Source organism: Lycium barbarum, chromosome 2, assembly GCF_019175385.1.
Source record: "Lycium barbarum isolate Lr01 chromosome 2, ASM1917538v2, whole genome shotgun sequence".
In the NCBI taxonomy this organism is placed as follows: Eukaryota; Viridiplantae; Streptophyta; class Magnoliopsida; order Solanales; family Solanaceae; genus Lycium; species Lycium barbarum.
This window is the reverse complement of record NC_083338.1, coordinates 127776195-127838279: the sequence shown is the minus strand read 5'-3', so window position 1 is coordinate 127838279 and position 62085 is coordinate 127776195. Positions and strand designations below refer to the sequence as shown.

At 34.3% G+C, this 62085-nt stretch overlaps 2 protein-coding genes and 1 long non-coding RNA gene across 5 annotated transcripts; 2 read left to right on the top strand and 1 right to left on the bottom strand.

The window, feature by feature from the left end:
• The first annotated feature begins 21813 nt into the window (after positions 1 to 21813).
• LOC132627158 (ubinuclein-1-like) lies at positions 21814 to 37250 on the top strand. Of its 2 annotated transcripts, XR_009577796.1 has the most exons (14): positions 21814 to 22237; positions 24170 to 24256; positions 24480 to 24572; positions 24728 to 24804; positions 27744 to 28308; positions 29771 to 29870; positions 30081 to 30190; positions 30302 to 30388; positions 34181 to 34306; positions 34571 to 34708; positions 34804 to 34851; positions 35292 to 35393; positions 35506 to 35653; positions 36462 to 36597. XR_009577796.1 is itself a non-coding variant. In XM_060342323.1 (13 exons), exons 1-13 carry the CDS (start codon positions 21989 to 21991, stop codon positions 36918 to 36920), a joined length of 2241 nt encoding a protein of 746 aa, XP_060198306.1. In that variant the 5' UTR covers positions 21817 to 21988; the 3' UTR covers positions 36921 to 37250. The 2 variants fall into 2 exon arrangements, 1 of the variants encoding a protein (XP_060198306.1); XM_060342323.1 differs by lacking the exon at positions 35506 to 35653 and having other exon boundaries at positions 21817 to 22237; positions 36462 to 37250.
• A 10494-nt stretch (positions 37251 to 47744) lies between these two features.
• Positions 47745 to 51746, top strand: LOC132622096 (MADS-box protein FBP24-like). 2 transcript variants are annotated; one of them, XM_060336628.1, is made up of 8 exons: positions 47745 to 47898; positions 48278 to 48491; positions 49235 to 49301; positions 49405 to 49569; positions 49766 to 49807; positions 49957 to 49998; positions 50555 to 50804; positions 51388 to 51746. In XM_060336628.1, the coding sequence occupies exons 2-8, from the start codon at positions 48304 to 48306 to the stop codon at positions 51390 to 51392; spliced, it is 759 nt and encodes a 252-aa protein (XP_060192611.1). In that variant the 5' UTR covers positions 47745 to 47898; positions 48278 to 48303; the 3' UTR covers positions 51393 to 51746. The 2 variants fall into 2 exon arrangements, with proteins under 2 accessions (XP_060192611.1, XP_060192619.1); XM_060336636.1 differs by lacking the exon at positions 47745 to 47898 and having other exon boundaries at positions 47961 to 48491.
• Positions 51747 to 57608: 5862 nt separating this feature from the next.
• LOC132622090 (uncharacterized) lies at positions 57609 to 60225 on the bottom strand. The gene is made up of 3 exons (XR_009575807.1): positions 60009 to 60225; positions 59041 to 59108; positions 57609 to 58100 (listed from the first exon to the last, which is right to left on the bottom strand). It is a non-coding gene; the product is annotated as an uncharacterized LOC132622090 (long non-coding RNA).
• Positions 60226 to 62085: the final 1860 nt, after the last annotated feature.

Sequence of the window (62085 nt, the reverse complement as noted above, 5' to 3'; positions counted from 1 at the left end):
GTGGAAAATACGCAGAAAGAGAAAAAGGAGAAGGTTAAATGAGAGCATCCAAAGAAGAAGGAAGAGGATGAACATGAGGTTAAGTGAGATCGTTCAAAAGACGAAGGAAGAGGAAGGAGAGGCCAAAGATGAAGGAGGAGGAGGAAGTTTATCTAAAGTTTGCTTACATGAGCTACCGGTTAAATATTTTAGAAAAATTGATTGTAGGTTAAATTAGGGCGTTCAAATAGATTGACCCCTGAAATTTATATCAAATCTCAATGAGGTTAAAAAAATAATGAATAATCAAGTGACACATGGCTAGAAATTGAGTCTTGAAATAACTAAAGATAAGAAAACAAAAACATAATGCCTCATTTGTACATATGTACTAGCAGTAACTTACTATTTACTCCAAATAGCTGGAAAAAAAAAAAAAGAATCAAGGGGCCTAGGTTCGTCGAATGGAAAAATTAAACCATGATTTTTTCTTTTTATGTTATCTCCATAAGATTTTACACCAAACATAATACTAGTAGCAATGGTAAAACTCATAAATGATTCAACCGGAGTAAAGATGCAAATCGATTTTTACCCAGATTTGTAATGAACCATATACAATATTTTTATTTGCAAAACCACCTTGAAGAGTTTCGAGAGGTGGTGTAATAAAACCATCAATAAAAAAAATATCGATTAGTGGTGATATTATTGAGTTATGAATGTTCAAATGTAGATGTTAAGATTAAGACGTCTGAATCTGAAGACACATTTGAATATTAAGATGTAGTATTAGATTTGAATATTAAATAATTAAGACTTTTATTTCACGTGAATATATATAACATGTATCTATTTAAAATTAATAAATATATAATTTATATACTAATTAGTCTACTACTAACGATAATGATGACTGGTTGTGGTGATTGATAACCAGATGGTCGTGGTTGAAAAATGACGGTAACTAATAACGGTAGATAGTAGGGACAATCAGAGGTGAAAATGGATGAAATAGTGACGCAATGTTGTAAATTCTTGAATGTATCTTACTAGTATTAAGACTTTATTGTGTAAATTATTCAAGTATGCTCAGATAAGTGATTGTAAAAAAGATGCATTTAATAAGTATAAATACATAAAAATAAAAATATATTTGTTAACAAAAATCTAAATAATTAAAATTCAATCCTTTAAATCTATATATAATAGGAGAGACAAAAGAAGGATATAATGACAAGTGTCATCACCACAAAAATCAAAATTTAAAAATACAAAATGAAAAATAAAAAACAACAACAGTTAATAAAAATGCAAGGAGCAAATCATCAGAAAATAAGTAAATAATACGAACAATCACAAAAACTGCTAAATAAAACTGCTCGCTCAGTTCTATATATGTATTTATATATAGAACCCTGTTTCGGAATTTTTTATTGTTTTAAAAACCAAATCGTTAATTCCTCTTTGGAAATTAGTTCTTAGTGATAGGACCTTGAATTATGAATTGGATTTAAGTCTTTTCTATGAATTTTCTTGATTAGCCTATACTTTTGAACACTGATGTTTAGCGTATGAATGTGAATGGGTTGAGGTCCGTTTCGTTTAGAAAGGTGTATAGTGACAGAGATGATAATGAGGGTGATAAGGGAAGGGGTATGGGTAGATTTGGTACCCTATGCAGTTGAATTCGAGAAATGGATGGAGGTTTGGAAGTGAATTTTGGCGAGAGGTATAAGTGGAGGATGAGGTCAAATGCAGTCGAACTATGTATCATGCAGCATGCTGTTAAGATAATGAATAAATAATAGCACTCACATATATGAGACAAAGGGCTCTGAATCTTTTGCTAGAAAAGCAATGTGGATTTTGTTAGGATTTAAATCCCAAATCCGACCTTTGTAAGCAGGTTCTCAGGAAAGATTGGAGGGTCACAGCTGGACCACTTAAATACCAACCTCCTTAGACATAACCTACTTACGCCGTGATGTAAGCGAAGAATAAATAGCACACACAGATTTATAGTGGTTCACCCTCAATGTGAGAGCTACGTCCACGTTGCTGCTGCAGATCTTATTAAAGAAGAAATATTACAAGTGTTTACAACACTCAACCTCACAACCCCAATCCCAATTACACTCAAGAATTTTTACCACAGAAAATTCTCTCAAAGACCTTCTCTTACTTAGGCCTTTCACTAAGAGTATTTCTCTTAGATTTTTTCTCTCTTGGGATGTGTATAGCAAATGATCTTAATGATATCTTACAAATGAACTATAAGCTACCTATTTATAGGAATGAATTTCCTATGATGAGGTAAGCGCTTACATCACGACTATTATGAGGTAAGCGCTTACATCACGACTATGTGAACAAAAGAATTGACTTGTTTGGCCAATTCCACACCTAACAAATCTCCCACTTGAAGACTAATTTTAATTTGTCTTCACACTTTGATCGATGCAGCAGCTCTTTCCTACTTTCATACTTCGTGCAGGCCAACTGAAGTTGAGCATAGCTTCAGTTTGTCTATCGTCACTGCCTTTGTCAGCATGTCTGCTGGATTCTGACTCCCTGCGATCTTCTCAAGCACCAGCGCTCCATCTTCCAAAGCTAATCTAATGAAATGGTACCGGAGTTGTATGTGCTTCGTTCGAGCATGGTAAACCGGGTTCTTTGCCAAATGAATGGCGCTTTGGCTATCACAATATAGCACACTTCCCTCGTGGTCCTGATCCAATTCCCATAGAAAAGATTGTAGCCACATCATTTCCTTTGTGGCCTCCGTCACAGCAACGTACTCAGCCTCACAACTAGAGAGAGCTACTATCTTTTGCAACTTGGAAACCCAAGAGATTGCAGTACCTCCGAAGGTGTAAACATACCCGGATGTGCTCTTTCTGCTATCAATATCACCACCGTTGTCAGCATCAACATACCCTTGCAATCCTGTTTTTGATTTTCGGAAATACAGAGCTGAACTCGAGCTGCCTTTCAGATATCTGAATATCCACTTCACAGCCTCCCAGTGTTGCTTTCCCGGATTGCTCATAAATCGGCTAACAACTCCCACTGCATGTGCAATGTCTGGCCTTGTACATATCATTGCATACATAAGACTACCGATTGCAGATGCATAAGGTATCTTGTCCATCTGCTTCTTCTCATCCTCGGTTGTCGGCGACTGATCCTTTGACAACCGAAAGTGTCCAGCCAAGGGAGTGCTGACTGGCTTGGCATCATGCATGTTAAACCTTTTGATAACTTTCCTCACATATTCTTCTTGTGAGAGTTTGATGCCCTCCTTGCTTCGGTCGATTCTCATCCCAAGGATTTGCTTTGCAGCTCCCAAATCCTTCATTGCAAACTCTTCCGATAACCCTTTTTTCAACCGATCAATCTCCTGTAGGTTTGCTCCTACGATTAGCATGTCGTCGACATAGAGTAGCAGTATCATGTACGAGTCTTCAAATTTTTTGAAGTAACAGCAGTGATCTGCCTCGCACCTTGAAAAATCAGCTTTCTTCATAAAGCTGTCAAACTTTAAATACCACTGTCTTGGAGCCTGTTTTAGTCCGTACAGACTCTTTTGAAGTTTGCACACCAGATTCTCCTTTCCTTTGATTTTGAATCCCTCCGGCTGTCGCATGTAGATTTCCTCGTCTAGATCACCGTGAAGAAATGCAGTTTTCACGTCCATCTGTTGCAGATGTAGATTTTCCTTTGCTACCAGCCCAAGAACAGTTCTGATAGTCACCATCTTGACTACGGGAGAGAAGATCTCCGTATAGTCAATGCCTTCTTTCTGTTGAAATCCCTTTGCAACCAGCCTTGCTTTATAACGCTTGCTTCCATTGGGTTCTTCCTTTATCCGATAAACCCATTTGTTTTGCAATGCCTTTTTATCCTTTGGCAACTCGGATAATTCCCATGTATGATTTGCCGATAGTGAATCCATTTCATGCTTCATTGCCAGCTCCCACTTAGTCGATTCATCGACTTGCATTGCTTCTTCATAACATTCCGGCTCCCCTCTATCAGTGAGTAGAATGTAGTTGAGGGATGGAGAGTACCTGTGAAGCGGCTTCCTGATCCTGGATGATCTACGCAGCTCTGTGATTGGCGTCTGTTCATTTGTTTCAGAATCAGCACTTTCATCAGCACCTTCTCGGATTGTTTGTTCCTCTGCCTCGGTTGTACCTGGCTGCGGCTCAGGTGCTGGAAAGTCCCTCAAATCGACTATTTCCGATTCCTTGTCCTGACATTCTGAATTCTTTTGCAGCTTGTCTTTGTACAGTACCTCTTCGTTAAAGACAACATTCCTGCTTCGGATGATCTTCCGATTTTGTTCATCCTAAAATCGGTACCCAAGCTCGGTGTCACCATAGCCAATAAAGTAACACTTCTTTGATTTTGGATCAAGCTTGCTTCTAGCCGTATCATCATAATGAACATATGATAAGCAACCGAACACTTTCAGAAATGAAAGATTTACCTTCTTGCCACTCCAGACTTCTTCTGGAATTCTGAAATCCAAGGGAACTGACGGTCCTCGGTTAATTAAGAAGGCCGCGGTATTGACTGCATCTGCCCAGAATGTCTTGGGCAGTCCAGAGTGTATTCTCATACTCCGAGCACGCTCGTTCAACGTTCGGTTCATTCTTTCGGCTACTCCATTCTGTTGCGGCGTTCCAGGAATAGTCTTCATCATCTTGATCCCATTATCGGCACAGTACCGTTTGAAATCACCATCAGTGTATTCTCCGCCGTTGTCGGACCTCAAACACTTCAACTTGAGGTTTGTTTCATTCTCGACCATGGCTTTCCATCTTTTGAATACACTAAACACATCGGATTTATTTTTCATAAAATAAACCCATACCTTCCTGGTTGAATCATCAATGAAGGTCACGTAGTAGTGTGATCCTCCAAGGGAGGGTACAGTGGTAGGTCCCCACACGTCTGTGTGCACCAATTCCAGCTTTTCGACCTTCAACTCTCTGCCTGCACTTGAGAAGCTTACTCGCTTTTGTTTTCCGAGAATGCAGCTCTCACACGTATGAAGGTCCACCGTCTTCAGCTCCGGAATTAAGCCATTTGTCACCAACAACTTCATCCCCTTCTGGCTGATATGCCCAAGCCGACAATGCCACAAATCTGTCTTCTTTGTGTTGTCAACCACAGCAACAATATCACGACAGCTATCCGTCATGTAGAGAGTGCCAATCTTCTTTCCTCGGCCAACTACCATAGCACCTTTCGCCACCTTCCAAGACCCATTACCAAAGTTGAGATCATATCCCTCATCATCAAGCTGACCTACTGAAATCAGGTTTCGCATCAGCTTTGGAACATGTCTAACTTTTGTAATCTTCCACGAGGATCCATTTGACATCTTCAAATTAATGTCTCCCGTGCCAACAACGTCTAGCGACTCTCCATCGGCTAAATAAACTTTGCCGAGATTCCCAGCCACGTAGTTTGTCATTATATCATGATGTGGGGTGGTATGAAAGGACGCTCCTGAGTCAAGCACCCAAGAGTCTATCGGGCTGTCAACCGATAGCAACAACGCATCGCCAATGTCTTCCGTAGCAGCGTTGATTCCAGCCCCCTTGTTGTCCTCCTTCTTTGGCGCCCTGCAGTTTTTCTTGAAGTGACCTGGTTTTTCACAGTTCCAACACTCAAATGTTCGTCCTGGTCTGGATTGACCCCTGCCATTTCTTGACTTCGATCTGCCCCTATTTCGGTTGTAGTTTCTGTCAAAATTTCTGCTTCTGTTTTCAACATTAAAAGCAGAACTCGTCGATGCCTCTCCAGAATCTGTCCTGCGCACCTCCTCAGCAAGGATACGATCCCTAACATCGTTGAACTTTAGTTTGTCACTACCGACAGAATTACTAACCGCTGCTCTCATTGGCTCCCAGCTATTTGGTAGGGATGCCAACAAAATTAGAGCTTGCACTTCATCATCGAAATCAATTTTTACCGATGACAATTGATTTACAATGGTATTGAATTCATTTACGTGTGCAGCAACATGAGCATTTTCCATCATCTTTAGATGAAATAGTTTCTTCATGAGAAATACCTTATTATTTGCCGAAGGTTTCTCATACATGTCAGACAATACCTTCATCATATCTGCGGTGGTCTTCTCCTTTGCCACGTTGTGAGCAACGTTCTTCGACAGCGTCAGCCGAATGACTCCCAGAACTTGTCTGTCGAGGAGATTCCAATCTGCTTGCTTCATCTCCTCTGGTTTCGGACTCAGAGGTTCATGAAGCTTTCTGCCATATAAATAATCTTCAATTTGCATTCTCCAGAACGCAAAGTCTGTACCATCGAATTTACCGATGCCGTGCGTCGTACCATCTTCGCCTCCCATCGTTTCTAAATCACAACACAACATGTTGCTTTGATACCAGTTGTTAGGATTTAAATCCCAAATCCGACCTTTGTAAGCAGGTTCTCAGGAAAGATTGGAGGGTCACAGCTGGACCACTTAAATACCAACCTCCTTAGACATAACCTACTTACGCCGTGATGTAAGCGAAGAATAAATAGCACACACAGATTTATAGTGGTTCACCCTCAATGTGAGAGCTACGTCCACGTTGCTGCTGCAGATCTTATTAAAGAAGAAATATTACAAGTGTTTACAACACTCAACCTCACAACCCCAATCCCAATTACACTCAAGAATTTTTACCACAGAAAATTCTCTCAAAGACCTTCTCTTACTTAGGCCTTTCACTAAGAGTATTTCTCTTAGATTTTTTCTCTCTTGGGATGTGTATAGCAAATGATCTTAATGATATCTTACAAATGAACCATAAGCTACCTATTTATAGGAATGAATTTCCTATGATGAGGTAAGCGCTTACATCGCGACTATTATGAGGTAAGCGCTTACATCACGACTATGTGAACAAAAGAATTGACTTGTTTGGCCAATTCCACACCTAACAGATTTTGGTGGTTGTTATTATTCAGTAGTTCTAACTCACTTAAGATTTAGATATGTGATAGTAGTTAGTAGGGAATGGGTTAAATGAAAATAGAAAAAAGATAATCGAGGAAAAATTTAGTGGATTAGTTATCATGATCAAATATTATTGGAAGAAGAGAGACAATGTATATGTGTAATGATTATGTCGGAAAACATAAATGAAGGGAACTGATAAACAAACGTAGATGAAGGGTTGGGCACATGAATGATACCTCATCAATTAGTTGAGAGTTGCTCTTTTGCTTGGCTCATCACGAACAGATGAGTTTTGCCCAGGAATGTTGTAAATTTTTCAGTTTTAGATGGACCTTCTATATTACTTTTAATTATCAAGGCAGTTATAATGATTACATAGGTATGATTTCACTGTACTGCCATTGATTTGCTAATAGTTGCTATTTCTAATTTGACATTAGACGGTTGATTGTGAAAGGATGGCAGAGAACTTTCTCCATGAAAGTAGCTAATTACTAAAGAAAAAATGCTTCAGTGTGTTCTCCATAAAAATTAGTTGGAGGCAAAGTACAGGTTTTAATTTTAACACTGCCGTAGTGCAATCCTAAGGTTAAATGGATCCCAAATATCGTATTATCGTTGAAAGGGAGCCTAATATTCTAATTATATGGAACATAGCATCTGATGAACCTGATATTTGAATGTCTACATTGTTGCTTTTATTCAATAAGGTAAGCGTCTAAATATGCTTTTCAAGTTATCCTAAAGGCATTTTATCTCAAGTAAGAGACTAACAACAACAAAATAACATGTTTCTTTATTCTGTTCTACTAATGACGACGCTTGAAAATACTGTAACATGTCCCTGTTCAAACGTTAAACTTCCACCTTTTAACTTTACCTAAAGCTCTATAATATTGATAACATTAACAATCGTATTTTCTTTTGTGATTGTGCACATAATTCTTATAGTTTTGATGTATCACGTGTGCAATTCTAATTTCTTTTGCCACCAAGAAGTACTTGTATGCTCATTTTAGATCAGATCCAAGAAAACTAAAATATATTGCTATGTAATTTACAAGTGCCAGAGGAAACAACCTATATCTCTTTTAGGATTAATTTTCTTCGATATCAGTCGCTCATATCGCGGGTACGTATACTAAAAATAGTATAGTAATAATCATTTAGAGTTGTATTATTATCTAAACAAATCAGTTTCTCTAACAAACGACATAGTCTTTTGATACGTAGATCAGTTTGTCAAGTTATTGTTGGGTTTTTGATATTGGTGAATGGGAAATGATGGGATGAAAAGTGAACGGAATATAAAAGGTCCCTTTTGCTTTGGGGAATGTAAAAGGTCCCTTGTGCTTTGGTTAAAGCATCTGTCCCACATAGAAAAAAGAGAGGAAAAGAGAGGTGTACATATTACATTACACCTTCTCTAGTTGCTAAAAGGGTTGAGGGGGAAAGGACCCCTCGCGCCGTCGTCGTCGCTCGCTCGGCTTTGGCTTGGACCAAAATTCTTTTAAATTTAAATTTAATTATTTCCAGATCCTGACCCGTTAGTGACCCGGATCCGCGTGTCTGACCCGCGACCCGTTTCTTCCCGGATTAATTTAAATTTCCTTCCGTTTTAAAAAAAAAAAAAAAAAAACGTACATTTTCTGAAAGGTTGCAAACCTTTCTGAAAAGGTGCAAACCTTTTCCCAACTAATGCGTTAATGGCTATAAATTCCAGTTAATATTCAGATCATGTGACTCATCTAACACCACAAGTTTAAAAGTCTTTCCTATTTTCTTAAACTCCGTGCCCAGTCAAATGAACTCACATAAATTGAAACGAAAGAAGTATATAAATAACTTATCTCCTTACCAGCTACCAAACATGATATACTTTATGCTTAATTTAATGCATGAATAAATTAACTTTGCCAAAACGACCCCCAATTGTCACAGTCTGTCGAATTACTATTATTTTCTTTAATTAAGTAAATAATATACAATATTCTATCTCAAATAAGGTCTTAAAGATAAGGACTAAAATTCGCAAACGCCGAAACAACAAAAGAGATTACCCAGCATAAATCCCACGCTCTAAACAAGCGCGTTTGTGTCACATCCCATACTCGTTTATAAACTTGAAAAAAACCTCTTACACTCATCGTAGTAATTTTCACAATCAAATATACACTATATAGAAGAGCCGGTTGGGGCTCATGTTTTCGTCGTCCGTTCCACTTTAATTAAAAAAAAATTGTGGGCCCCATCTCTTCTATATAGTGTAAAACTAATATTAAAAAAAAAAATTGTGGGCCTCATAATTTTAATTTTCCTACACAAAAAAAAATTGTGGGCCTCATATATATTAAACAACAATTAATATTAAAAAATAGTGCAAATTAATAATGTAAAAAAAAAGTGCACCCCATATTAAAAAATCAAACAATATTCATGTAATTTCCAAAGTATCTCATTAAGTCAATAATGTTGGATTCATCGCCACGTGCGTATTCGTAGCAAACACTAATATAATAAATTTTTAAATACGGAGCACAAACTACAATGTTATATTAATCGTGTTTTGAACAGAGTATCCCATATTGACAAAATCAAGCAATATATATATATATATATATATATATATATATATATATATATAAAAGTGAATCCCATATTAAAAAAACAAACAATGGAAAAAAAATGAAAAAAAATTGTGGGCCCCAACAACAACTAATATTAAAAAAAATATTGGGCACCATATTAAAAACCAACCAGTATTAAAAATAAAATAAAATAAAAAGTGGAACCCACCACATCCAAACTCACGGGAAAAAAAAACCTGAATCCCATATTAACAAAATCAAGCAATATTAAAAAAAAAAAAAAAAGGTGAATCCCATATTAAAAAAAACAATGTTAAAAATTGTGGGCCCCATATATATTAAACAACAACTAATATTAAAAAAATATATTGGGCACCATATTAAACACCAACCAGTATTAAAAAAAAAAAAAAAAAGAAAAAAAAGTGGAACCCACCACATCCAAACTCACGGGAAAAAAAAGTGGAATAAAATTTAATTATTTTTCCATTTTTTCCTTACTCTAATAAATGTGAAAAGAGATTAATGTCATAAAAAAAATATTAAATGGAGATCAAATAATTAATAAGGTAAATTAGTGAAATTATAATTCCAATTGACGTTTCCTTAAAAAACCATGTAAAAAACAACATGACAAGTAAAATGAGTTAAATAAATATTTATTAAAAATTAAAAATTAGAAGTTCTTCATGGCCCCATATTAAACATCAACCAGTATTAAAAAAAAATTGTGGGCTCCATATTAAACACCAACCAGTATTTTTTTTTAAAAAGAGAAGAAAAAAAGTGGAACCCACCACGTCCAAACTCACGGGAAAAAAAAAGTGAACCCCATATTAACAAAATCAAGCAATATTAAAAAAAAAAAGTGAATCCCATATTCAAAAAACAAACAATGTTAAAAAAAAAGTGTTTAGAAAATCAAACAATTAAATCAATAATGATGGATTCATTGCCACATGCGTATCAACCCATTAGTGGTAGCAAATGAAATTATTGTACAGCAACATACTTAAAATACTTATATATTAAAATAAGATAGAATTTAATTACTTTTTCATTTTTTCCTTACTCTAATAAATGAGAAAAGAAAAAATAAGATATAATTTAATTACTTTTTCATTTTTCCTTACTCTAATAAATGAGATTAATTTCATAAAAGAAAAAATAATATTAAATGGAGATCAAATAATTAATAAGGTAAATTAGTGAAATTCTAATTCTAATTGACGTTTCCTTAAAAAAACGGTGTAAAAAACAACATGACAAGTAAAATGAGTTAAACAAAAAATATTTACTAAAAATTAAAAAATAGAATTTCTTCATTTAAATAGAAAAGCAAATTTCTACTTTGTTTCATTTTAAACATGTAAAATTAATATAATAATTTGAATTAAAATTATCCAAATCAAAATTTGATAAAAAAATTATATGTATTATTTTACTATTACTGCTATATAGAAGAGCCGGTTTATAGAGACAAGATCGTCGTCCGTGTTCGGTCCTACTTTTTTATTTAAGGGCAAAAAAATCCTTTGTGGTCCCACCCACTTTTTTATTTAAGGGCAAAAAAATGACGTTTTATACTTTATATTACCAACTCTTCTAAAAAGTAGATAGAAATACTTTATTATACTTCTATTTTTTTACAAGTAAAATGAGCTAAACCGAGAATATTTACCAAAATTTAAAAAATAGCATTTTTTCGTTTAAATAGAAAATCAATTTCTACTTTGTTTCGTTTTAAACATGTAAAATTAATTTAATAATTTGAATTAGAATTATCCAAATCAAAATTTGATAAAAAATAATAAGTATTTTACACCTTTAAATTAATCGAATTAAAATTGAAAGTATCAACTGATGCTTAAATATTGCTATTATTTTATCTCGAAGAGAGGAAAATAATTTTCTTTTAAACAAATCTTCTCTTTTAAAAAGTATGAATAAATTTTCATAGCAAACTCGAATATAATAAGTTTTAGATACGGAGCACAAACTACAATGTTATATTAATCGTATTTTAAACATAGTATATATATATATATTATCACTATTTAAAGACAACTACATATACATAGATACACTATAATCCGAAGTATTGGGCGCACGGGCACAAGCCATCTAGTAAATCCTAAAAATGCCGGTGATGGTGACGTCAACAAACTATTCGCATCCACAGTTCCCAATTACGACGTCGTTTAGTTCACGTACTTTGCATAGCAAGTCAGTTAATCGGAGGGCCACGATAATGAGGATAAAGTGCAGACGCGTATCCACCGTTTGATTGATGAACAAGGGATATTGATTTACGTCAAAAACTATTTCTTGGTTGCTGCTCGGAAAAAAAAATATAGTTAATGTTTGGTATAGCTGTTTTGTATAAAATTCAGCACACCAAGTAGGACATTTGATTATCATTTTTATTATTTCACATAATTAGTGAAATAGGTATAAGTTATGCGTAAATTTTTATATTATTTTATGCAGGATAGAAGATGAAATAATTAAATTCTGCATAACTAATCCGTCTATAACTAATCACCTTGATCGCGTTAGTACCTTTTAACATATCATTCATCACTTTAATTTCCCAGAGAAACAATGACCAGTTGTAGATAATTCATGTAATTCATGCTTTGAAGAGATTATATCCTTAGAAGATATATAGAAAGAGTTAGCAGATATCCATTGGATTAGTTTACTCCACACAAACTAGTCTTAACATCATTAATATGAACTGAGTTGAAAATGTTTCGTTCCAAATATTTTAGAAATTTGAGGTCAAATTTTACTGAATTTGACTCTTGGAAAGCAATACTCCCTCTGTCCCACTTTATGTGATACAGTTCGGATTTCGAGAGTCAAATAAGAAAATTTTTTATCACGATTTATTCGTATGCCCTTTAAATAGTTTAATCTGTTAATTGTTGTGACTTGTAGTATTTTTTATGTAGTTTCTAAATATGTAAATTATTTTTTCAGAAAACATAAAGATTTGACGTCCAAATTTACAGTCAAAGTAAAGAAGTTTGACTCTCAAAATGCAAACTGTATAACATAAATTGGGACAGAGGGAGTATATAAAAGCATTTAGGGACGGGGAATACCATTTTTCGGTGATTTTTCCTGTGTACTATTTGGAGCTTGTTCTGAACGTTAGTATCTTATCCTTCTTTTAGTTTATTGGAGTAATGTGAGACTTAATTATCTTAAGATTTGGAAATGTTGGGAAATTAATTGATGAATTTGAGCTCATGTTTTCATATTGTAGACCGCCTGAAATGGCAGAAACAGCACGTTCAGTTTGTGCTGCTGCTCCATTGATTCCAATCATTGCTGATGCAGGTCTATCCTGTTTAATTCCCTTTTCAAAAGTTAAAATATTTCCCCGTTTTTGAGCTTGTTATTTCTTGACAAGTATTTAATGTAGTTTCACTTAAGTTGCCGATAGAGAAATTGCACTTGGGGCTGTGAAAATGATATTTTGTACCGGGAACAGGCAAGCAATCTTGGGCATGATTTAGTGTATCATCTATTTAACTTTGCTTGATAAATGTTGGATACAATTACATAAAATTCAGGTCATTTGAGCATTTAATCAAAGGTGAATAAAAATGTTCTGGAAATGCAGTTTCAACAAGTTAAGTTGGCCAAATGAGGCTAAGACAACACAAGAATACAATTGTGAATTAACTCAAAAGCCATATAAGTAATACATCATCATCCATAAACAACAACATACCCAGTGTATTCCCACAAGTGGGGTCCGGGGAAATACATTATCCATCTTCAACTTAAATTTCACGATTCAGTAACATGACTTGAGAAAATGATTTATCAAACTAGCCTTGTTTGCAGACTTAATATATAGTCATAACTCATTAGATTTGTATTGTTGAGGCTTTTATTAAAGTTTATCATAGGATACATAGGGCTGCTTCAAAGAACTGACCGAGGGTGCAATTAAGAACAAAAGAGTTGCAAAAGCTACTATTGATTTACCATTTATTCTCAATACTCCATGTGAAACGATCAAAGCAATATTTAGTGTACTTTGCGTACTAAATTGTTAAACTAATTACTGCTCTAGAATAGATTAATTTGGCCAGTTTTTGAGTAGCTGTTATATTTGTAGAACTTTTAAACAATATGCCCAGTCCTAACTGCGTCTTTCATATGGTCTTTATTGATAACATTCCTCTTTCTCCCTTGAACTCAATGGCATGAGTTATTTCAGGGAACTCAACCAAATCAATGCTGCATGTACCAATTTCTCATACTTTTGGAAATCCTTATTTTATTCACTATTTTCTACTGGTGGATCTCTGTTGTCTATGATTCTTCTTATCTAGATTCACTGAACCCTTCAATTAGTTTCATCCTGGATTGGTTTATTCCATAACTACCTCTGTTTGTTTGTTCATGCACTGTATTGGGGATCTTTTATCATTTGGATAACGGATTTATGTTGCAGACAGTGAATAAGCCCTGTCTAAGTGAAAACTGGAATTGAAAAGACAAAACAAGACTCTAGAATTTTGAAAATGGAAAAAGTTTCGCAGAGGAACTACAACCCAAATGTCTCATATATATTATTTGTTGGGTTTTTGATATTGGTGAATGGGAAATGATGGGATGAAAAGTGAAGGAAATATAAAAGGTTCTTTCTGTTTTGGTTAAAGCATATGTCCCACATAAGAAAAAGAGAGGAAAAGAGAGGTGTACATATTACATTACACCTTCTCTAGTTGCTAAAAGGGTTGAGGGGGAAAGGACCCCTCGCGCCGTCGTCGCTCGCTCGGCTTCGGATTTGGATTTGGTCAAATGATCTGATTGATAATCTTTTTGGACCAAAATTCTTTTAAATTTTAATTTAATTATTAATTAATTATTTCCAGATCCTGGCCCGTTAGTGACCCGGATCCATTTAAATTTCCCTCCGTTTTTTTTTTTTTAAAAAAAAACGTACATTTTCTGAAAGGTTGCAAACCTTTCTGAAAAGGTGCAAACCTTTTCCCAACGAGTGCGTTAATGGCTATAAATTCCAGTTAATATTCAGATTATGACTGACGAATTTTCTGAAACCCTCTATTCTTCTACTCTTCTTAAAAGTTTTCTTTTTTGTGTGATATACTGCCATTGAGTTGTTCGCCGCTACCAGAATTTGGAGTACTACTATTTTGGTAAGATAATCGTTCTATCCTGGAAGGGGATATTCCATCAACCTCGAGTACTGTGAGGGGAATAATTTCCTTAAGGACACACTTTGAACTAAGTGGGCTCGATTATATTCTGAAAATATTTTTTTTTTCCAACACTGTTTCTGTTCGTTTTCCAGTTTCTGTAATTTACCAGTTTTTTAAAGTTTTTACAGAACAGATTGTGTAATCTGGTTTTACTAAGTGTTGTATACATTCTGAAACTTTATTTAACCTTATACAGATTAATGTGACAACAGTTATGACGGTCGTCTTTGTATCCTTTGCTTTGTTTTTTTTTCTTCTTTTGTTTGAAAATTTGTTGTATGAATGCTACTCTTTTAAGAAGTCATGTTCAGTTTTTCAAGTTGCAATAGTCATCAAGATTTTCTAAGCTATATGGGATGAAATTTGTAGATCTTTTTTTCATTTTGCAAATTTAACACGAGGGGCAGAATTAGATTTTACTTTCCCCTAGAATGTTCAATGACTTTAACCTTTTGGCATGGAGCTTAGAACCATAATGTGGTAAAGAAATACACATAAAAAATTAGGATCTCTTTGACATTTTACAACTGATATGCAGATAGTAAGGTGGTCTTTTTCTTATTGTTTCTGCTACGTGCTGCCACTTAAGGTGACTGAGCAACTGGATTCATGTTGTTATTTTTTTCAAACGTTAAAGGGTCAGAGCTAAACGTTAAAGTTTTCAAACATGAATTATTAGTGGTGTTGGTAGAGAAGTAAATAGAAAATTAAACAATATAAATAAAAGGGTGATATCTTACCAAAAAAAGGACCTTTATGCCTAAATGCACACTCTGTTTTGTTAATTATATACAGGAGAGCCTATTTATAGTTGGAGTCATTTATATTGCTATAACAAGGTGGTATGTAGTGCTTCCAGACACTAAATTTTAATAATTGAAATTCTTGATGAAGTGTGGTAATGAACAGAAACTCAATTTGTATTGCAAGACTTTTGCTTTGAGTTTAGTCTCTCAAATCCTATAATTTAGTCATTGTTATAAGGGGTTGCTTTATTGTATTGTTCCTGCGATGCTGCCTATGGTTAATATGACAGTAACTTAGACAAATAAACCATTGACTTTGTTATAGCTCCTGCTTTTTAATACAGAAAAAACAAAAGGAAAAAGCAGAACACTAGGTGCTAAAAAAAATGAACAAGATGTTTCTGGCAGTTCATATATGTATTTGGTGTGGATTATCAGAACTTTCTAAAAAAGGAAGTTCGATTGCAATTCATGCTTGCTTTTAAGGCTAAAGCTCCGTTTCATAGCAAGATGAAGCTTGCAAATGGAGACGATTATTGGTGTGATCCAGATATTGTAGAGAAAAATAGGCCAATTAGTATGGAGACATTTGTGAATTTGATGGCTAATAGTGATTGTAGATGGCTACAAATTGTGCTAATTGTGTGTACTTTTATACACCAACTCTGTATCAATGGGCACGAATTGGGTAGAGTAATACTGTGCAGCTAATAGTGTAATCAGGGGAAGAAACGGGGAAGAGAGCATATGATGGACTGGTACCTGGTGTTAGAATTGAGATATTCTATAGCTCGGATCTTTAGCATTAATTCTCTAATTGGCACACAATAGGCATATTGTAAAGGTCAACCAAGTTAACTGTACATCATCCTAGGCAGTGTTCACTGACTTAGTTATTGTGTCAGTTTAAATTTCAGGGACTTGGTAGAATTTTATATTATTGTGTCTACCTGCATGTTGTGAAGCTAGACACAAATTGCAAGGACTTTAAATTTTCTTCACTTATGAACCAGTGCAAACCTCACAAAAAAGATCAATTTTCTTAATTTTTTTAATTCCAACAGTTTTCATGTTTTTGACTTTTTAAATAGATACTGCCATGGAACTATTCCTTTTAAATCAAGGAATTTAGCAGAGTTGAACATATCCTTTTTTCCAGCGACGAGTTCTGTGTTTCACTTCATCAGTGTTTCGAATTCCGATCTGTGATGCCGTTCGTAAGCATCTTTTGCATTCCTTGGTTAATTTACTGTTTACACTTCAATTATCAATTTTATTCGATTTAAAGTAGTTGTAACTGTTGTACTGGTATTTTAGGTTGGACAATTATGTTTCGACATATCAAAGTGCTACAACAATGATCAGTTTCAAATGTGTTTATTAGCAAATTCGTTGATTTCGTCAGTATGTTGAAAGTTTGAAATGGTTCCTTTTGCTTTTTTCTTTCCTCAATGTCTTCAATATGTTCAGTTGTTCGTTGCGTATTCTGTTGTGCAACTTGGATCTGTTTAAGTCTCTTTTGTCTAATGGTAGTTGCTTGATTATTCGGGATTTCTGTTAGTCTAGCATTGTTTTTGGACATTCCATCTGATTTTCAACTTATTTTCTTTTGAGTAGCTTTTACTGGTGTAAAATTATAATGAAAATTATAGTTCAACATTTCTGTTTTGATTAAACTAAAACGTGTTAGTCTAGCATAGCTATGTTATGGCCTTTTGTATTGTGGCAGTTTAAATATGCTATAACAAGATAATGAGCTTTTAGGGATTTATCAAATAGTTTGTCTTACAACTTGGAATGCAGTAATTTTTGTAGCAATTGAGAAAGTTAAAAGAAGATATTTACATATAAATGACCTTATTTGCAGGAACAAATAATAAAAATTGTAGCGACAATACACTTTAGCTTTAGAAACGTACTTTCCGTTTATTCTATCTTCAATAAGACCTCTAATGCTCACTATAGGAGTGTTTCAACAATGTGAAAAAAAATAAGGTACACCTTTTGTCTAATAGAAGAATCTATTAACATCCTAAAGAACTATACGAAAGCAATAGTGGAGTCTCAGTGGTTAAGACATCAACAAAAGATGGAAAAGAGGGGCGGTCATAGCAGTAACCTTTTTATAAGATCAGTTCTCAGATCTTGACACGTTTGAACTGAAATGGTTTCTTCATGTATGCAACATCTTGGTACCATCACATTGGATCCCAACTTAAAGGAGCGATGGTCCTCAGTGGAAGAGATGAGAAAGTGCACAAAGAATTTTTTAGAATCTAATTGCCTCACATCTGGGAGATATGGCCAAGGTTTACCATTTCTATCTGTCTTTTCTTTCATGCTCTGTAGTTTAGCAGAGATTTGGTAATTATAGTCATCATCATAGACTCTTGACTCTTTTCAAGTTGCAGGGAAAGTCATAGACTCTTGACTGATCTAACCTTTTCTCCATTTATCATATTCCCTAAGTTGTTTAGACTCCTAAATTAGGACATTTGGACATAAAACACTTGCATCTATTGTACAGCAATGTGTAGGTGACTAGGGAAATTTTCAATGGCAATCTTTTGTTGACATGACATTAAACATCTTGCACATGAGATCACAAATTTCTTCTACAAATTTGACGTATTTCAAAATAAAGTGTGTCGTTGGTATATTCTTAAGATGAATCTTTTTCATTATTGTATTTATCCTTTTTTGATGTGCAACTGTTTAGTTTTCTTCTTAAATTAATAATGAGAGTACTAAGCTTTGTGCTTTTCATTTGTTACAATGTCGTTTTTCCCATTTAATTATCAAATTTATCCTTTCCTATATTCTTCCTCCTCAATTTTTCACCTTACCGTTTTCGAAACTCTTTTTACAGATTAGAAAGAAGTTCATTTTCCAATTATCTTCTCAAACTTTTACTTGGTTTCAATATTTGTTCATTGTATGTTCAAGGTCTTCAAGTCAGTAGCATTTCATATTCTGGTTGTTTGAGTTGATTACAATTTTTAATTGTAAGTGCAAACACAATTATATTTCTTTAGTTATAACTTTCACCAGTTGGATTGAAGTATTTAATGAAACTTCTGAACTTTGATGTTTGTATAGCGTCTTATTGGTTCCAAATTTTTTATTATTGTGTTCGACTTTGGAGTTAAAATTCACATGATTTTACCATATGCTTATGTCTTTGTATTTCTAGGCTTCACAGACTGAAGCATTACTCATTTTCACTGATTGGATTATTCATTGTCAATTGAATGAAATACATGTGCTATTTTTTCTTGGACCCGTGCCCATATTTGATGCTTGGTTTTATTAGAGTATCTTGAATACAAAAGGGTATCATTAAGAAGTTTGCTACTTTTGGATAATGTTCCCACTACTTTCAATTTCTCGAATGCTACAATTCCAAAACTAATTACATTATTGGATACTTAATATTTGTCTACTTATCATGATTTCATCTCTTTTGCTCTAACAATTGTGAGAATTAAAGTGGCAGGAACGTAAGAATTTAACTCCTTCAGATCCATGATGCATGTCTTCTTCCACAATTTCCAGTTTAAATTTAATCTGAATCTCGAAGTTCCTTCTCATATTGCACAGCGAGGTATTCTAAAATCAATGGAGCAATCAAAGAAGAAGACTAAGCAGTTGCAGTGGAAAGATGGGAGTCAGTGCTTGTGTGCGTGATGATTAATTGTTCTTTTCTTAGTTTAGTTTCTTCAACATCCTATTGTTTTTACTGCCCGTCGGTAGGAGAGGAGAAAAGAGCGATGTTAGCACTCTAGAGATGATGCCTTGATCAGTGCCCTCTCTTTTACGTTAGACATCCTTTTCTTCTGTGACTTTACAGGAACAAACTTACAGGAGAAAATAAATTTATTGTTATTTTCCATTACTTGGTTATCATGCATGAGGATCTTTGCCAATTCCATTCTGACTATGTTATGTAAGCTTTGCTGGGGTTACATATTTTCTTTCTAATTTGAACTTTTAAGATGCATAATTCTAACAAACCCACGTGCTGGCACTTGGTATGTTTGCTATCGTATTTTGGCTGCTGGTCTTAATTTCTTTCAACATGGCCTTCGTGACCAACTTGAAGAACTTGGTTTTCTCAAATTTCTTTCAAAAATATCTTTAACTTAGAGAATTAAGTAAAAAAAAGGTAATTACCACGATGCTTTTGCTTTCTCACATTATGTGCACTATCAACAATGTGCTACACCAATTTTAAAACCATGAGTTTCGTATAATATGATCTTCATAATGGATGTGTTGGGATTGAAAGAAGAATTTTTTTAAAACATCATGCACCAAGTTTCTTCATTTCTTTTTCTTTATTATTATTCAAAAAAGGTTTTAAAACTATAATAATCGTGAAATATTTCGGGAAAAATAAGCCGTAGAATTCATATCGATTTGTGTTTTCTTATTGGTAAATATCATATAGTAAATATTCTGATAGGTTAGTGTTAGGGCGAAGCTAGGTTGGGCTGATGAGTTCATCCGAATCCTCTTCGGCAAAAAATTATATTGGAATACACAAGGTTTAAAATTATTTTTTATATATATAGTAGATGTTGAATCCTTCTCTTTTTCATTGTGTTTACTTCTTTATATTTGTGAACCCCCATAGTAAAAATCTTGACTTTGCCACTGACTTATTGTTATGGAAAAAAATTGAATAGTGTTCTCTCTAAAATTATCCCAATATTAAAAGGAGAATAGTGAGTAAAAATATTAAGTCAAGCGACGAGCTAATACTAAAAGGCGATGTAATAATTTTTGATAATATCAATAGGCAATATAGTAAAATTAAGTGAGATTAGTTTTTGAATTGTAATTAAAAGATAAAGTTTTTAAAAACTATTTGCTTGGAAATTTGAATTGAATGATTATATTGAATTTGAATTAAAAGATAAAGTTATGTTCTCATGTCTTAACAAATCAAACAAATAAATATAGAGGTCAATTAATTAGCAATTATTTTTTAATATCATAATATTTTTTAAATATGACAATGGGATATGATAAAAATATTTTTTTTCCATATAGAACGTCTAGAGTAATCGCAATCGTGGTATAATATTAAATGTAATTTAAATTTTCAATATTAATTATTCACAAAATTATTGATTTTAAATATCTCAATGCAATATGCCAAAAATTATTATATCAAATAAATAAGTTAATAATTTTTTATAATTATTTCCTTTTATACTGACCGCGCAACGCGCGAGTCCGAAAACTAGTACAAATAATAGAGGCAGAAATAACTCAAGAGGGAGAAAAAAAAAGAGGAGTATTCTTTTTTTCCTCCAGAAAGAAGAGGAGTTGACCGAAGCGTCAAATGCGAGACAAACAGACGGCAGTTATACGTGAAACTAAAAGGACTTAAGACGAGCAAAACAGAAAGCAACTGAAAAAGATAAAAACAAGATAAGGACCCGTTTGGTTTTCACCTTTTTCTGATTTTTTTTTTACTTTATTTGAAAATCAGTGTTTGATGATGAGAATTCCAAAGACAACTTCAAGTTGATATTTGAAATTTGGAAAACGCCTAAAATACTATTTTTTTTCACTTTCAACACATTCAAATAATTAAATATACTTTGCAAAAACTATAACCAAACATAACACTCCAACTTCAAATATTTGATTTTTTGTGGCCAAACGCTTGCTAAAATAAGGTGTTTGGGTTGACTTATTTTAGGTGTTTTTTTATTTTTCACCCTGTGTCCGCTATCACTATTGAAGTCTGATTATATTCGGATTCACACTGCAGCTCCCTTAGGGGAAGCCCTCCCTACAAAATTTTAAGTGCTTATTGACTTTTAAGTCCACATTTACCTTTTATAGTGTTTGGAAAAGATAAAAACTGTTTTTAAACACTTATTTTTAGGCCAAAAAGTATAAAAATAAGCCAAAAGCCACAAAAATTACTCCCTCCGGATAAAAAAGTGTCCACTTAACCTTTTTTTTGGATAAAAAAGAGTGTCTACTTATCAAATCAAGAAAGAATTAATCTTATTTTTTTATATTTATCTCTATTAAATGCTATGTGATTAAATTTAATACCTATTTAATTAGAAGTAATTTAGTCAAATTACTTATTTTTATCAATTATTTGAAAGTTAGTATTTTCTTATCTATTATTTAAAAGTTACAGTAATATTTTTTTAAAGGGTGTGTAAATGGCTAAATAAACCCTCTTTTTTTAATCTGGTGTAAGCAGTAGGTTATTCCGACTTATAATTTTTAGCTGTTAGCTTAGTCAATCCAAACACCCTCTAAAATCCAATTCCGAAAAGGTTCACTTAGAATTCGTTTACCGTAATTTTCCGGTACTTTAGGGTTTCGAATCAGTGTTAATTTCCCTCTCTTTTCCATGTCTAAATCTCAGACATCGGAGCCCTAATTTCGATTACAATCTCCAAAATGGAAGGTGCCGGAGGAGAACCGGCGGTAGGGAGGACTACGACGTCGACGTCGTATGAGGCGGCGGCCGGACGGCGGAGGTTCACGGTGGAGCTCCGGCCAGGAGAAACAACAATTGTGTCGTGGAAGAAACTTCTCAAGGACGCTACTAATAAGTCAAATAATATTACTAATGGTCCGAAGATTGCTGCTGCTAGTATTCAATCTTCCTTACCTCATCCTTCTTCTCTCGAGACGAAATTAGCTCCGGTAATTGGTTGTCATTTCAGTTTATTTAATCTCAATTGAGTTAGTTGCTGGTTTTTGTTTATCTGGAATATGAGTTAAATTCACTTGAAGGCATACTGTAAAATACTACCAAATGAGTATCATTATTTCAGTATAAACAAAACAAACAACATAGCAAGTGTAATCCCACAAGTGTGATCTCGAGAAGTTAGTGTGTACGCAGATCTTACCTCCGATAGATCCTCGGCTCGAGTAAAAGCATATTAAAGCAGTACGGAAAAGAAATAACAGAAGTAAAGAATCCACGGAAAAATTCTAAAGATAGCATGACAAAGCATTCTTATAAAGAACAGTAACTACCACAAAATACTATTATCGAATTACAAGGAACAATAGACAATAATAGAAAGTTGAAGCAATAAATGCTGTAGTATTTGAGCTGCATAAATATCATCAGCTCATGATTGCATTTACTTGAGTGAGTTGTATATTTTGCAATTGCGCACTTCTAATACTGTTGGTTAGGTTTCTTGATTTGTAACTGGTGGGCGGAGGGAATGATTGGTTTAGCGTCCGAATATAACCAAGATGAAATTACTCTCTGTAACCTATTCCTTTGTTTTGTATGGGAAATTTAAGATTACATTGTGAAATTCTTAATTGGAACTTGGAGGTGGTACTAGAGTGGCCCTGCTCACCTGTCTCAGTAGTTCCTGTTCTTGGATTCGCGTGCGAAAACCAAAACTATAGTGCGTCTGGGATATGAAGGTGGTTTCTTTTGTGGAGCTATACTCCACAGTGTAATGTAATGGGGATAAATATAAAAGTCAGAGATGAAGTGCATGATTAGAGGAACTATTATTGGCATTATCTTCATGTTATTTATTTAATAAAGTATTGGCATTATTCTTCGTTATAATGACTAAAATAATTTATAGTATTTTGGAATAGTAAAAGAATCTGGGATCTTAGAAGCTGGTTGGATTGCTCCATCATGTTGTTCTGGGAGTGATCTGAATGTAAAGAGTTGGGAAGATATTGTCAGTGTGACATGCTGTGTTCTTATGGTCTCTTTTAGTGGTTTCTCTATGTAATCCAGAAGAATTATCAAGCTGCAGAGCTTAATATTGTCCTTCAGTTGACAAGTCTCTGTGATAAATTTGGTATATTCTCAAAAAAAATATGTAGCAGGGAAGAGGCAAACCCTGACTATTCCTTTCAAAGGTTACAATAATTGCCTTCTTTGGTACCGCTTACTTCTAACCTAATATTTAAATATTTATAGTGTTCGCATTTGTACTAAATTTGTAGTTCAAGCCTATTAGAAATTTGAATTTAGTTGATCTGATTTATAAGTCATGCTTAAATTTATTATAGAAAATTAGAAATTTGGGCTTAGAACTATATTTGACTCAATGGATGGGGATTGTTATGTAACACAAACTATTATACTAAAAGAATTATTATGGGTGACTTTCCAGTGTCTTTCTGTGAATCCGGCACTATTTGTGTATATTGGCGGCTACTGGCTAGTGGTCTTTGCTTAAGTCTTTCAAAGATTTCTATACCACTTATTTCATCAAAAAAAAAAGTCTTTCAAAGATTTCTACTGTTTTCCTGTGAACTGTGTGCTGTAGTATATAGGGCGTTTGGTGATCTCTATAATTAGAATTATTCATTTCTGAAATCTTTTTCTTGTTAATGATAAGTGTTTCAAAGATCTTGTCTAAGGAAGAACAAACTAAAGGGGGAATAGTGAAATTTGCAAGGATTGCTTTGGTCAGAATTGATGTCGCAACTCTATTGATACCACTTCACTGCCCAAGAATGATACTCATGCATATGCTGCCATGCTTGTAATGAATTATTGTACGTGATTTTATAGAGCACTAGTTTGCTCATTTTGGGAACATTCTTTGATAAATTCTATGCTTATTATCAATGCCCATTTAGGGACAACCTGCTGATAAGGAAGTCAAGGATGCACCTCCTGGAAATCGTTTAAATGCTGTGATAGAAAAGATTGAGAGCCTATATGTGGTATGCATTTTGTTGTTTACTCGTTTTATGAGACTTGTCAGTGGTATATACATATTATGTTTACTTATTTAAAAAAATGAGACTTGTTAGTGATACACACACACACACACACACACACACACACACACATATATATATATATATATGTATGTACACACACATACACACAGATATATATACTTATTTTGCACTTGATCTGCTAATTAACTGTTATGCCTTTTAGGGCAAACACAGTGATGATGAGGAAGATCTTAATGATTTCCCAGATGACGATGAATACGACACTGAAGATTCTTTCATAGATGATACTGAGCTGGTTGGTCACATCAAGTTCCTTAACCTTATCTACCTTATACCAGTATCTATTACTTTCTGTCGTATCCGGATGATTTTATAAGCCAAGCCAGTTTTTGCATCTTTGTGCAGTATGTTGAAGTCAAAGTACTTAGTACATTGTTTCTTGTTATGCAGGATGAATATTTTCAGGTTGATAACTCAGCGATAAAGCATGATGGTTTCTTTGTCAACCGTGGAAAGTTGGAGCGCGTGTGAGTTTCTTTCTTGAGATTTTACATAGCATGACATGTCTAAAAACCACTATATATAATTTAACCAATTATTTGCCTTTCCCCCGGTATCCAAATTTAGTTTTTATATCCATTTTAAAGTTGTTAATAACATAATATGCCGCTTAACAATTCCCTTAAATTACTCGGCAATCCCACATTTCAAGTGATTGGGATAATTAGACCCACATGTACTTTAAGTTTTACCGTAAGAAACAATTAGTTCTCTCTCTCCCTCAATTCAATACGCCCCCAAATCTGGTAGTCCTTGCTAAACATTGATGGGTTCCTCTTTGCGTGATATTCAGTGTTCTCTTTGTCTTTTTCTTCTTCATCTTGGGTTTAATCCGACTCTTCTATTCTTCTTTGTTTCTTGATTGCTTCTTTCTTATTTTTCTTCTCCCGTGTGCGACTCTTCTTCTTTGTCACTTTCACTTTTGGCATTCTTTTTTTAGTCCTCTCTTATTCCGTCAAAATAATTTTCTTCCTCTTTTTTTCTTTGGTCTATCTATTTCTTTTCATATTTTCAGATCTTTTTTCATTAGATTTAGTGATGTTTAATTAGGATTGTTGGGAGATTGCCGGAAGGGAAAGGAAGATCATTTTTTTTTTTTTTGAAAGAAGGTAAGCAGCTTGTATATTGCAAAGGAGAATCTGCATAGCACCAAGCTGGTCCTAATAGGATAAAACCTATCAGCTTCCAGGGCCACCTGATAGGGCCAATTCCACACTGTTAAGGGCGTTGTAACATGCCTTAACAGTGAAGTTCCCATCTTGTTCTCCATTCTATGTAATGCAGCCTCAACTTTATCATTGACAGATACTATCTCCAGATCTTTCAGTAGAAGTGTAATTCTGGGAATCTCCCAATCAAAGCAGTTCTTTTATAAAAGATATGCACCAAGAGTTACTAGTCCAGCACTGTGAGGCACGAAACCTGCAGTATTTGTAAAAGAATAGAGATCCTGGTAGTCTGGTACTTGGTCATTAGTGGAGAAATCCCCAACCATGTATCTTGTCAACACCTGATAGGGCCAATTCCACACTGTTAAGGGCGTTGTAACATGCCTTAACAGTGAAGTTCCCATCTTGTTCTCCATTCTATGTAATGCAGCCTCAACTTTATCATTGACAGATACTATCTCCAGATCTTTCAGTAGAAGTGTAATTCTGGGAATCTCCCAATCAAAGCAGTTCTTTTATAAAAGATATGCACCAAGAGTTACTAGTCCAGCACTGTGAGGCACGAAACCTGCAGTATTTGTAAAAGAATAGAGATCCTGGTAGTCTGGTACTTGGTCATTAGTGGAGAAATCCCCAACCATGTATCTTGTCAACATCTTATTTTCCTTCCATTGCCTACCTTAATCTTAACATTGTCTTCAAAGACGAAGCATAAACACAACAAACATCTGCGGACAATTTGAAACCCCCTTATCTGCAAAATCTCATGTTTGAGACAAGCTTCCTGGTCACAAATCTAGACTTTAGTTGGAGCCAGCTTTTCCAGGCTTGCTTCCATGGTCCTGTCCTATTCTCAGGCTGCATGGATGCTTCCTTTTTATATAATCTGTTCACAGAGAACATGCCATCTTTGTCATGCTTCAGTCTAATTGTATCAGGAGTCAGGATCTGTAGAAGTACCTCTGAAACCATCAACCACCTGCATTAGCTCAACAAACCTTGCCCACTTCCCAGTCATTCAGATGTCTTCTGAAAGAGATATCCCACCCCTGATGAGACCATCCTTCAGCCACAGTAACACTAGGATCATTCCAGATATTAAATAAGTTGGGAAAAGCATACATCAGTGCTTCTTGGGCAAGCCACAGATCTTTCCAAAATATTTTACTGCCTACTCCCACGTTGTAGCATTTGTTCTCTGCTAGTTTGGGCCAGAGATTCCTAATAGATCTCCACGCTGAGGTTCTATTGGTGCTGGAGACTGCATTAGTACTCCATTGATCTGTCTGTCCATACTTGCTCAAGCGTACCTCCTTCCATAAAGCCTGCGCTTCCCCATTGAATCTTCATAACCATTTCATAAGTGGATGGTTGTTCTGCATTCTCAGATCCCCGATTCCCAGCGCACCAGCTTTCTTGTCTAACTGAGTAGTCTTCCAGTAGGTGATAGACTTTTCGCTCCTTGTTTCCTAGACAAAATCTCTTCTAAGTTTTTCCAGCTTCTTAACCACTTTAGCTGGAACAGGGAATAAAGACATTACATAGTTGGCAAGGAATCCAACACAACGTTAATCAAAGTGAGTCTACCCCCTAGTGATAAGTATTGTGCCGTCCAGGTTGCTAGCTTCTTTTCTCTTTTCTCCACAATCCCATCCCAGATCTCCAGCTCCTTATGTTTATTACCCAATGGCTGGCCCAAATATTCTGTTGGCAGATTCTCTATCCTGCAGCCCAAAATACTAGTCAATTCCTAAGTAGCTCTTCTATGATTTTTGTAAGTATCAATTTTGGGATATCTTGGTTTCTCTAACATGCAAATTGGCTATTAATAACATTCTGTGAGGAAACCTCCTTAGGTTCTCTCAATTTTGGAAATGTTTTCTTTTGTTTAACCAAGTATTGACCAACTGGTGGTTTTCTATGGTTTAAACCACCGCATCTCTTTACCTGTGAAATTCTTTTTCTTCTTTTTTCCCTTGTCCAATAAGTTACGTTTTCCGTGATTCAGGAATTCAGATCTATGTTTCTTTTGGGACTTTGTTTTAGCGTCTTTGTATCGATGCAGATGCCCTTATTCTTTCCCTCACCTATCAAAAATATAAAGATCTGTTGTTCATAGCATTATTGAATCTGTAATCTGCAAAATGGAAAGGATTTATTTGCTTATTATTCTCAGATATGAAAACTGAATGCTTCTTTTCATTTGGGCGCTTCTAACTGACCTGATTTTCTGTTAGTGAACCAGTTTCACCAAAGAACCAGCAACCAAAAAAGAGGAGAAGAAAAGATCTGGCGAAAAGCCATGTTGGGGATGATGAGGGACATAATCCAAGTAAACCTGTAAAAGTAGGAAAAAAGGCTGGGAAACCAGTACCAGTTGTTAGTGAAACATCTCATCCATCTCATGGTGTTTCTTTGCAAAATGTACCTCATGAAGAAAAATTCCTGAATCAGTTGAATGCTTCTGAAATACCAATAACAAAGAAAGCTTCAGATACCCAAAATATGTTGGAGTTATCTCCATCAGTATCATTGCGTGGCGATTCTGCACAAGAAAAAGACCTTGACCAGCAGAAAATTGGAGTTATCCAATCCAAGAATCTAGTTGACAAATTAAAAGATGGTTCTGAAATATCTGGGAATTCTACTCAGAGGCTTCATGACAAAAGTTCTTATGCTCAAGAGAAATCTAGTGTTGGAAGATCAGTAAACATTTCTGAAGGAGTAGACCATACTGTTCAGCGACGTGATGAAAAGCTTAATGTCAGTGGCTTTGAGGGCAAGAACTCAGTTCAGACTACGGTAAGTTGCTTACTGTACTCTCCCGCGATATTGTGTTTCTGTGCTATCTGCCAAATGTTTAATGGCATGAATCATTACTCCGTGGTATTTATAGATTGATTTCTAATGGTTGTTTGAGAACATTGCTGAAGGAAACTTTTTCTATTAAGTCATTGTTCTAAGTAGGGATAGCACTTATTAATGACCAAGTGAAGCCCTTGAAATGTTTACAACGAAGTAGAGCTGCGCTTATTATGCATGATGGGACTTCAACTCCTAACTGCTCCTTGAAATCTAAAAGTCTGATGAATCTTTTTAGTTGGAGCAAATATTCCCCTGTAAATGATGTGATTTCCCTTGTAGATTTCATTAGCTCCCTCTCAGTTTCTTAACAGCTTTGAGTTTTTGCTATAGGTTTTAACTCCCAGATCTCATTTGTGTTTTTTTTTTTTTTTTTTTGCAATTCTGGAGTTATCATCTATTTTCTTTGTAACTCTCTTGCATCTTCTTGATGCCTTTTCAATACAACCTTTTCATAAAAAAAAAAATAGAGCTGCGCTTATTATGAGCCAAATAATCTCAAAAGATGCTAGAAAAAGCACGCTGCCACGAAATCTTAGGGTCTCTTATGGCGTTAGCAAAAGTTATTCATCCTTCACGGTCCTAGTAGTCTTTCCAAAATCAAACCGGTTGCCTCTAACAAGATACTAAATAGGCCTTCACCTTAACAGATAGGAGAAAATCAAATGGAAGTGCTAAGAAAACGGACCGTAGACCTAACTCAAACTCAAACTCAAACTCAAAAGCTAGAGGTTAGGATTGTCCATAAGCGCTTAAAGGGAGTACAATTTATACTCTTAACAAATGTAAGATTTTAACATCCTCGCACGCTCAGGACTTGGACTAGGATTTGGAGCATGGATACATCACATAGGGGCTGAACATTAGGTAAGCCAATATCAAGGATGGGTTTGACTTTGATAACATAACATGGTAAAAAAATGGACCTTGTGTACTCTTAACAACTTAAGTTTTTAGATGAGATGGTCACACAATTCAACATGGTAACATGGTATTAGTCTATTAGATCAAACAGAGGTCTGGTTGCCGTCCATTATCAAAAAGAAATTTCTCATGCTTTGATAACTTGATAAACGTACATAATAATCAAGATGACTTTCTAAAGGTCTAATAAGTCTATTCTTCCCCTCTGCTTAGCCAGTTTGCCCTGCGGTACAATAAGTTTTTAGTAATTAAGGTGTAAGCATACATAACAACCAAGAAGACCTCTAGTTCTAGCAAGTCTTGTTTCCTCTCCTCTCAGCTGGTTTGCCTTGAATCTCAGATATGACCGCTTAACCCTGCACCATATAAGATTTAGAGACACACATATAGTGCAGGGTTAAGCTGTCATATCTAAGATTCCCAATAAACTTCTGTTCTTGCTGTAACTGACACTCAGGTGCTGCCTATAAATATGCAGAAAGTTGCTGCCATGCAGAGAAAGGAAGGATCTAGTGCTAGACCAAAAGGTACAATGCTTGAGAAGGCCATCAGGGATTTGGAGAAGATTGTTGCAGAATGTATGCCCAAAACTTCTGACATGTGTTATTCTAATTGATGCTAATTCAATTTCCTGTACATTGCTCATCCGTTTTAATTTTTGAAAATAACACCGTAAGGCCAAGGTTCTGTTGTCGTTTTTAATTGGTGATAATTCATTTTCTTTTACTTTGGTCGATAATTCATTTTCTTTTAATTTGGTCATTTATTTCAATCTCAAAATATCACAGTAAGGCCACCGACTATGGAGGTTCAGGATGCGGATAATTCATCTCAGGCTATCAAAAGGAGGTTACCACCTGAAATAAAGCAGAAACTGGCTAAAGTTGCCAGATTGGCGGTATAGACTAAGCTATATGGTCTAGTTAGTTCTATCTTTTTGTTTGACGTATTAATTTATATTCCATAACGTGTACTTATCGAATCCAAATATTTCTGTTGATGGTTGCAGCAAGCTAGTCATGGAAAAATATCCAATGAGTTAATTAATCGTTTAATGAGTATTGTCGGCCACTTGATACAGCTTCGCACTTTGAAGGTACTTTTGCGTATCATTTGGATGTTCTGGATAAAGTTTATTATCATGCTGACATTGCATCTTGTACTGACTATATCTATTTGAGTTGTTCTGACTGTACTTATTTCATAAGTTAGTCCATATCTCAATTAAGTTATGGAGACCTGTGAGGTTGTTATGGCAATCAATTGTAGTGATGATTTCTTTCTCTACGTTGGTGGCATATCTTCACTAGAAGGCAGAAAGACATCTAAAATCTTGTAATGCATAATCTTAAAGCAATCATAGTTGTGAAGCTGGAAGCGAAATATATCAGATCCATTGCTAAATGTGATCCATTGCTGAATCTGTTTCAATTTTAAGAGATCAAGGCCAGCCTGATCTCTCGTATAATTGCTATTGTGTACTGCTGACAATGCCTCTTACATATCGCATGACTAATTTGGCTAAAAAAGGTTGAAACCTACAATGCCCGAGTTCCCACCATTAACTTTAACAGTTATGTGGCTAATATCTTCTCAATATGTGTCAAAATAATGAGACACTTGGGTTTAAGTTAGAAAGTTCATTAAGATCTTTGCGTAGTAGGATAGTCCTTTTTGCCTTACTAAATGACTAGTATATTTATGCCAAGAAAAGAAAATAACCAATAACTTTTTATATAGTAGAATCTTTCGTAACATGATTTTTCTCTTTAGTGTAAACTATCAAATAACATGATTTTTTCTCTTTAAAATTCATGATATCAATTTTTAATGTAAATATCAAATAAATTAGTTTGGATTTTAAGAAAAAGAAGAGATACTTATCAGCATTTTTGAGAAATAGTAAACTTGGTCAAGACACTCCTGTTGGTTAGCAATTATTAGAGGTCCAAATGTACCTTTATGTGCGAGGAAACGAGGTATTAGGGTGTTGAACTTGGTAGAATCAAATTTGAACGCCATCATGCATGTATAGTTAATTAAGAGAGTGGCATTCATTAAAGAAAGGCAAATTATGGATGCAGCACTCGTAGCTAGTAAATGTGTGGAACTCCAGACTCAGAGGTGAACATCTGGGGATCATGTGTAAGCTAGATATAGAGAAAGCCTATGACCATGTCAATTGGGATTTTCTTCTCAATATTCTCAAACAAATGGGTTTTGGTGAGAGGTGGTTGAAGGGGATTGGTTTTTGCATTAAAACTGTCAGGTTCTCAATTCTGGTTAATGGAGAACCTGCTGGTTTTTTTCCCTCAGAAAGAGGACTCAGACAGGGAGATCCTCTTTCTCCTTTTCTCTTCATATTAGCTATGGAAGGCTTCAACAGTATGATGAGGGTGGCTATTCAAAATGGTTGATTAAAAGGTTTCAGGATAGGCAACCAAGCAGGTGAGGAGATGCAGATTTGTCACTTGCTTTATGCAGATGACACTGTTATTTTCTGTGAAGCTAAGGCAGAACAACTTAGCTTTATCAGATTGGTTTTGGTGGTTTTTGAGGGTGTTTCTGGTTTAGCTGTTAATTGGAGGAAGAGCCGTGTTTTCCCTGTTAAAGAAGTCCCACAAATACAAAGTCTGGCCAACATTCTGGGATGTAAAATTGAGAATTTTCTAACAACTTATCTGGGCATGCCTCTTGGCAATAAACATAAGGAGCTGGAAATTTGGGATGGGATTGTAGAAAAAACCGAGAAGAAACTTGCTAACTGGAACCCTCAGGGGTTGGCCTGGTGGTAATTGGCTTGAGCCTTGGGGTTTGCTCCCTTTCAAGGTCTCAAGTTCGAAACCCACTGGGTGCAAACAATTTCTGAGGGCCATCGGACTGGGGTAAAACCCTGAATTACCCGTGGTGCACTTGCGGGAAACTCCTTGCCGAGGGCCTGTGCACCCCCGGGATTAGTCGGGGCTCAAAGAGACCCGGACACCCGGTGCTTAATCAAAAAAAAAGAAACTTGCTAACTGGAAGGCACAATATTTATCTCTTGGAGAAAGGATCACTCTAATTAACTCAGTTTTGGATTCATTGCCAACTTATGTCATGTTTTTATTCCCCATTCCTTCTAAGGTGGAAGAAAGACTGGATAAATTGAGGAGAGATTTTCTATGGTCGGGCAACAAAGAGAACGAAGGTATGCATTTGGTGAAATGGGAAACTGCCCAACTAAGCAGACATTCTGGTGGACTTGGCATTAGAAATTTGGGGTTACAGAATGAATGCTTGTTGACAAAGTGGCTTTGGAGGTTTGTTTATGAGGATCATGCACTTTGGAAGGAAGTAATTATCAACAAATATGGGCAGTGTGTCCATTGGTGTTCTAACATAGTGTGTAGCACCTATGGTGTCTCAGTATGGAGGACAATTAGAAATCTGTGGACTAAGCTGGCTGGAAGTGTTCTCTACAGGGTGGGGAATGGTACCAAGATCCTTTTTTGGAAAGAGAACTGGATTGGACATGAGCCTCTGATGAACTCATTTCCAGATTTGTTTTCTTTTTGCAGCAATGCAGAAGCATCAGTAGCTGACACTTGGTCCCCTCAAGGTTGGAATCTTACATTCAGAGGAAACTTGAATGACTGGGAAGTGGGTAGAGTTGCTGAGTTACTACAACAGCTAAGTGGATTTAAAGGCATTTCTACAGAACCAGACGCAATAAGATGGATGTATGACAGCGATGGAAAGTTCTCTGTGGGCAGGCTATATAGAAAGGAAGTGGTGGAACAACCAGGGGGTATATCAGGTCCATGGAAACAGACTTGGAAGTATAAAGTCCCAACTAAGGTAAAGTGTTTCATTTGGTTGGTGGCTAGAAGAGCATGCTTCACTCATGAAAAATTAAAAAGAAGGGGATTTGAGATTGCTTCTAGATGTTTCCTTTGCAAGGAGACTGAGGAAACCAACAGCCACCTGTTTCTTCATTGCAAAGTTAACACAGCTATGGTCACAATTCCTTAGCATGTCTCAAATAAGTGGATAATGCCAGAACACAGTGCAGACCTACTCAGTTGCTGGATAAGGAGAGGAGGAAGCAAAAGCCAAAAGAAATGGTGGAAGATAATACCACCTTGCATATGCTGGTCAATTTGGAGAGAAAGAAACAACAAATGTTTTGAGAATACTTCTAGTTCAATCCCGAAAATCAAAGAGAATTGTGTCAATATTTTTTTCTTTTGGTGTAAAGAGCAAGGTTTAGAAGAAGCTGAACAGTCAGTAGATTTTTTAGGTTCTCTATAGTTATTTTAGTTTACTCTTGTTGTTCTGGGCTGATATTTTTGGAGGTCGCCAGCAGGTCCTTAATGCTGAGGAATACAACACTACCATTCTCAAAAAAAAAAAAACAGAGTTTCCTCAATTTGAATTTGTTATATGGGACGAGGAAATGAATGCTTAGGTAAATACTTACGAGTATTCAGTATTATGGTTGTGAAATCTGAATGAGAGTAAGCTTTCTAAGAAAATTTGAAAGATGAAATTGGAAGTGAAATGCTAGGCAATTCTAGTTTCTTGGCTGAATGCTGTAAACTGCTTTTATGTTATGTCTGATGCAGGCACCCTCTTGTACGTGTTGTAGTTTCTTGTAAATCTGTGTTTATTAACGTTGGATTTCTTCTCACAGTTTATTCTTTCCTATCTTCTCACATGTTTCCTTCCTATCTTGCACAAGCTTGTGCCGTGCTAGAGAAATTTATGGCGGTTTTTGTCTATGTTCACATATATTAAGGTTTAAATATTTCTCTCGTTTAACTGTTACTAATGCTTCAAGTCATAGGTGGTTTTGCTGCCCATCATTGTCTTAGAAATTATGATCGATCTAATATTTGTCTGGCTGCAGAGGAATTTGAAAATCATGGTTAATATGGGGCTGTCAGCAAAACAAGAGAAAGATAACAGGGTTCAGCACATAAAGAGGGAGGTTGCTGAGATGATTAAGTTGAAGATTCCATTGATGAAATCAAAGGTATGACTTTGACACTTTGTAATATTATGCTTATTATTTACCATGAGCGCATGTTGTCTCTGCTAGCATTTGGAAGATTCAAGTCTTCCTGTGAAGTTGTTATTGTTCCTTAATGGTCAGGAAAACGGAGTGTCTTTCATTTTTGTAAAAGTGAATGTTTCTATAGGAAATCTCAAACAAAATACCCCTCCCTCAGGTTAGGGAGATGGTTTTACGAAAAAGCTTCAAAATATCTTTTTATTGATGTTTGACGTGTGTTTGCAGTTACTTGAACAACAAGCTGGATCTTCTGATGACTTCCAAGAAGCAAGTGCTGAAGAGAAAGAAGCCTTTAAGAGAAAATACAGCATGGATGTTGCCTTAGAAGACAAAATATGTGACCTTTATGATCATTTTGTTGAGGTACCCTGCCCCACTCACAACAAAAATGCCTTTGATAAGATTGTTTCTTACTGGAAACAGTTCGTGCTGGAGATTTACTTAGCCTTTACTTGTAGGGCCTGGATGAAGATGCTGGTCCACAAGTCAGAAAGTTGTATGCAGAGGTTAGGGGACATACAACTTTTGCTATTTCTTGAAGAAAGAACACCTCATTTTGTATGCTTGGTCTTTATTTTATGTCATCTACTTCATTTGCCATTGGGCCATCTAGGAAATTTAGTACTTGATGCACACTAAGTTCTAAATCTATCTATCTGAAGGTAGACTCTAGATCAGAAAACAGTTTTTGGTGTATTTAAGAGTCTGTTCTCTATTTCATCAAAAAAAAAAAAAAAGTCTATTCTCTATTGTGGTGGTCACTTATCCGTGTTCTTTCTTCTTAGCCCCATTAAATGAAATTTTCCACTGCGAAACTCTGATATATGTTCAGGATTTTGGCCGCGAAATGTGAATTAGGAGCTGCTTTGACATTTAGGGGATTCCAAAGTCTTCCTAGTTTTCCCTGTGATGGTTCTTTAACTGTAATTGTTCTGTTTTCATGCAGCTTGCAGGATTTTGGCCAAATGGATTTATGGACAATCATGGTATTAAACGTGGTATATGTAGAGCAAAAGATAGAAGGAGAGCATTGAACGCACGTCGTAAGGTAAAAAATACCCTGTTTATCTTTATTCTCTTCTTTGTTTAGTTTATTAAATTCATTTTGTCTTGTAGCTCTTAACCTGTGAGCTTGCATTCACAGTGTAACTCTGTTTTAGGTAAATGCTTATAATCAGTCTGAGTAAAGAATGCTCTGGAGAAGATATTGCTTCGACAGAAAATTTTGCAGTCAATAAAGATTCAATCTTTTCTTAAAGACATGACTAAGGAATGGTATTGTATTTGAAAGAGGACAAGATAAAATAGGTGCGCTAATATTCTTTAATGATTTCTAGCTTGCTTAATAAAAAAATGATTTTGGCACTTAAATATATAACCGTTGAACAAGTGTGCCTTCAACTGCAGACCAATTAACTTCACTATCTCATTAAGTCCACTATCAAGCACGCCATTTGTAAGTAATTAATTGTACCATAGAGAGGAAAGAGTAATACAGGTGGTGCTAATGTGCTTTAACAATTCTAGTTTTCCTAGTAACAAATAAATTTTGGCACATATTACATATACACATTGAACAAGTGTACCTTCAAGTCTAAACCAATTAACCTCACTATCTCATTAAGTCTACCATCAAACATGTCATATTTGAGAAAACAGATCATCTATATGCTTGATTGATCAATTTTTATTACTATGAATTTAGGCAAGGAATGAAGGAATTTGACGGTTTTAAAGGTTTTCTGGACGTAGCTGACCTTTTGATAGCCAAATTAACTTGATTTTAGATATTAAATGAGAATTAACATATTAGATTTGGAAACGACTTCAAGTAAGTAAATTATTCTTTTGGTATTATAAATGAAGTGATGTTTCTGATTAGGCAAAAAGGGATAGTACACCCTGTGCACTGCGTGTCTTGTTAAGGATGTTGGAGGTATTAGTCTATATCTGAATGCTGTCTGAGATTCCATTAAAATATTGAATTTCACATAGTAATCAGATTTTGGGTGTTCTCATCGTCATCTCTCAAATAAATTACATCAAAATGCCTGTGCCTAAATGCTTCTTTGTAGTTTTTACAATGTATAAAAGTTCATTTGTGCTCTTTATTTAGGATGGAGAGAAAATTAGGAGGAACAAGTTATTGACCACAAAGGCAGAGGATACTAGTAGAGTAGACGCTGGACCTATTGCTCAGTCGGTGCATATCCAAGAAAAGATTGTTGTTGATCATTCTTCAACTTCAGCAAACAAGCCAGTATCCAATACTGCAGCAGTAAATGCTTCTGCACGAGTGCCTGTTTCCCTAGCTAATGGTTCTGATGTGGATCGTCTAAAGCAGGAGAAACTAAAGGGAGTTTCTGGAAGCTCTGTTGATCCACGAGCTGCAGATGCGCTGCCGAAAAAGAAAATCAAGAGGAAACAGGAGTTGGAATTGGGTGAAAATCAGTTCCATGCCGGGAAGTTGACTTCCGCGCAGGCAGAGGAGAAGAACAAAACCAACAAGCATACTGCTTGTCCTCCAAAACCAAATAATGTTGCACCCTCAAGCTTTGAACAGCAGCTGCCATGATGTAAGTTCTGCCTCTAGCGGCTTCAGTAATTGCGGCGCTTTTTTAGTTCTGTAAGTATATAGCTGTTAACATGGCGCATTACCGATAAGAAACCGAGTTTCTTATTTTGAAGTTAGAAAATTGATTTCTTATTGGCACTGGCAGCTAGGCTCTCTTTTGGGGCATTTTGATGCTAGTTTTTGTGGCCTGGAAATTACTCTCTTCCGTAGTTCATTCTGTACAAGCTAAAATTCCATAGTTTGTTCTAAGTGAGTGTGATCTAACATTTATCCTGGTTGGATATAACACAAATACAATATTTTCTAGAATAAGCAAAATTGTTCTCGTCAGAGGCTGTTGGAAAACAAAACGAAAAACAGAATTTTCCTGCGCTCCACCCAAAAAGAAAATGTGACATTTTTCATTTTTCTGATTTCCAGTTGATCTCTTAGGTCTGAAATGACCTTACATTCTTTGTTTTTTCCCCTTAAAGCAGAACCAAAAAATAAAAAAATTTCTCTCAGATACGTTTAATAACTTTAAGAACCAATACGAGTAATGAGAGTCTCAAGTAATGTTTGCGTTTTGGCCTTTGGGTATTTTCTTTTTTCAAAACTAAGATTTATTCTCTCTAACGTTCTATGAAAAATATTTTAAAAAAACAAATTTAAAATAAACTCAACACCGACCAAAAATGTTTTATGGTCCAAACAAAGAAGGATCTAGTATGAAGTATTCCAGAAAGCATTTGCAGTAGTATGTTAATGAGAAGCGCTCAGTTTTGATGTGATGCGCGTTGAGTACGAAATAATTTGTATTAGGATTTAGCATCAAGTTCAAATTTTGATCACTCGAAAGATGAAACTTTATAACAGTTCTAGCCTACAATACACCTAATATTTGATCCCAATAGATCAATTTGTATCACATAAATTGAGATAGGATATAAAGGACTCAAGAGGTCTTACGAACTTCTTTAAGAAATTAAAAGAGCAGACTCTGAAAGAAATAGAAATGGAAAAGGAAATGAAAATCACAGAGGGATGTAAATATTTTCGTTCCAAGATGAGCTAATACTAATATATAATAGCAGCTGTCGATGCAAGTTTACTTGTCTAATCTACTGATGAAAGTGCCAGCGGTGATGGTTCTTAATTATCGTATTTGGCATGCCATATTGAATAATGAAAATTTCATTCAAGTACTTGGAAGAAAATCTCCAAAATAATGCTAATATTGTATCTCCTAAAAGTTTGAAAGAACCTAACGTTCAACATGCATGTGATAGGGATATAAAACTTGCCAAATTTGTAAGTCCAAAATTTTGTGATTTAAATTACTCAAAATATCAATTTTGGAGTTCTCCCGTATACAACTACTAGTGTCATTTGGCCCGTGCTCCAAACTACATTAAAATTTATATTTACAACCTTTTTTGTGTTTTTTTTTTTTTTTTTGCTACTCTTGCTTTTTATTTTGTTTTACATTATATTAGTTGTAAAAGTAGTTCGACACTTTCTCAACGTTTCTGATATATTGAATCATATAGAAGTTTTCGTAAGTTAGAAAACAATATTTTTGTCAGAGTATATCTAGACTTCCTTTTTATTTTCAACCAAATGCATGCACTTTCCATAGTTGCTTAAAATTTGCCAAAATGTACAATGACAAATAATATAAAGGGTAATCTAATAGTCGACTCGGTCCATATTAGTTTGGGCGCACCCCTTAAGAAATCACTTATCCTTAGAAAATAAGAAGCATTTTTTGCTAAATCACCTTAATTAAAGAGTGCCCATTTAATATGATTTTTTTGGTTATGTAAAAATTCACTTATCTAAATAATGATAAATTTGATATATAAAACTATTAATATCTTCTTAATTATATATAAAAAATATTTATTTGGACTAAATATAAAAGCTAAAAGTACCATATAAAAAAGATTCACACAAAGTATTATAAATATTAATATACACCAATTTTAGGGACCCACATAGAAATGGACAAGAAAATAGAGTGGAAAATGAGAATATGCTAAGAAAGTCAAAAGGAAAGCCTAACCATTAGATATAATCTAACTAAGTGACTACAAAATCTTTAGATTTCCCCTTATTATAAGTAGTAATTTCCAGATATTGTTAAAACATGTTGCAAAATAAGCAATATTACTAGTTAAGGTGGATTATGTTAGTAAAAGTAAAAATCAATTAGAAGTCACGTTTAATAATAAATGTATTTTCATATAAGAAGAAGTTATCAAAAATAGTTTCATATAAAGTTGGAACACTTCCATCAATGGAACTATTTTCTTCGAGCTAGTAAGTGGTTCACATAAAGAGGACTTATTTTAGTGAAGTAACTTGAGTTACTATTTCCCGATCAATTTTTTGCGCGGAGTGCCCTTCTTTTGGGCTGGTCTTTATATTTTGCCCTCATTTATGTCTTCTTTAAATTTTGCCCTTGCCGCCTGTTTAATGAAAGTTTTTTGACAAAATTACCCTTACCCCATTAAAATCCTTTTTATTTCATCATTTGCCCTTTTCTTTTCTTTTTTTGCTTCTTTTTTCCTCCTCTGTTTTGTGTTTGTCTCATCTGTTCTAAAACTTAGGTACGAATTTGGATCTTTTGCTCGTTTCAATATTTGTTTTTATGTTAAATTGTTATTTGTTGAATTGATATCGTTGTCTTCATCGTTTTTTATATTTAATTGATCCTTTTTTATTTAAAATTATAGTGTTTTGTTATAGTGTCTAGATGATTTTTTGAACTTTAGTTTCATTCCCCATGTATATATTTTGGTTTTTTGAATGTCGTATTATGAATGTCGTAATATGTTTTAGTTGATTTTGATATGCGTTTTGGTTTTCTCTTTGTTGAATCGTTGAAGTTTTGCCTGTGAACAGTTGTTTTATGTTGTTGCTGTTGTTTTTATTTAATAATCTGGTTTTTGTGAAGAATGTGTTTGTCTGAGGCAACATATGTCGGGTCCGGCAGAGTTCTTGGTTTTTGAAATTGAAGTTATGCCGGTTCCGGCATAAAGTTATGCTTGTTCCGGCATAACTTCATGAATTAAGTTAATTTATGTGTGTTTGGTTTTTTGGTGTTGTCTTTTTAATAATTTTGGTTTTTATGCAATCTTATGTGTTTTTGGTGTTTTGTTAATGATGTTTTGTTTTGGTTATGAAAAATGAAAGTTTGCCTCTCACGGCATACTTTGTAATTTTGTAAACTGAAGTTATGCCGGTTCCGGCATAAAGTTATGCTTGTTCCGGCATAACTTCATGAATTAAGTTAATTTATGTGTGCTTGATTTTTTGGTGTTGTCTTGTTAATAATTTTGGTTTTTATGCAATCTTATGTGTTTTTGGTGTTGTTTTGTTAATAATGTTTTTGTTTTGCTTATGAAAATGAAAGTTGCCTCTAACAGCATACTTTATTCTTTTGTAAAGTGAACTTCTGCCTCCTCCGGCATACTTTTCTAGTTCTTAACACTTGCGTAAATTTTTGTTTTGCTCATGAAAATAAAAGTTTGCCACTAACAGCATACATTGTTCTTTTGTAACGTGAACTTTTGCCCCCTCCGGCAGACTTGTCTAATTCTTAACACTTGTGTACTTTTTTATTTTGCTTATGAAAATGAAAGTTTCCTCTAACAGCATACTTTGTTCTTTTGTAAAGTAAACTTATGCCTCATCCACCATACTTTTCTAGTTCTTAACACTTGTATACTTGATGTTTTGCTTATGAAAATGAAAGTTTGCCTCTAACAGCATAATTTGTTCTTTTGTAAAGTGAATTTGTGCCTCCTCCGGCAGACTTGTCTAATTCTTAACACTTGTGTACTTTTTTATTTTGCTTATGAAAATGAAAGTTGCCTCTAACATCATACTTTGTTCTTTTGTAAAGTAAACTTCTGCCTCCTCCGGCATACTTTTCTAGTTCTTAACACTTGCGTAAATTTTTGTTTTGCTCATGAAAATAAAAGTTGCCTCTAACAGCATACTTTGTTCTTTTGTAAAGTAAACTTCTGCCTCCTCCGACATACTTTTCTAGTTCTTAACACTTGTATACTTGATGTTTTGCTTATGAAAATGAAAGTTTGACTCTAGCGGCATACTTTGTTCTTTTGCAAGGTGAACTTCTGCCTCCTCCGCCATACTTGTTCAAAACTTTGCCTGATTATTTTTTGTCAACTGAAGTTACTATAATTTCAAGTCTAAGTCATTGAGCATTGTATACTAATCAAATGGAACGTATAAACTAATCAAAATCAAAACAAAGCAATAAATTTGATCAATTCTATGTTGTTGAGTAAAATTATGATTCGCAATGTTGAATCTCAACTGAATATCAGTTGTTTAGTTCATAGAAGATGATTTGTTGTTATTTTCAAATATTAACAAATCTAAACTTAATAAAGCATCAAATTGAGTTGAATTACGTTCAATTGAAACGCTATATATTATGTATTTATCTTTTCCGATGTTGTAGCAGCAAAATCAATGGAGATTTCTCCGGTAAAATGTTGGAACGATGGAACGATTGAAAGGTTTGTTGTTGGAATGATGGATAGGTTTAATTGGATGTTTGGGGTTCGTTACAGACTTTCAGGTTTTTATATGTGATGAGTAGGGGTAGTAACGTCTTTTCTTATTATTTTTTAGCTTAGAAGGGCAAATATTAAAGACCACGCATTACGGGGGCAAAAATTAAAGACCAACGCATTTGAAGGGCATTCGCGCGAATTGCCCTTTCGCGATGGAAACCAAGGTCATAAGTCCATAACCACCCATAACCAAGCTCGTATTCTATAACTCATTATATCCTCCATTAATAAATTTTCAACATAACAGATAAACAAAACATAATCCCATAATTAGTAAATAAATTTCTATTTAAACATTGATCCATTTATGAAGTACTTTCCTTGTACACATAGATATAACATATCGCTCGTAAGGTGGTATGTTCCTACTGTTAGAAATTGTATGTATTCGCACTATTAGCTGCGGATGCTAACATGGTACAGATTACACAAAAAATAATTGCATGGAACATCTCATAAAATAACATAGTACAAAGACACCTTCTTAATGGTTCCTGTAAAATTAAATATCAAGATTTGGTACGCTAGTTATTAACATAGTGCATAACATTTAATTTTTATCAACTTTTTCTTTTTCTTATTCTTAGTAGACTTACTAAACAAATAATAGAAATTCCCTAGCTAATTAATACAAGAACTTCGTATGTATATTTAAATTCGTATGTATAGTTTATAGACCACACCCCCACCCCGGCCCGCACAATCTCTCTCTCTCTCTCTCTCCTCTGTGACCAGGGGCCAGGGGGTTCGGATGAACCCCTTTGGCGAAAAATTACATTGTATATACAAGATTTTTTTTTAATGTATATATAGTAGATGTTGAACCCCCTTGGCTTCTTCGTGTGTTTACTTCTTTATATTTTTGAACTCCCTTAGTAAAAATTCTGGCTCCGCCATTGTCTATGACTACAATAATTCTTTGCTAATATAGAGTGTAGAGATTAGATATTTAAGAGTGCAGTTGCTTGAATTTGATTAATATGGCAAGGAGTAAGTACCTAAGTCCTAAGTCATAGGCCAAAAATAGTTTGGATTCAAGAAAGCCTGCTACCATGTGAATGAAACTGCATACTTATTGTATTTTTCTTTTTCACAACATTTATTTCTCCCTTCGTATACCCAAGTCTCCCACCCCAAATTTGGTAAAAGGGGTGGGTGGTTTGGAATTGACATCAAACAACCTGTACATAAAAATATAGTCATCATTCTTTTATTCTTTCTGCACAAGTCCACATTCCGTGTTGACCATGTTTTGTTGCTTTTGTTCATCTTTATATGTACGTATAGTTTGCCAAGTTATAAAATGTTTTATGGGTTCTTTAACATTTTTAGCTAGACGGATGGAAAAAAAAAAATCACCCGCCTAGTTGTAATTGCTGTAATCATTGCCCATATAACATACACACACTGATTATATACAAATCATAGTGGCTAAAATTTGTAAAAATAAATATTAGGGTTATTTTTTTGTCGTGAGCTTTATTAAGCTGCTAGCTATGTGGGGTAAATATAAAATATCCACATATTGTGTTTTATTGGATGGTTTGCTTTGTAGTGATATACGGTTTTTACAATATAATAATCCATGTAATTTGGTGGAAAATGATACTATAGACAGAGTACTTGATTGCTGGACTTAAAATTTAGCTCTCGTTTGGCCATAGATTTTGGGAGCACATTTTGAAGATTTGTTTTTAAAATCTTTGTTTGGCCATAAAATTTTGACAGATTTTGAAAACAAATTTTCAAATCCCAAATTCTGGGTCAAACCTGTTTTTGGGCCAAGATCTATGTTTTGACCTTTTCAAAACTTTTAAAAACTACCTCAAACTTTTGTATTTTATAAAAAAGCTCCATCTATTTATGACCCAACTAATTCTATCTACGATGTTCCTCCATTAAAGTCATATCTACCATGTTTCCACAATTAAAGCAGTCTCTTCTATAAAGTGAACGAGCTAAGTTGTGCCCAAACAGTAGAAGAAGATATCCTAGGAAAAATTGCTTTACCAACTGTAGAAATCCGCGAAGATAAAAATGGATCTTTGTATTGTAATTTGAATTGTAGGAGCTAGTAAGTTTGTTATTAGCAGTTGTTATTGAAATATCACGTTCTGCAGAATTTGGGATTAGCAAGTATGTATGTTTTGTATGGTTGGGTATTCTTGATACTTTTTAGAACTTATGGGTATAAGTAATGTTTCATGTTTTCCAAAACAAAAAGTGAAATATGTTTTGAAAAATTATGGCCAAACACATTTTAAAAAGTTGAAAAACTTCACGCAAATCAAGTTTTTCATTTTTTTTTTTTTTTGGGAATCTATGGCCAAATGCTAGCTAACTTGAATTTGCCGTATAAGAGTTGGATCCGACTCCTCTCCATTTCGTCAAGTACACATCTAGATGAGAGCATGTGTTCTATTTTATTTTTAGAGGTCAAGATTTAATTACGCTAACAAGTATAATAATCATAGTTAAGTGAATAAATTTTGGAAAACTACTTTTCCAACTTTGGTAAGAAAAAGATATTCCCACAGATTTTGTTACCCATTAATATTATTAATTTCATCTTATATATTAATAAATGTTAACTATGCGACATTTAAGCTGAGGTTCGAACAACTTTCTGTACAAGTAAATTTATTTTTGAAATATTATGTTGAGAAACAAAACAAGGGAAGGATTATCAATGTTGAAAAAATCATAAAATAAAAGAATAGAAAAAAGAAAAGGCGAGAGGGCATCAGAATTACAAATGTGAAATATCCAAATTCTAAAATTTAAGGAGAAGTTAACTGCTGCACATGCGCAGTGGCTACTATAATTGACGGGAAAAAAAAGAAATCTGTTCTTTTAAAAGTTCTTTTATCTTTTTTTTTTTTGTGAATAAAAGAAAATATTCTTCTAAAGCCAAAATATTTTCGAAGACTGCTATTTATCAGGCTAAACAAATACGTTGTTAGGTTCATATTTAGGTTCATCTTCTACAATTTTAATATTTGAATATAAAAATATAATATGAAATTAATGATATTAGTGTGTACCAAAATTTGTGGGAAATTTATTTTATTACCAAATCTGGAGAGTAGTTTTTCAAAACTTATTCACGTAACTATGGTTATAATACTTGTCAATGTAATTAAATTTTGACCTGTAAAAATTAAATAGGACACATGTCTCTCATCTAGATGTGTACTTGACGAAATGAAGAGAAAGAGTAATGGAGAGGAGTCGGATCCATAAGAGCTAAGACGAGCACGTAAATAAGAAGGTGAATGGTTTACTCACTAAAGTTTTAATTAACTTGGAATTATTCTACTAGTTAAGTGGTATTTAATTAATCCTATAAGGACAATTGAGATAGAAAGGTTACTCTAAAGTTTTAACGGAAAAGGCTCAAATATGTCATCGAACTATCGTAAATGGCTCATTTATGTCACTCGTCAATAGTTTGACTCATTTATGTCATCCTGTTACAAAATGGCTCATTTATGTCATCGCCGTTATAAAATGGGTCGGATTTTCTAATTAATTTGGGATTAAAAATTGGGTTGGTTAATTAAAAAATGTGGACCTCTAATTGGAGGACACGTGTCATATCTGGTATTGTAAAATCGATGTTAATGAAAAATGGCATGAATGAACCATTTTGGTAACGATGATGGCATAAATGAGTCATTTTGTAATGGCAATGGCATAAATAAGCCAAACTATTGACGAGCGGAATAAATGAGCCATTTCCGATAGTTTGATGGCATATTTGAGCCTTTTCTGAAGTTTTAATTATCTTGGAAAATTACTAGTTAAGTGGTATTTAATTAATCCTATACAGATTGAGATAGAAAGGCTACTTTCTAATATTCCACTTAAAAGGTTGATAAATTTTTTTTTTCCTGGCAAATATATCGTAGACATACAAAAACAAATTATGAAATCAGGATGATTTAAAGTTAAAGTTTTGTTTGGACATGCAATTTAAATTTTTTAAGTTATATTTTTTTCATAAACATAAAAACCCACAAGTTGTGAAAACCATCAAAACTTCCCCAATTCTTATACAATCTTACCAAATGAGCAAATCATAGTCCATAACAAAGTTAATACGCTACTAGAGTATCTTTCTAAAAAATACAAAATCTATTGATCGAACTTTGGTAGAAGTAAATTTAATTGGTAAATGATTGGTAAGAGTAAATTTGTTATAAATATACTACAACTTGCAGATTTTTTTTTGTATTTGATATAATGGTTGGTAAATATATCTACCAACTTATGGATCTTTTTTAACAAAATATAAACTTATGAGTCAAGTTTTACATTTAAAAAAATTTGAAATCATGATATGGAATCCTAAATCATACCTTTAATAGAGAATTTGGGATTTAAAATCATGATATAAGGTTGAAGTTGAAATTTTGTACAAATTGCATAAACAAAAGCTATTTGACATCAAAATATGAAATCATGATTTCGTATCATATGACCAAACGCCAACTAAATTAAAGAAAAAATAAATGGATAAGCAAGCAAGTCTAAAAATAAGCACTCACACTGTCACACATCTTAAAGAACAATCTGCAAAAGGGAAAATCTTATTATTATTTGACAAGTAAAAACGAAGAAAAATCGAAATAGAAAATTTTAGCTGTCCCATGTGTGATTTTCAGACACACACAGGAGAAGAATTTGACAGAGCATTCTTTTTGTACCCACCAATTCAAAGCTGATGCATGCACATTACAACATCAATAATTTATGAAAGAGTTCATGTATATGTCAACATCTTAATTGGTCAAAATCCTAAAAGTTTGAAAGTGTTTGTGAGCTTGACCAGCTTAATTTACAAACCATCAGACTGATCTTTTTTTAACTTTCTTTTTGGTTAAAATGACTCAATATTAGAATTTAATTTCATAAAAAAAGAATGTCATTTTTCTATATTTAAAAATAATTATACCCATTTATTAGTCATACCAATTAATGTTTAAATTATGCCACAAGTTTCAAATTAATTTTTATTTCTTTTTTAAATTTCATGCTTAATCAAATAGTGTTACATAAATTAAGACTCAGGGTCACAAGTAATTTGGTCAAATTATGCTTGTTCTTTCTATGTGCTTCCCCCCCCCCCCCCCCCCCTCCCCCCAACCCAAATTAAAAAAAAAGGTAAGGTAGTGAAAAAGAAAACAAATAAATGGAAAAAGTGACTGGCCTTGTGCATGTGAATTGTGGAAGAATACTATTAAATGTGAGTGAAGATAACATGGGAAAAAATTAAAAGTCTGAGTGCATTATAGTAACACTTTGTCTTGTCCATTTGAGAGGAAAAAAAAGGTGTTCTCATGAGACCTTCTTCACTTTCTATTTTGGGGGGGTGTCTAGTATTTATGATCACTATCCCAAGAAACCCTAATTGGAAATACACAAGAATTTTGGTAGAATTTCTCCCCCCATCATCCAAGGAGGGTTGATAGTACGTTGTCAGTAGTGGTTATGCGTCAACAACAACATCAATTAGTACTTTATATTATTCTCTTCTAAACTTGCAACTACTTTCCTCGAAATAAGAAAAACCACTCTGGAACTATGTAATTAGTACCCAAAAAAATGGTGCCAACAATTATCTTATGACAAATAAACGTGTCTTTGAATTTAGCATACTATGTAATTATAAGGCTTTACGCACAACTTAGTAATTACATAATATAATATTATCTGAATCAATACTTAAGTAATAAACGAAGCAGCCTCAACAGTCTTTGGCAGGTCTTCTGTTTAGTGATCTTTAAAAAGTTTTTAACTACGTCGTCAAGAGAAAAAAATTACATCTAAGATTATTGTTGACAAATTATAACCTAAGGAGTTCTCACATCATATCATATATATGTGTGTGAAAATTAACAAAAGTTTCAGTTTTTCAGAAGGATTTTAACTTATATAAATGTAACAAAATTTTACACTATCAATAGAATATAACTTGTATTGTAATAGGTGACTTCGCTTAATTTTCAGTAATCCTCACCTTTTATATAGACTATTGCATGTAATTATCTTTTAGTAGTTGATTTGATAGTGTAAAAAATCTTTTACATTCTTAATGTACAAAAGTTAAACTCATTTCACAAGCACTAGCCATCTATAATTCCAAAATAAAACTAAATCAGGATAGTTGGTTTTTATAGGCAGGATCAAGGAAGGCCTAAATAAGCTGTTTTTTAAATCTTTATGGCCGAGTAAAACACTAAAAATAAAGAAAAAGTGATGAAGATTTCGCAAAATTGAGAAATTACTTTACATAAATAGGTGATATTGCAAAGAAGACCTTCACCTCTAACTTCTGAGTACCCCAAATCAGAAAGCCAACCTGAAAAAACACAAGAAGAACAAAGGTAAACTCTTAGCCAACCTTGCTTTTCCTTTTTATATCTCCTCTAGTAAGCTTCCATATATTCACTGCAAATTTCAGTTTTCCATTTCTAAAACTTTTTACATCCTTTTGGATCTTAGTTTATTTTAAACACAAGTCTTTGTGCATTTTCCAGGAAATTAAGAAATAATTGGCATTTAAAGCTTAAACAAGAAAATTCAAAAGTAGAAAAGGAATTCTGTTTCTCCATTATTTAAGTCTATGTTTCTAATATGATGCATATTGTACTTAGTCTTTTTTAAGCATTGTATTAAACAAGAAGCTTTCATATATGTAAAATTGTCACTCTTGTGTTTTTCCAAAGATTAGTTTCTTATTTTTGTTGCTTTTACCTTAATTAGGAGAAATTAAATAATTATTGGTGATAATGGGGAGAGGAAAGATAGAAGTGAAGAGAATTGAGAACAAAACAAGCAGGCAAGTTACTTTCTCAAAGAGAAGAGCTGGGCTTCTCAAGAAAACACATGAACTCTCAGTTCTTTGTGATGCTCAAATTGGACTCATCATTTTCTCCAGCAAAGGCAAATTGTTTCAGTACAACAGTGAACCCCACAGGTTTTTTCCTTTTCCTTTCATCCTTCAAATCTTGTTATTTTCCTGATGGTACTAATTGAATTAAATTTCTTGTGTAGATTTCAACTCATTTTGAGCTTCTAGTGCTCCTATTTTTTTTTTCTAAACTATTATGCCTTCATTTATTTGTTGATGGAACTAAATTTCTACTTCTCTGTGTGTCTCCATGTGTGTATGTGTGTGTTTTGACAATAATATGCTTAATTAGCATAAGAATTTTTTTTCCAAGTCAGTAAAGCCCCACTACTGTCCGATGACCAACTCGAGTGCCTAGACATCAAGTTCAGAAATAATTAGGGTTTTTTGAAGTCTAAACTTCTTCTTTTCTTTTGTTTTTAAACTCATTTTGTTAGTCTTCTGATTTTTTTTATCTTCAGTAGTTCCAAGAAAGTGATGTTCTGTTAGAACCATTAATTTCCAGTAAGGAATTTTAGTTAGACAATAATATCAATCGTCCTTTTCTTGAGTACACAATATGAAACTACAAGAGTATAAGATTTTTTGGCAATTCCTTAAAAGATCTCTACTCAAATTGTGGTGTTATATATATTTTTTTTAATGTTTATATCCTTTCCCTTTAATTTCCTTTTTTCTTTTGTTGTTAATTAAATTCCCTGAACTAATGTGTGATATATATTCTTAGTAGTAACAAATTAATTCTCCATTTCCTTTTGTGATTTTTTTGCCCTCTCTATACGATCTTTCTTAATTTTTGAACCTCACAGCATGGGTGAGATCATTAGTAAGTATCTCCACACCACTGGAGCCTCACTTCCAGTTCATGATCATAGGGTATGGCCAAAATCTTGTACTATTCTTTTTTTTTTCTTTGTTCACGGTTTGAATATAACTTATTCACAGCAACTTTATTCACTTGAAATTTAAATTTATATAGGTGGAACTGTATGATGAAATAACTAAAATGAAAAGGGAGACACTGAACCTTCAATTGAGCCTTCAAAGATACAAAGGTGATGACTTGAACTCAGCACAGTATGAGGAACTAAATGAACTTGAGAAGCAGCTTGAAAATGCTCTTAACAAGATTAGAGTTAGAAAGGTACGTAAAAATGGTTATTTCTTTTAATTTCATTTATTATACATTCTAATTTAATATACTAATTATAACAAGGTGAAACAATCAAAATTAAGAAATAGGAGTACGTACTAATTATATATGACACAAAAAGAAAATCAGTGTGAATTGATTTCCCAAAAATGTGATATGTTTTTAATAAAGTTCACAATGGTTGCAGCTAGATCTCATGCAGCAACAGATGGAAAACCTGAAGAGAACGGTAATATTTTTCCTATGACCCTTTAAGATCTACTTATTTTGTAAAAAATGTCTTCTCTTTAAAACAGAAAAAAGTATGTACAAGAAAATTTCCCGTCCCTTTAATTTGTTGATCTTGATTCTCTTCTGTATTGTTCATTAATGTCCTAGGAGACAATGCTGGAGAAGGAAAATCAAGATATGTACCAGTGGGTATGTTTTTATCGCACGTCAATTATTTGACTTTCTCTTCTCATTTTGATCCAAATGCTTTGACCACTCTGGCAATATGTTACCCATTAATTTCATAACTTACCAAAAATAATACAATAAAAGCATAAAGCAAAATCTTGAAGTCTAGATAATTAGTACAAGTAATAGCTCGTCCAGTCCTTGAACTGCTACACTAACTATTTCATGTATTACTCCCACCGTCTCAAATATCTATGGTGTTTTTGCTTTACACATCCCCTAAAAAATATTAATTAGGAAGGGTATTTGACTAACTTTACCTTTATTTATGTCTAAGTTATAATCTCTCTGCATTAAATGTTTACTCTATTTGTGTGTTATTTTCATTAATGACAAAATTCCACTAAGGTAAAATGGAGAAAAAATAATTAATTGTGCATTGAACTTCTAAAACGACAAATAATTTGAGATAATTATTTCTAGTTACCATGACAGATAATTTGAGACTAATTAGGGAGTGCTGATCATTTATCCCATTGACTTAATTTTTTTTATTTTTTTTTTTGATGATGTGAAGTTGATGGCCAATCAAATGTACAAGCAACAGTCAGCAGTGATGGAGCAGCAGAATGATCAACAAGAAGAACAAGAAGCAATTACTGAACTAAATCTACTAGGAGAACAGCCACTGTTAGCTCAGTTTTCATTCTTTGGAGAAGAGCAACCCAGTAGTAGCAGTGTAATTCAACTTGCCAGTACTTCAGCCTATCGCCTTCAACCTTCTCATCCTAATCTTCAACATCCTGATCTTCCTGGCACTAGCTATGGTATCATTAATACTTCACTATCTTTTTCTATGTGAGTTTGAATTTTATGCATTGAAGTTGTAAAAAATATTGTTTGATTAGGTCACTTAAGAGGTGATTACAGATAATTATATTTAATAAGCATTGATTAGTAATCTTGAATGATAAGTAACATGCGATAACATGTTAAATTACAATAATAGTTTCCTCTTTGTTTTAGCATCTAGTCCGTGCAGTACTAATATCTCCCATTAATTTGGTTAGTCTCCCTATCTTACTTTGGTTATGAAACCATATCCTAAAGTATATAAAGCTTTTAGGAAAGCCCTATTTCATCCTAAAGTGTACAGAAGGATATAACATATTCTTTTTGACTAAAAGGATAGAGAAAACTTTTATAATCTAGAAAAACAAAAGAATTAGTACATATGCAACTAGTAATTATTTGGATATTTTTTTTGTGACTATGTAAACATGTTGCTGTCCGATAAAAATAATTATCAATTTCAATATTTCATATAGGGAGTACTGTTGATATTCGTAAAATGGTACATATCTTTTATTACTAGCTACTACTAATGTTTTTTGAAATACATATTTGCAGATTGATCATGCTTTAATTATGAGGAGCTGCAATTGCTGGGCTGTGAAATTCATAGTGGATAATTCTACATTTCCTTTGACATAATTTGGAGCATATATACTTTATTTAAATATTATGCATTTTAAGGATCTACATATTATAACTAATTAAGAATCTCTACTTATGCATATATACTGGATTGTGGGCGTACCTCACAATGAAGTTTTACTAAATCTTAGCGGAGACTGGATAGGAACTAGAAATGCTTATAAGTGATCTTATCTATAGGAAATTTGCTTGGGTGCGTAATAGATTTATAGTTCTACAACTTCTCTAAAGTGAGACTGGAAAAAGATTGTTTCTATTTTATTAGGTATTGATTTATAACTATATTATTCACATCTTTCATTCTACATGCAAACTTATTAGAGCACCAAGTCAGAAGATTATTGATTTTGCGTGAACTTGTCAATAAGGAATATGAACAGTTAAATTGAAATCAAATGCATCTACAGATTTGCTAAATGTGTGTAACAAGAATAACAAGCAATTATGAAAACTAAAACAAAAGGAAAACACAAATTAAAGGGTATATAAAGCTAAGGGTTATGCATGTGAGGGATGAAATTGGACACAAACTCAAGCATATATGGCAAAACCCTTGCTCAAATCATGCTCATAATCAACACCCATTCACCCAAGGAGAATTAGATAGAATATAATTAAACAAAGAGAAAATAAGAAATTTTATCAATTAATAAGGGAGAATCTTAGACCAAAGTGGAAGGCTAAAGACAAACAAGTATTAGAAGGAGGCGGCAAGCCCTGTATTTAACCACACAAGTTCTTCAATTCAAGCAAAAGCTTACAATAAAAGCTATTACTCAACTCGTCCTAATTTATGTGACGGTATTTGATTGACCACAAATTTAAGAAAAAATAAAGACTTTTAAAATTTTATGGTCTAAAACAAACTATAGGCATTTATATGACTATCAATCATCTTATTAAGAATAAAAATAAAATTTATATGAAGTTATTTCTAAATAAAAAAATATACTTATTATATTCTTTTTAAGAAAGACATAAAAAGAAAACATGACACAATATTTCTAGTGATACATGTTTCTGAGCGTGTTTACATTAATAGTGGGCACTTAAAGTGATAATAAGCCAAAAGTCATGGGAAATTAAGATATAAAACTGACGAAAACAACTAGTCACGGGAACGTTAATAATGAGTGTATTACATGATAATAGAGTGTGACACATGGCAAATCGTGTTTATAGTAGCGCGTGTTAATATATGTTATGTGGGCATTTAAGGTGGTAATAATTTAAGTTTGAACAAAAATAAAAGAGATGATAGGAGTAGAACTTTCACGAACAAATTATGGGTAATTATGTATTATCAAATTTATAGGGCAACCTACTCGTCATTGTGAAGTGAGTGCGCTCTGAGGTTCAATTCACAACGGTCAAAAACATTGCCGTTTCAATTTAAGTGTTTTAGTTTGACTAGATACGAAATTTAAGAAATAAATAGAGTCCTTTGAATTTTGTGGTTCTAAATTAAAGAAGTGTATAATGCACTAAATGTCCTTTGAATCTTGTGGTTATAAACTTTTCATGTATGATATTTGAATTGTCAACTTACTAGATATAGAAATACACTGTTTTTTAAACAGACAAAAAAGAAAGTAGGAGTCAGTGGCGGAGTCAGGATTTTAACTAACGGGGTTCAAAAATATAAAGAAGTAGAGAAACGAAGAAGCCAAGGGGGTTCAACATCTACTATATATACATAAAAAATAATTTTTACTTTGTATATACAGTGTAATTTTTCGCCGAACGCCCCTTGGTCCTTACTGGCTCCGCCCCTGGTAGGAGCCGTTTGAACATGATTTGAAATCATGATATGAAATCAGTGATGAAAATTGAACATGAGTTGTAGTGTAACTACTCTTTAATGCAGTGAGTAAATGATTGGTACAACAACAACATACCCAGTGTAATCCCATAAGTGGGGTCTGTTGAAAATCTTACGGGAAATACTTGATCACGAACCTTGTCAGAAAATACTTGATCACGAACTTTGTAGGAAATTCTTGAAAGCTTGAGGCATGTCAATTAAGACACCGTCCTTAAGGATATTTCACCAGTATAGATGTATTTCTCAGGATTCAACAAGCTCTTCTAGTACAAAATTAGAAGCCAGAATCTAAGAAAGATTTAATATAAAGAAAACCCAGTACAATATGTGTAAAAGATAGAAGAAAGAAATTCTCTTAATGTCACCCTACACCAAAGAAAGAGACTTGGTATTATATAGAATCAGAGTTGGAACAATGGTTGAGAAAGTTTGTTGTACGTTTCATAGTTTTAGAAGTAATGGCTAATAATGAGGATTAATGCAAATAAAGGTGGGGTTAAACATCAAATAAAGGGTATGTTACAATATTATAAATCAGTTATCAAAGACCCCATTAATATGATCTTAAAAGAATTTATTTAGTCAAAAATATGAACTATTCTTTTTGAGATATCACATCAATTTTTTCAACAATCCCCGCATATCTCAAAAAGAATATTGAGGAATAAAAAGAAGTAAGAAGTTGTCACACCCCGATCTTACTAGGGTGTGATGGGCACACGACCCCATATCTGGAGCCGAGCGAACCCACTGGCTCTTATTACATATATAAACTCTTGAATCAATTAAGAAATAAATACACAGTAAGCTCTCCAATTTTTTTTTTTCATAAGTAAAGTCTATCATCATGTGGGACCTGTGACGTGAAACATAATAACATATCGACTGGCGAAGCCATCTACAAAGCTGACACTCTATACCCACGACTCTGTCTGCAAAGTCTCTAACCTCGAACATAGCGTCATAGTACATATACTCTGACTTGGCAGCACTCCAGGACAAGTGGAGCCTACCAACTCCGCTGGAACATCTTCTATGCTAACTTCGCATCCTTTGGGTGTACCTGCGCGGCATGAACGCAGCCCCCGAAGAAGAGGGGTCAGTACGAGTAATGTACCGAGTATGTAAGGCATGAATAATAATATGCGGAAAATATAGAACAAGGATAGTAACATAATAGAAACATGTAGCATATCATGAGGGAGGAAGATAACCTGTACATATAAGTGCCCTTCGGCAGATACCATGCATGCTTAGCGCTGCGAATCGTGCAGCCCGATCCATATGTGCATATATTATAACATATTGTTGCGGAACGTGCAGCCCGATCCATATGTGCGTATATTATAACATATTGCTGCGGAACGTGCAGCCCGATCCATATGTGCGTATAATACTTTACTTTCTTGGAAAATATCTCTTTTCATATACATATGGATAATAGAACACATCATATTGCCGAGGCGTCGGCTCCGATCCATTTAACCATACATCCCGCGTCCGGGACGAAATCATGTATCATACTCCAACTGATCAGGTGGCTATGCGTCTATAGCGCCTTCTCTTTCCCAATCTTCCCCATATACATGTACATATACTTATAACATATAAGCAGCATGCATTAGATCCCAAAGGAAATCATGTCCGTATCGGAGTGACATAAGGTCGGTAGCCTCCGATTTCATTATGGAGTAATCGTGATAGTCATGTCTCACCTTGAAAATACTAGTATTATAAGGCGAGACTGTCAATAAAGCGTAACATTAAAAGAAAGCGTAGAATAAGATCATAAGCTTCATATAACATTCATTCATTCGTTTTAAGGTCCTTTAGAAAGTAGTAAAATTGAAATCATGAACTAGCTTGACACTTTCATACTCATATTGAATTCTTAACTTGAAACTCTTAGTCATGGAATCATTCTTATCATACTCGTCATCAACATGTTCTCTTCATTAATATCATCGTTATTGTCATCATAGAAATGTTTTCATTAGAATAGTTACAACACTTATCGTTTGATAAACGGAACAATAAAGAAGAATCCGGGAATAGTGGGCCCACCTCGGTCAAACGAGGGGGCGTACCCAATTTACGTATAATATGTTTCATGACATTACTTATGAGAGGTTTAAAGTAGTTGGTTCCTATATGTGCAAGTTCTAGATGTTTAGGTAACTTTCCAACAAGCTATGCAAGATTTTAATTCAATTCTATTGAATGAAAAACGACTAATTTCAATCTCGGATTTCTAGGAAAGGAATTGTCCCCGAGGCCCGTGTCCAAACCTATTACGTCTAGGACATGCCAAGGAAGGAAGGTGAAGCCTTACATACCTCTTTCCGCTCCTTATGCTATTCCAAATTCAAGTTGCAAATCCGCCAAAATCTACAAATTGGTCACATTTACCAAATATCAATTTCAAGCCTTTAAGAATCCAATCTTAATTCATACTTGTCTACGGAAATTTGGGCAGCATCTCCCCTATACATAGAGCATCCCCGAGAATTTAACTCGGCCAAAATAATTCAACAACAACCCAACAACAACACCACCAACAACAACAATCACTACACAACACAATATAGCATAATTAGTCCTCTTTCCAACATAGTGCAATAACTTTCATTCCAACTTCACATTTCCAAACCAATCTCAATGTGTTTACATTCATTACTAATCAAGATCATTACAATATAATTCGGAAGCATTTCATATCATTTCTACAAACTATTCACAAGATATACAAAATATACAAACTTTCCACCAAAACCATAATCCATCCAAAACTTCTAATCTTCAATCTACATACTCATAACATATTTCCATCTTCCAATTTCATCAACCATAATCATAATTTGCACCTTAACAATTTCATTTTCATAATTACATAAATCTACCATAAAATCACAAAACTTCTCATAACCACTTAACAACCAATCTTTCATGCCAATATGGACTATTATCCTTCCAAATTCACCAACTAACATAATAATTCACATTTAAAACTCCACTTCCATAATTACATAAAAACTTCAATAAAATCACATAATTTCCTATAACTATTTCCAATAATTTTCCATGCCAACTTGAACCATTTTCTTCCATTTTCAATATAAGGTCCACCACAACTACAACTAGAATACAACATAAAATTTAACTCATCTTATTTATACAACCTTACATACACATGCACACATGCAAACCCACATTGTAAACTTCCATATTTCCATAAATTCTACTCATTTCTACATACTACAACATAAACCAACCTTCATAACATAATAAAAAGGAATTAATTCTTACCTTTTTCTACAATCTTCTTCACTTGACCAAGTTGTCAACTTGAAGGAACAAGTGCTCTTTCTTCCAAAATAATTACACCAAGTTGTAAAGGACCCTTGAATTAGTAGGAATACCACAAGAAAATAATTTTTGGGAGAAGATTTCAAAGGGACAAAAATTAGAGAGCATGGTCGTATGTCATGTCTCCTTTGCTCTTCATTTTTTTGTTTTTCTCCTCTTCTAATGTTCTTGAAACTTCTATATGTTTCAAGACAACTAAATGACTCCTTTTACTTAATTATCACATGGAAATTAATTAGAATCCATGGGCTTGGGCCATTATATGGCCGGCCACCCCTCTTTTGGGCCTAATTTTTCTCTTCATTTTTTTTTTGGGCCAACCCGGTTGGTCCCGAGTTGGGCCTAGCCCACTGACCTTTCGACCTTAAAACGCCCATATCTCCTTGTACCGACGTCGCCTGGGAACCCAAGACCTATGGTTGGAAAGCTAATTCAATTATCTACAACTTCTATTTCTTGGTATTTTTCCAAATTCCAAACTTATAATACCGTTTGTGCCCCTCAAAGTCAGGTCACCCGAAAACGTTTTCTTAAAAATATTCGTTTGGAGGGCTTCCACTTTGATTTGGCCCAAGGGTCCTTCATGAGTTGTGTTTAACTTTACATATGTGATTCATATGACTTTTCAGATGTTTCAAAAAAAATCTCGATGTGTGGGCCCCACCCCATCTTACAAATAATCCGACGTTCAAAAAATACGGGCTGTAACAGAAGTTTTGCTGGGTTTTCACATATGAGTACAATGCGTCGAATCTGGTGTCTCGTAGACTATGAACCAGACCTAGATAAAACAAGTTTAAACGTACAGAACAGTTGGTGAAGTTTAGAACTTCTATGAATCAAGAATTCTTTTGTAAGCCCAGGGTCTTATTCTATCACATTATACTCGCACAATCTTTGTATGTCACGACCCAACCCCGTAGGCCGTGACTAGTACCCGATCTGGGCACCCAAACACATCTATCAAATGCTATCTCAAATTTTATCCAACACATTCAAGTATATAGCAGAAGCCGACAAGGCTATATTTCAAATTTAGATAATTTCCAGAAAAATTTCGGCAGAGTTTCCTTGGTTTTACAGACTATCCAAATTAACCCTGCGTACAGATAATACCAACAAAGGCCACACAGGGCCAACAAAGCAACATGTAAACATATGCGGACCGGCCGCCGCGGCGAATGGGATCGCCCAAACACAACATATACACGCATCCGTACAGAAAGACCCTAACCCACAAACATGTCCACAGACCTCTAAACAGACCGACAGAATCATATGACGGGACAGGGCCCCGCCGTACCCATGAACGAATATACATAAATGCACTAACAAATATATATACCAAAAATATAAGCTCCGGAATGAGAGGAGCACTCCGAATAGCAGAAGGGGGTGTCCAAAACAGGTGGATCACCGGGCTGTGCGTCTGTACCTGCGGGCATGAAACGCAGCCCCCGGAGGAGGGGGTCAGTACGAAATATGTACTGAGTATGCAAAGCAGAAGGTACAGAAATAAATCTTGAACAGTAATCGAATCAGAAGTATGGAAAATAATACATATCCAAAAATATCAAAATGTTTATTTCCAAAGTATAAATTATGCATAGGGCACAGGAAAATATGGTCGCCCGCCTGTCGATGGCGCCATAACACAGCATAACACCAGAAAGTTTCAAATCTCCGAATCCCCGGCACACATCACAACACAGCATAACGCCAATCACAGCATAACGCCAAACATATATGGAACCCGGCCCTCGAGCGAGAAGCTCGGTGAACCATAAACACAGCATAACACCGGAATGTATCATAATACGCACGATAACCGAACCGGCCCGGGAACCGGCGAACGATATCATAGGGCACGAGCGGAGTAGTGAGGAATCATATGCATAAAATCATTATCATAAATCCAAAAGATAAGTAAAATAGTCATATTTGAAATCGGAACAATAATTACAACATTTTCTTCCCAAAGTTACCGAAATTACATAAAGGGCGTCGCGGGACCCACAGACGAGTATAGACCCGAACTGAGCCCGCCTATGAAAAACATACTCATTTTATATCATACAAACTCCTACGAAAATTTCGAAGCAATCCGAGCTTTTCTGAGGAAGTTATGGGCGTTTGAACTTTTGGAATCGCTAAAGAACAAGCTTTGAAACCAAAAATCAACTTTCATGAAATCTTTACAAATTATAAACTCTAAGGATATAAGGATCAATGTTATGGCATATGCGCCCAAGAATACCAAGGAAACAAATACGAATCATAGATAAGCTCGGATTTGCGAGAATAGAGTTTCCTAGAGGCTCGTATCATGGCCTACTTTAACTAAGGCATGCCAAAAGAAAGGTTACTTTACATACCTCAAACGCTCTCCAATAATAATCCAAACGCAAGATAAGTCCAACCTACGTCTCGGGCTGCCCACGATCTATAAACAAGTCATAAAATGCCAAACATTAGCTAAAGACTTTTTGGGCATTAAATTCCAATTTCGCCCTTAGTTCTACAGAAATTTGGGCAGCATTTCCCCTGTAAATAGGCTACCCCGAGAATTTAACTCGGCCATCTCAGTCAACAACAACCACAACAACCAACCTAACAACATTAATAATTAATCCGAAAGGTAATTCAACAACAATAGCTCTCTTGCCATCATTTATCAACTTTCATAAATTCAATTCGACGACTTACCTTCAAGCCAAAATCGACGCTTATATGCTCACATACTAACCCGAACCCATACCAAAACATTTCAAGAAATTCTAAGCAATTTATACAACTTTTCCAACAATCCATAAATTTTCCCAAGCTACCCGAAACAGCCCCTAACCGAGACAGCCCCTCTAACTTTTTCTTCATTTCCAAATCATGGTTTGTATCTACAATTTACATTCTAACAATGCTATCTCATCAATATACCAATTACATTAAACATACAATAACCTCTAAAACAGTCCGTGACATTAACAACATCATTTTGAATCAATAACCATCCATCTCCAACCTAGAATTCATAGCGACGACGACTAACGCATTAAGCGACATTCATTCCTTCATTGTCATATAATATGACCCATTTCGACCAACACTACACATATACATATATGGATGATTCTCAACCGTTCTTCACCTTACAATGATCATAACAAACTAACTAGGCATTAATTCATAGTTTCAACACAACACAATAAACACCCATATACACGGCTAGCACACCCATCACACAACCCACTTCCAATCATACTATATTTCATGATTTTTCTTCCATTATAACATATTACAACAAGCATACAACCTTTATAACATACAAAACATAATCAAATCTTACCTTTTCTCTTCAATTTCCACAATGGGCTAGGGTTTCCAAAAGATGAAAAATAATGTGTTGATCGCCCCAACGACACCTCCACGCTACTTAGGGACCTCAATATAGTGGGTTTACACCAAGGAATTAATTTTGGGAGAGCTTGAAAAGGGACTTGAATTTTTGGGGAGGTTGGCCGAGAGCCTCCAATGGTGGAGTCTTCAAAATTTTATTTTTTATGTGTTAAATGCAAATGAAGACTTGTGGTCATCTTTTGTGCTAGTGGAAGACTTATTCAAGGGTGCCTTGGCCCACACCATGTGTTGTTCCAATTAAAAGTGAACACACATTGGGTGAGCCAATCCCAAAAAAACCACACGGCCAAATGCATACAAATTGCATAATTTGCAAGTTCCATCTATTCCAATTTTGGTCCCAAATTTTCCTAATTGTTCCATACCAACAAATTCATGCACAACTCATATCTCAGAATAAAATCGAAGGTAAAAAATTTTCGACTTTGTATCCCGAAATTGTTTTGTCCTTAACTTATCATAATTAATCCGGATTATTCCACTGTACAAAAATACGGGTTCTAACATTGTGGTTATTGCGGTTTTGCGCTAAGAGGCCATGTGCGTGTCCTGGTATTCGTAAGTGCTCTAGAAATCTATCACAATTTCATAGGAGCGGCACCACTCCACACTCATATAGTTCCAATATCAAGTGTATTCTGCAGAGCAATACACCACCTATAAAGGATCAATTGGATTAAGAGTTTATAACTCAACCTTACTTTGCCTTGCAGTTTTGCACTATATCACACACCATAGGAAGGGACATAATTTAATAGTGCACCTTTAATCAACTAATGACTTGTTATTACCCATATGAACCTAATTCATAAGATCTCCAATCACATAGGTTAGGTTATCATCATTGTTAATCTTCTCAAATTGACAAAAGTCTCATTCCCCTCGATGTTTCTTTTAGTCATGTGAATCGGCCAAATTCACCTTACACATCACATAACTCATGGAAATAGTTCCATTTTTCAGCAACTTCTTTATCACATTGTGTTAGACACAAAATATTGAGTTTGTTCCAATTTAAGTATTCACTAAGTAGTTTCTTAACCACGCTGCCTCATACCCAGCCAACTCCAAAGTCTCAATTCAGATTTATTATTAATAGAGTAATTATTCTTTGTTTGGCTGATTTAGATGTTATTCACCCCCACAAAAGGTGAACACGTAGTTTCTAGTGGATTTTGTCTCATCTGAATCAAAAATCCAGTTATCATTATTGTATCTCTCTAATACAACGGAAAATCCATTTAACCCCATAATTCATAGTACCTCTCAATTTTTTATATTTTTTTTAAATTAGGATTGATCTCATCATCAACGGCTTCTTTCCAAAACTTTATTTTCAAAAACATTTTGAACAACAAGATCAAATAAAATATTATCTCTTTTGAAATGTTCTTTCGGCATAACTCTAGTAAGACACCACGACCCCCACATTTTAAAAAATTTTAATATAGGGGAAGTATTTTTCATAACTCATAATAAGTATTATCAATTTCTCATAAGACTCATCTTATAAATAACAAACTAATAATATAGCTTCACCCAAAATATTATATTCAACTAATAATCACATTATGTCATCATCAACTAATATTTAAGAAAGTAACATTTTTATAAAAAATGAAATGAATAAATCTTACTAAGAGATTTCTTAAAAAATAGAATATGTACAGTTGATATGACACACATGAGTGAAAAAAAATAAGTACATATACTAGCATTTATAAAATTATTTTTTTAATATTGTAAGCACGCACAAATACATCATGATTGCAAATTCATTGCTCAAAAGATTATTATTTATGCAACCTTATCATACTCAAAATAAAAACTTCACTCCATTTTTTTTTTTGGTTTTCAACCATAAGTTTAAGAAGAACTTTTCCTTTGCAATGACTTCTCAAGTTCTTGAATCACCAAGACAAATAAATCACTCTTCTTCTTTAACTTTGGGTGTAAAACACAAAATTATTTTGTTAGCACAAAGATGCTTAGTAACACCAAAGTCG

Coding starts and splice junctions, on each gene's coding strand:
- LOC132627158 (XM_060342323.1), top strand. CDS start 21,989: ATGGAAGGTGCCGGAGGAGAACCGGCGGTAGGGAGGACTACGACGTCG. Junction 24,257..24,479: donor AGATTGAGAGCCTATATGTG/GTATGCATTTTG, acceptor TATGCCTTTTAG/GGCAAACACAGTGATGATGA. Junction 24,573..24,727: donor TCATAGATGATACTGAGCTG/GTTGGTCACATC, acceptor CTTGTTATGCAG/GATGAATATTTTCAGGTTGA.
- LOC132622096 (XM_060336628.1), top strand. CDS start 48,304: ATGGGGAGAGGAAAGATAGAAGTGAAGAGAATTGAGAACAAAACAAGC. Junction 49,808..49,956: donor TGGAAAACCTGAAGAGAACG/GTAATATTTTTC, acceptor TTAATGTCCTAG/GAGACAATGCTGGAGAAGGA. Junction 49,999..50,554: donor ATCAAGATATGTACCAGTGG/GTATGTTTTTAT, acceptor GATGATGTGAAG/TTGATGGCCAATCAAATGTA.